Here is a 72089-nt window from a genome sequence, read left to right on the forward strand (position 1 = left end):
CTCGGTAATTCCGCCATAGTTAAAAACTTTTAACTACTACACACGAAAACAAAGTAAAATCTCAAATCAAACCACCTAAAGTCTCTAAAGAACCAAACAAATTTGAATCACACGCCTAAAGAATCTAGGGCGTCAAACCAAGCACAAACAGTAGCCTTCCAGACCGAAAATGCTAGTTGGAGATGAAACCCAACATCGCCGGATTCAGTACAGAAGTGGCGGGTGGAACAGTTACCCCGGTAACCTGCTTAATGAATAGACTGGCACAAGTTCCTCCACTTTAACCGTCTCGAGTGAAGTGAACCCCTCTGAAAATCCAAGTGAGTCTAGCCGACGTCTGCTCCAGGTACAGTGGGATCTTCCCTCCACCGTCACCTCGGTAGAATCCTAAAGATAATGGTCACAAAGGTTACCAATCGCAACAAATGCACCTGGGGGAACAGTCTACACTCCGACAGCACGCAAGGGCAGAGTATCAAGCTCAATCCCCTTGCCGGTTCCTTGACAATAATCCAAGGTTTATCGACAAGTGACCCCTGGCTCCTCGACAATGGTTAATCCGAGGTTTACCGTTTGTAATACGTGCGTGTCTGGCGTCGTTCCCAACGAGGGGGGATTGATCCCCTCACTGGTTCGGACACGAGCTCGTGCTTCTCCTTTAAGAGGAGCTCTCCCAGAGTACAAATGAGACAATTGGATTTATTCTATCACAAGATAAGCTACTTGTTTGTTTTTGTTGTCTTGGAGAGTTAATTACTCACCTACTCCAAGACACTAGCCTGATCTAAATTGGTGTTTCAGAGCCCTAATAAATAAAAGTTACTACGTCGATTTTACTTTAAGCATTAATTTTATGGTTTTTCTTAAAGACAGAAGGTAGCGGAAGTGAAACCAATGGTGTGTAGACTCGACTCAAAACCACTACAAAGATGCACCTAAGATGATTTACGCTACTTTTCTCTTTCAATGAAACTCCTAACTAAGAGAGTTGAGAGATGCAAATTTTATAGAAAACAACTTTCTTAGTAAAGACAATCAAAGAAACAATTCTCTTTGTCTTTTCAAGCATACAAACATGACCACTCCTTACGTGCACGAAAAACTCTTTTTCTTTCAAAACTCTTCAAAGCTACTTGAAACAAAACTTTTCAAAGGAGATGTTTTTATATTTTCTCTTATTTAACAAAGCATATAAATCTATTTTAACGAAAATCAATCTCAAAAGCTATAAAATCTATGAAAACTTGACTCACAAGCAAATCAAAAGGAAATCTACTCTAAGAAATCCTAACGAGGCAAAAGCCTACAAAGATGATTCTAGGTTGTTTTACTTGACCAAAATCAAGTCAAGGACCAGCTAATGCAGAATCAAAAGACTAGTCAAAACAAAACTCAAATCTTTTTGTTCTTTTTGTAAAATGGAATTCAATACTCAATCAAGCACTTCGAAATTTGCCAAAGAGACAACTCAAAGGTAAGTTGCTCTCACAGGTAGACTTTATGACAGGTCTGACTTCTAAGAATGATGACAAAACTAGAGAGATCTAAGGCTTGACAACTTCTACCGCCAAAGTCACTACAAGACCTACTCAAAAATCAAACCCTAGGGCTTAAACTTCTATGAAATCCACTAAAACAATCAATGCTATCGAAACAAGTTCAGGTGAAGATCTTTGACAAGAGACTAATGGATCTGGGCAGTAAAAACTAAGAAAAAGCAAAATCTAAGAGAAAAAATGCAAAAAATGGAAATTTCTTAATTTTTAGCAGGGGACGCAGGCAACCAGTTAAGCCAGGTGCGGGCCCGCTCTGTGCACACAGCAACAGTGCGTACCAGGACGCACTGTGCAATACTCAGAGGGTGCGTCCTACTGAAAAAAACCAAGAAAAGCTAAAATGAATCTAACCCTAAGCTAACCCACCCAAAAACAAAGTCACAAAGCCAAAAACTAGAAAAGAAATGATTTTTCTCAGATCAAAGTTGCATACAAAGGAAAAAACTTTCACATCAATGGAGTCCCCAGTATGGTCACCAATTTGTCAGTCGGAAAGAGTCGATTGTGCGGACACAACCAACCTCCCTAGGAGCCTAAGACTCTCTAGTGACAAACAAGACAAACAAGAGCAATCCTTCTCTAAACATGCATTTAATATATAAGAAATCAAGTGTTTAGATCCTACATGTAGTCCAACGCTGTTGTAGCAGTCCAGCCCCGCTGATCCGGATGAGCTCCTCCTTCACTTTGAAACCTGCATCTACTAACAATCAAACGATTAAATAGCACTTGATAATCTCATAAAATAAAACATATTTAACACATAGACCAAGGAGTACATGAAACAACTCATAAATAACAAGTTATTGAGAAGAATGGACTCATTTGCATTAATAGGAAACAAAAGGAATAATTACAACCTGAGCCTTGGTGTTGTGCAAGTCCCTCCCAGGGTCCATCAAGAGTTCTCCTTTACTTTGACAAATCTCACCCACTTCCAAATAGAACAAGCAAAGATGACAATCTCTCCTCACAAGCTTCTAAATGGGAGTCCTAATTCCAGCAGCATCTACCCTTAGAAATGTTTAGCTTTCAACCTCCCCTCCTTCTGGCCCAATGCCTGTATTTATAGTGATCTAGAGGAAGTTATTCAGGTCCACCATCAATGGGATAATCCCCTCTTTGGGTGGGATAGCTCCCTCATTGATGGGATAAGTTCCTCTTTGGTAGGGGTACATGAACCATCTGGAGGCGCTCAATACACGTCGAACAACCTTCTAGAATGCTCTAGAAATGACCACAAGTAACTTTTTAAAGATGAAACTTGTGCATTTTGACCTTTACAGGGGGACGCACCTACCCCTTTACATACAGAGCGTACAAGGACGCAGCTTTTGTGAACATTGAGTGCGTACCCGCAGGTAAGGTTGAGAGAACCTGCGTACCCAGAGATAAATACATTTATAAAGACTTTCTCTCTTTTTGGAGTTTGACATGGAGAGCAGAGGCATAAGACTTGCCCAGGAGGATAGCATGATTGTTGATAGAGCCATACTAACTGTAAATAGCCATGGTGACATTTTTAGTGTAACAATTCCCTTGTCAAAGTTATGCGGCTGGAGGCGTCTATGCCACTCACCTTTGCCTACTTCGGTAGGCAACGCCGAAGAAGTGTTTTTGTTTGCGGTGCAGATAAAACAATCTTTGGTAACCTGAAAGAGGTAAGCCTTTCCTGATAAAACAAATGTTTTGTCGGTAGATTGAGGGGTGAACTTGAAACTCTATTTTATACCTAGGAGCATGCAAACCTTTTGGCGTGCAAGCGAAGAGCGACGATTTTTTTTTTTTAATTTGTAGGTCCTCTAACCCTTTAAACTCATAGGATTGGTCGTTTCATAACTTGCATCAAGAAAGGATGTGGGGCAAATATTTGGAAAATTGCCATTTTTATATATGAGACATCCTTATTATGCGACTGGATTAATCGAGCAGTTTTAACGTGGACTTCATGCTTGTTAAAAAATAAACATAAGCAATGAGAAAATGTTTCCCCCAACGTTTAAGCTCAATAAAAAATGAATCAATTTCCGGTAAATAACCATCGTGAATGTAGTACTTCAGCCTTTAAAGCCTTGGTCGTGTTCTCATCATCACCTCCACCCTGTATTGGCCGATCATTCACCTCCATTTGATTGTTTACCCCTTTTGAGGAACAACTGCGAAGAGTGATCTTGTTAGCCATCCCTGTAACACTGCCGTGATTGGAAAATTCCAAACCTTACCTGGAATCAGCTGCTACCCAAATTTATCACTCGTTCCTCAAAGATGAGTCTCCTTTAAGCTCTTTTCAACTGACTCATAAAATATGAAAAGATTGCTGAGCCATTGGCCTCTCCAGCTAGTAAAAGTGACCGGAAGTGCTATCCCTCCTTTAGATTTTAATCTTTTTTGACCTGAGGGATTATTACACAAAAAGATCGAGCGCTTGTTTTGTTCAACTCGTTAAAAGTATTGAAAAATCATCCCTTCTGTATTGTTTTATACTTTTTCGGACTTAAGGGATTAGATGACAAAAAAGGATTTTTGGGAGTTTCCTTTATGTCCCATTTTAGACTCTCTAAAATTGAAAAGGACCGAGTTATCTTTGTCGTTAAACTCGTTAAAACCTAATAGCGACAAACTTGTCCATAGCAGACAAGAACGAGTTTCATTATCGCTAGGATCGTTAAAACATAGCAATGGGTTTGCCCGAAGGGAAAATTATAGAAAAAGCATATGTTATCCTCCTCAAGCTTGACAAAAATAAAGAGGTATTGGTCAGCAATGACTGGGGAAAAATTGGGAAGAAAACTTGAAGAAACTTTGTTGGTAGAAAGTCGCTCTTGAACATGACACTTTCACTCCACATCCAAGTCGGGTTAGGTTGTTTCATTCACCGGTCACATCACCATGGTCACATCACACCATCCACATTTGGGGTTAATGCTACCAATCCATGATGTCAGTGTCGCCGATATGTTCAAGAGAAGTCACTGAGAGAATTCACCTGTGTCTCACCTGCTGCAATACATTTACACTCCATTATTTCATGACCGCCACCCTGAACCTTATATCACTAGACCGTTTTCACCTCCATTAAAATCATTTGCTCCATTCCGTTTCATTGATGTGGGATTCATTAAGGTCCTCCTATGACAGATTGCTTCTTGTCGACATCAGCTCATTATCCAAGAATTTGATCTAGGAACAATCCTTTTAGTACTTTGAAGCTTGCATGCCTCAATGGCAAATTTCTCACTTCCAGCGACAGGTTCACATCAATGGCCTTCGACCGAAAGATTTTGCGTGGTGTTCGACGGCAAGTCCCTTATTCACACGACGTGAATTATACTGCAGTACCTTGAGGGTCATTATCATTATCGGTGATTCCTCTCACGCCTGTTAACAGCTTACATCATTGGCTGGTAATCAGGCGATGTCTTTTCATGTTCGACTTCAGAACATCTCTCACATGGATCGACTTGTACTTTGAGTGAAGATCAAACGAGATTGAAGACCCCGGATCTAGTTTCATCCATCCGGGCTACGATATATATACAGGAAAATAAAGACATCAAATGTACATCATTGTTGCACAAATAATCATCCAATCTAAGGGATGATGGCTCTACCAGAATCATCAGTCTACACTCAGACGATTGTCTATCCTATGTACATGAAAATGAATTTATAAAGATGAGCATGGGGATGCCTGCCTCAGCTAGATCATGAAAATATTATGAAGATAATGTATTGTATTGTATCTTATTACAGGTCTCCTTCCAGCTTGAAAGAACTTCGGATCCTAATGATAAAGCATTTCACCCAACATCAAAAAATATTAACGACCTCATGCTTTAGGGGGCAACTGTTATAGACATTTTTGGGCACTGCAACCCCAAGCATAAAATTTCCATAAACCAAGGGCTCCTAAGTGCCTAAAAGTGTTGTTCCAACCCTTAAAAAAACAAGGTCAACTGATTACAGCTTCTTCCAGAAGTTCTCCATGAAAAACTACTCAAAACTGGTCAAAATTGGACCATTTCACCTGATCCATAAGCAAAGTGTGTTGCATCTCACCTAAATAAACACATTGGTTGCGTTGCATTTCAAAAATCCCTTCTATGGGGTGCGATGGGCGAGAAAGGACAAATGGCAGTGTCAATCCGCGAGGTGGAAAAGCATGGAATCTTCCAGAAACTTCTCCTGGGACACTTGCCTCTCTGAATTCAACCAGGGATGAGTAAGAGATCATCAATCTCCAAGTGGAAGCAAGAACTATCAGAGAGAAGACACTAATCAAATCACAAGCTGACTCATCACCCTTGCAGACATCTATATATGGATCCCTCATCCCAGAGAACCAGAGGCTGGAATTTTGCATCTTGTAAAGAATTGTTGTTGGTTGCTTGAGGCAACATCATAGTGTTGGGTGATCTAAGATTTTCATGAGGTGAAGAAGGGCTTACTTGCTGAGAGGATGATGTTGGGTCAGAACAACTGGTTGTAACTCCCTTGGCTCTTTCTTGATTATCAATAAAGCTATTCAACTTTTCCTCCATACTCTTGTGTGATTTATGTTTTATGCATTTGTATGGTCAATTTACATTTGATCTTAGATTGTTTATGATAATAGATCCATGTTCTTGTATAGTGTTATGCTTCTTTGATTCTATAGGTACTCTGTGAAGCTAGGTATACGAGAATGCAAGTAGCAAAGGACTATCAGAAAAGAGAGGAATCGAGCAAGGAACCAAGCGCAAGACAGAGGTTGGTCTCCTTTATTCTTCTCTCGTCTATCTTTCATAAAGGAAAACGAAAGTAGTTTCACTTTGTTTGTTTCTAAGGTAGCTACCAGATTAGAAGTTTTGCATAGACACCTTTCCTTGTGGAGGCATCTGCGCCACTCGCCTTTGCCTATTTCGGTAGGCATCGCTAAAGAAGTGTTTTTGTTTCGGTGCAGATAAAACAATTTTTGGTAACCTGAAAGAGGTAAACCTATCCCGATAAAACAAATGTTTTGTCGGTAGATTGAGGGGTGACCTTGAAACTCTATTTTATACCTGGGGGCATGCAAAAATTTTGGTGTGCAAGCGAAGAGCAACCATTTATTTTTTAAATTTGTAGGTCCTCTAACCCTTTAAACTCGTAGGATTGGTCGTTTCATAACTTGCATACAGAAAGGATGTGGAGCAAAGCTTTGGAAAATTACCATTTTTATATATGAGACATCCTTATTATGTGACTGGATTAATCGAGCAGTTTTAACGCGGACTTCATGCTCGTTAAAAAATAAACATAAGCAATGAGCAAATGTTTCCCCCGGAGTTTAAGCTCAATAAAAAATGAACCAATTTCTGGTAAATAACCGTCGTGAATGTAGTACTTCAGCCTTTAAAGCCTTGGTCGTGTTCTCATCATCACCTCCACCCTGTATTGGCCGATCATTCACCTCCATTTGATTGTTTACCCCTTTTGAGGAACAACTACGAAGAGTGATCTTGTTAGCCATCCTTCTAACACTGCCGTGATTGGAAAATTCCAAACCTTACCTGGAATCAGCTGCTACCCAAATTTATCACTCATTCCTCAAAGACGAGTCTCCTTTATGCTCTTTTCAACTGACTCATAAAATATGAAAAGATTGCCGAGCCATTGGCCTCTCCAGCTCGTTAAAGTGACCGGAAGTGCTATCCCTCCTTTAGATTTTAATCTTTTTGGACATGAGGGATTATTACACAAAAAGGTCGAGCGCTTGTTTTGTTCGGCTCGTTAAAAAGTATCATTAATCCCTTTTGTATTGTTTTACACTTTTTCGGACTTAAGGGATTAGATGACGAAAAATGATTTTTGGAGTTTCCTTTACGTCCCTTTTTTAGACTCTCTAAAATTGAAAAGGACCGAGTTATCTTTGTCGTTATACTCGTTAAAACCTAATAGCGACAAACTTGTCCATAGCAGACAAGAACGAGTTTCACTATCGCTAGGCTCGTTAAAAAATAGCAATGGGTTTGCCCGAAGGGAAAATTATAGAACAATCATATGTTATTCTTCTCAAGATTGACAAAAATAAAGAGGTACTGGTCAGCAATGACTGGGGAAAAATTGGGAAGAAAACTTGAAGAAACTTTGTTGGTAGCAAGTCGCTCTTGAACATGACTCTTTCACTCCACATCCAAGTGGGGTTGGGTTGTTTCATTCATCGGTCACATCACCATGGTCACATCACACCATCCACATTTGGGGTTAATGCTACCAATCCATCATGTCAGTGTCGCCGATATGTTCAAGAGAAGTCACTCAAAGAATTCACCTGTGTCTCACCCGCTGCAATACATTTACGCTCCATTCTTTCATGATCGCCACCCTGACCTTATATCACCAGACCGTTTTCACCTCCATTAAAATCATTTGCTCCGTTCCATGTCGTTGATGTGGGATTCATTAAGGCCCTCCTATGACGGATCACTTCTTGTCCACATCAGCTCATTATCCAAGAAGTTGATCTAGGAACAATCCTTTTAGTACTTTGAAGCTTGCATGCCTCAATGGAAAGTTTCTCACTTCCGGAGACAGGTTCACATCAATGGCCTTCGACCGAAAGATTTTGCGTGGTGTTTGAAGCCAAGTACCTTATTCACACCATGTGAATTGTACTGCAGTATCTTGAGGGTCATTATCATTATCGGTGATTCCTCTCACGCATGTTAACAACTTACATCATTGGCTAGTAATCAGGTGATGTCTTTCCATGTTCGACTCTAGAACATCTCTCACATGGATTGACTTGTAATTTGAGTGAAGATCAAATGAGATTGAAGACCCCGGTTCTAGTTTCATACATCTGGGTTGCGATATATATTCAGGAAAATGAAGACATCAAATGTACATCATTACTGCACAGATAATCATCCAATTTAAGGGATGATGGCTCTACCAGAATCATCAGTCTACACTCAGACGATTGTCTGTCCTATGTACATGAAAATTAATTTATAAAGCTAAGCATGGGGATGCCCGCCTCAGCTAGATCATGAAAATATTATGAAGATAATGTACTGTATTGTATCTTATTACAGGTCTCCTTCCAGCTTGAAAGAACTTCGGATCCTCATGATAAAGCATTTCACCCGACATCAAAAAAGATTAACGACCTCATGCTTTAGGGGGCAACTATTGTAGACATTTTTGGGCACTGCAACCCCAAGCATAAAATTTCCATAAACCAAGGGCTCCTAAGTCCATAAAAGTATTGTTCCAACCCCTAAAATAATAAGGTCAACTGATTACAACTTCTCTCAGAAGTTCTCCATGAGAAACTGCTTAGAACTGGTCAAAACTAGACCATTTCAGCTGCTCCATAGGCAAAGTGCGTTGCATCTCACCTAAATACACACAGTGGGTGCGTTGCATTTCAAAAATCCCTTCTATGGGGTGTGATGGGCGAGAAAGGACAAATGGCAGTGTCAATCCGCGAGGTGGAGAAGCATGGAATCTTCCAGAAACTTCTCCTGGGACACTTGCCTCTCTGAATTCGACCAGGGATGAGTAAGAGATCATCAATCTCCAAGTGGAAGCAAGAACTATCAGAGAGAAGACACTAATCAAATCACAAGCTGACTCATCTCCCTTGCAGACATCTATATATGGATCCCTCATCCCAGAGATCGAGAGGCTGGAATTTTTCATCTTGTAAAGAATTGTTGTTGGTTTCTTGAGGCAACATTATAGTGTTGGGTGATCTAAGATTTTGATGAGGTGAAGAAGGGCTTACTTGCTGAGAGGATGATGCTGGGTCAGAACAACTGGTTGTAACTCACTTGGCTCTTTCTTGATTATCAATAAAGCTATTCAACGTTTCCTCCATACTCTTGTGTGATTTATGTTTTATGCATTTGTATGGTCAATTTACATCTGATCCTAGATTGTTTATCATAATAGATCCATGTTCTTGTATAGTGTTATGCTGCTTTGATTCTACATGTACTCTGTGAATCTAGGTATACGAGAAAGCAAGTAGCAAAGGACTATCAGAAGAGAGAGGAATCGAACAAGGAACAAAGCGCAAGACAGAGGTTGGTCTCCTTTATTCTTCTCTCATCTATCTTTCATAAAGGAAAACGAAATTAGTTTTACTTTGTTTGTTTCTAAGGTAGCTACAAGCCTTAGTGGGATTAGCAGTTCTGCATAGACACTTTTCCCTGTAACAACAAGTTCCATATGAGCAGTTTCTAGAAGATTCTTTGAGTTTCCACCTAGCAAACTGCTTCTTCCATTTGTCTGCTCTCGCGTGTTGCACCCTATAGAAGGGATTTTCAATATGCATCACACCCCCCATGTGTAATAGGTGAGATGCATCGCACCTGTAGCATGGAGTAGTCTGTATGGTCTAGTTTTGACCAGTTTTGAGCAATTTTTTGGGGAGAACTTATGGAAAATGATGTAATCAGTTGACCTTGATCCTTTAGGGTTTAAAAAAATACTCTTAGGGGTTTATAAGCCCTTAGCTTATGGACATATGTGATTGGGTTTGCAGTGCCCAAATATGTCTATAACACCACTAAAGAGGAAATATCTTATTTATAAGAGATATGTCCTCACTAAACATTTCTACATATAAGATATAGGGCATGACCCAATGGTATTAAGACTGATGGGACCCACTAATGGTGGAAGAGATCATGTGCATGGGAGAGATAATAGTGTTTTTACTATTGGGCCAAGGAATATAAAAAAATCCCCATTAGTGATGGATCCTTGAATATTCCTACCCTAACATTATCAATCCATGTAGGGTTATCCCTCACAAATGGAACTGAATATCCCATAGCTGTATGTTTGGTCACTTATGCATAGTAATCATTTTGATCAATGGTATTGATATTTCATTCATGGGGGGAAGAAAATAATGAGAAAAAAATATGACACAAAATTATTCATAGCATAGAACTAGATAAATCCAAATATAATATTATACCTGAGAGGCACGTCAACAAATTAAACGTCAATAATAATGTTCTTTCCCCTAATCTCAATCAGAAATGTGGGGAGAACTACTTGAGGTGAAAAGGTGTGGCCATCAAAGTCCGAGAGAGAGGTACTTGATTCCATGAGTGACAAAGAGATAAGTGCTTTCCAACATGATGAATCCATGATGCAAATGGAAGGTTTATCATCCAAAAGAGTTTGGTTAATAATTTTACTATAATTACACAATGGGATCTAGAAGGTGATCTAATGGGATAGTAAATACCAACTTGTTTCAAGATCAAATGTGATCACATTTGACTATGAGGTATCAACCCCTATGATAGTGGCCAACAAGGCATTGCATTTCATAAGACATCTCTAAACCTTAAAAGGAGACATGGCACGTGGAATTTGGGAAAAGTTCTCGACAATACTATAATGTTGGACATCCTTGGAATTAAGGTTGTGTGTTGAATTAAGAAGAACACCTTTAGGTGGGTGAAAATCTAGACCCAAGGAATTATCTAGCATGAGAGGTCCATTGGAGGGAGTGGGGATGACCGAGACCTTAGAAGCAAAATTACTCTCAGAAGTCTCATAATTATTGGCCCTTGTCGATAAGTTCACTACCTCATTATGCATAAGAATATGTTATGGGCCTCCTTGGAAGCTTTTTCCTCCCAGGAACCTAGGTGGAGGTGGAGGAGGTTTTCTAAACATTTTATTTTGCAATTGGGTGGAAAATTGATGTGCTAATACAGTTGGTTATTAAGTTGTAGCCAATTGTGCTAGAAAGTGATGTATCTCATTCATCCTTTGGCACTCATGAGCTAGATGGTCCCTTTAAAAAATATTATAGTGGAACTTCACCTTTTTCGTTCATTCTTTCATGCCCCCACCCTGAGTGGTTTTGGGTTGGTGTGTATCTTAAGTAGGTTTGGAAGTATTCTTTTGCTTATTCTTCTTATTTTTCCCACCAAGTTGTTGAGAATTATTTTCTTGTGTGGATTACATTGTGTGAATCTTGACAGCTTTCTCTAAGATGTGACTTATTGAAAATTGGGCATATTTACAAGGGCTTGTGTTGTAAAAATCACTTTCCCTAGTTGAGCATCCAACTGTCTCACAACATGAAAAGAGACAGAACTAATTACACCATTAGAATGTGGTCATGGTTTAAGTCATTATGGAATAGTTGAAGGTCAAGGAGCATTAGGGATGATGTCATGCAAATTTCCCAATTGAGAGAAAACCATGCCAAGATGTTGGGCATACAAGATTCCCTACTCCTCTGTAGCTACCTTAGCCATAGTGAAATCCTTGGAAATGGGGGATAACAATGATCAAATAAACCAATTCTTAAGGAACTAATTATGATTATGTGTCCTATTCCATTTATTTCGTCACCTCCACTCATATATGTGATTAGAGATTTTGGTAGAAGTGTCATGTTTAAAAGTTGTCAGGAAATTGATTTTGATCTCTTATCAAAGGTAGCTAAAGTGGTTCGAGAATGTTCTCACCAAGGAAGCATAATCATGATAGGATTTCTTTTATAGTTAAATGTACTATTTATTGGCATCCCTAGTTATGGTTCATTAGAATAGTCTTAACCTCATAGAATCATCCACCAAAGATGGCAGGTGGTGATATGCATGCTCAGGTTCTCTCCTAGCTTTCCTTCAAAATTGGGTATATAATATTATATTTTAGTAGGCATTAAAGGCCACTGAGGATCATAATAATTTTTCCAATTCTGTAAAATCAAAATATGTTAGAAATGGAATTTGATGTTGTTTGGATGGCTTTGAGGGTAAAAATGGACCCCTAGATTGACCTTGTGGTCCCCCATAACCTTGTCTCGAAAGATGAGCGTTGACCAAAATGGTTTCCATACCCAGGGTATTGGACCCATGGACTTGTTTTCATGGTGAAAGGATTTCTTTTGTTAGGGACAAAGGAACTCCCAAGAGCATGGTTTTAAATGGGACTAGAAGGAGGACTTCCTAGTGCAAAATCACCATTGTAAGGTTGAAAAATAATGGGCACAGTGGTACTAGTGATGACATTTCTCTTAGGTAAGTTATCCCCTCCAAAGGAATTAAAATACCCCTTAGTAATGTTCGTGAGGGAGAACGAAATTCTTACTAGCACAAAAATATGTCATGGATTGTAAATTCCTCCAAAAACATTATTTCCCCAAAACTAACTAGGAATAAATGTAGACATTCCATAAAAAAGGTTTACCCATGCTAGAAATTGTAATTGTACGAATAGAAGAAATAGGTGGGAACCACCCATATCTTGTAAGTTGACTCTGGTTTTCCCTCGTACTAAACAAAAATCCAGATAAAAGGAGGGATACAAATAGGATTGGGATACTACTCAGGGTTACAAATGCAATTAGTGGGATACCCCATTGCAAGGATAGAGGTATGGATGAAATGAGAGGAGTATGACCTATTGAAATATTGGGTGGTAATGAATACATCTCATAAAAAAATCATGATATATAAGGTGAGAAAGGGACAATTTATCCCATGGTTGATGCACCACTCTCACTAGATATTTTATGAGATAACAAGGAAAAAGGTTCAATGAGATAAACACTCACTTGTACAAGAATGGGTTGAATAGTGGTGGTGGAATTTCATCTACTACCTCAATGGTGACTTGGTCTTGCCCCTCTAAACCAAAAATAATCCTTCCAAATCTAGTTTGACCTAAGCCCTTTGAAAATGGAGTTATCATATGTCTCTATGGTGGTGGACCTTATTCTTCAAGATAAAGTTTTCTAAATCATCACAAACGATAGATAGTTTTGTCAGCGATAGTGAATATATACTTTTAATTAATTTTTTATTAAGAAACCCTTATGGCCAATTGAATTCAGATAAAGCAAGATGCACTATAAAATCCCTAAGCTATGAAGCAAGAAAACCATCTATAAAAGTTACCTTCTGAAAGCGAAGATTCTTAAGCAGATCAATTCCCCAAGGATCTTGGACTAGCAAAGGACTAATAATCAATTACCCCAACCTCCCTATACTGGCCTTAACTAGCACAAGTGACCTAGATTGAGCGAAGTGTCACCCACTAGGAGTATTGATATGATGATTTGCATCTTCCTTAGATACGATGGGGACTCCCCACCCATGGTAACCTAAGTAATATCCATAAAATATAGGCCACTAAGGTTTCCACCTCACAACTAGATGAATAATGGGACACGTGCGATCAAAACCATACACGTAGACAAGGTAACTCAGCTTGAAACCACCTATGATATTAATCAATGTGAGATGTATGCATGATCTTGAAGCGATCCATGTTAACACACACACACAAAATTGAGAAAACAACAATAGAATGGGAGTAGGGATGTCAGTCCACAATTTCTTGATATGGCCATGTGCTTCACTCCTCTATGAGAGGATATTTTTGCAAGCATCTAATGTGAAAATGGATTTACACTTACTAGTGAAACTAGTTTTAATTTTGTAGCCTTGAAGAGTCTCCCTTCCAAACCTATGTCAAGGCTCTACACCCCTCATATATTTTTAGTGTGTTATAGTGAAAAATTTTAGATTAATTTTATTTAATGCCTTTTTTTTATAGTTTATTTTTACTCAAGGGTATGGAGTGAAACTCAGATGGTATGTGGAAGATTCAATACCAATATAATATGTAAACTAACTACAGAATGTAATTGTTTTTCCAATTCAACAAAAAGTAGCTAAAGGAAGTGAAAAGAGTTAATTAGTTTTACAATAGAGAAATGAAAACCTCAAAACTTATCTCAATGATATTTTTATATTCATGAAATTCACAAAAGAATCCAATCCAATAAACAAATTATAGATCAAATCAATCACTCTTAAGACGGAAAAACAAAAGCACAAAAAGGCACTCAAAACAACAAAATTATGGATTTGAATGGAAAAGGTGAGATCAATGCATTATGAAACTAGAAAAACATAAATATCACACACAAAGAAATATTAAATCTATAACTCAATCCAGGAACTCAACCAACTTATATCTACAATGATCTACAAGGGAAAGAAATCCAAAGTCTAGACAAGGGAACAAGACCTAAAATGTCACACAACTTGGGCTTATTTGCAATTACTCAAATTATATAGGCCAAAAATACAAACCAAATAAATAAAATTAGTTTCTCAATGTCAATATAATAATAGAAAAACCAATCACCCCTGAAGGAAATCAATAGACAAAACAACCTTGTGCAAAAAAAAGGCAAAGCTGCAAAACGAAATAGATCTCATGAGTGAGAAGGGATATAGATTAAATGTAGGATATCTATAATCAATTACAAGTAGAATAGTATAAATATAAGGATTAGGTAGTGTTATACATAGTGTTTTCATTGATTAAAACTAGTTTCATTGATGTCAAAGGGTAAATTCAAATGAAGTAGAGTGTTGAGTATGATAATTCGATGACTTGAAAAATCACATAAAAAAATGACAAAGTGGCTCGAAGTTTATTGTGTTTTGGTTTATTTTATGATTCTAAAATGAATATATGGATGATATTATTGGATATTCCTCTCTAGTAAATTTTCAATGGTATATCACACTTGGCCAAACTCTTCCTGGATGGGAAGATAAGTCAGTTTGAAAGTGATAATGGAAATAGGGAAAAATCACCAAATTTGTTAATAAAAACACTAAATTTGTTAATTTTTGTGCATATTTAGATTGAATCTATTATTTTGAGGACAACAAATGTTGTATGTTGCATGAAATTGCACACTAGTTAACTAGATTTAGGTTCGACCATCTCAAGGCAAATGTGACCATTGAAAATTTCATGAATAGTGGATGCACTATTAACCTCTGCAAAGTTTAATGAAGGTCACACTCTCGTGCTAGACCTGTTAGGGTCCTATAATAATAGGATTCATAGTTTTAAATTGGCTAGGATTAGTCTTGTAATATTGTACATACCTTTTCTTTCTGCAAAATTTTTTCCCATATTAAAAATAAAAAATGTAAAGAGGGTAAGTCCTAAAAGAAAAATCAAAGGACTAAAAGAAAAGGATCAAAAAAGAAAATAAGATATGAACCCCATGGAAAAGAGATAAAAAATAGATTTTGAATGTGATGCAAATTCAAATGCCACTACTTTTTACTTTACTAGGAAAAATATGATTATATGCAACTTGTCAAAAATGCTACAATGCATGATGCTCAAAAAGTTTAATCTTGATTCATTCATGCTTTAAATTTCATGTTGATAGATAGAGTATAAAGATCTAGCCAAACTGTATAATCGTGGGAGATTAGTTGTTAGATAGAGAATAATAATGAACTCATCAGTTTAATCTGAGCCATTGGAACTTATAAGGTTAGAATTAGATAGTTTGCTTATCAAAGAAAAATAAATGAAGGGTTAGCAAGTTCCAATGCATCCAATGAATGAAGAGAAAATTCTAGGGTAAATAAAGGGTATGTAAAAGAGATTGTGGAATGCACAAGGTTGCTAGCTCAAATTCACCTTCACCATGCTTAAATCCTATGTTTCATGTGCAGGAGGAACTATTAAAGAATAGAGGACATTCACAAAAATTGTGTATTACTTTGGGTATTTACCCTAAAAAGTTCTATATGATTTTAGGCGTAAATACTAAAGCACATTTACTAATTTCCCCTCATTTCACTCAACCCTTACATGTCTAAATTTCCCTCCATTACCCCTTCATTACTTTTCATTCACTAATTTTGCCTTCTTGGTTCCAAAGGACCCTTCCCTCTACATTTCCCCTTGTAAAAATAACCCTTTCCCTTCATTTTAACCATTTTACCCTTTATTTCAAACCTTTCCCTAGACATTACCTTTTAAAAACCATTTTCCCCTTAATAGTTTCCCTTTTTCCCTTAAAAACCCAATAAACACCCTTATCCTAAGTTATTTTCTAACCTATTGTTGTGGGGAAAAGTATCCGATGCGGATGACCCTATCCCTACTCTAAAGGTGACAGTCTTTAGCAACAACTGAAAGTAAAGCTTTGATGTTTTCCTTTATGAAAGTACAGAGAGAAGGATGAAAAGATTAACCAACCTGGTGTCTTTCACTTAGTCGATCCTTGTCCCCTCTCTTTGTCTCTTGTTCCCAGCTCTTTGCTCTCTTTGCCGGTCCAGCTACACACAGATCCTGCACAAAACAAGAGAGCAAACTACAAGATACATGTACTCATAACTGAAGCATGGATTAGGATGAATCAAATATACATGTAAATACAATACATCAATGCAATACAAGTATATAGGAGAACATGCAAAACTTTATTGATAGAAGTAACAGGGTTCTGAGAAGGTTACAACCAATGATGGCTCCAATCCAGCAGCACCTCCCCAGCAGCAAGAACTCTCCTCTTCACCTCTAGTAAAACAATCACCCAATAGCTCTAACTGTAATCCAACAGCACCTCCTTGCTTTACACAAAATTCCAGCCCCCTTAGACCTCATAGAAGAGCTCTATATATAGGATAGAAGAAGAGAGGATGAGTCAGCTTGAGACTGACATGAAGCTGCCTTGTGTCCTCTCCCTCTTCAGTTAATCTTCAGTTCTTGAGTCCACTTGGAGATCCTTGGTTACACATGGTGATCAAGTACCTCTTACTCATCACAAGGCAAATCTGATGAACCAAGTGTCAGTTTGGAAGCTTCCTGGGCAGTTGACACCTTGCAGGATGACTGTGCCACTTGGCCAATCTCGCCCAGCGCAGGTAGCCTTCATTACTTTTGACTTCGAGCGCAGGTACAGAGTGGGACAGTTGCATTACAGCGCAGAAGCTCAGTTAAGCAGCTGACATGATCCAAAATAAGCCTGTTTTGAAGTGTTTTCAGGTGGAGAACTGATTGGAAGTGCTGTTGTTTGATGACCTTGTTCTTTTAGGGGTAAGAACAACATGTTTAGGGACTGAGGATCCCTGTGATTATTGACATTTCATGCTCCATGATGCGAGGCACAAAAATGTCTATAACACCTATATTCTGACCTTATGTATTTAAACCCCCACGTTATAAATCCCTGACCCTCACTAAACCTTTGAATATATTTAACCCACCGCATTATTTATCCTTGGGCCCCGCCAATCACACCCTGACTCATCCCTTGCAACTCCGCCATGTGATAGCCCTCTGATCAACCTGTTATCACTGAAAATGCCGCTGTCAAAATTTTTTAGCTTGGCTTAAAGTCAGGGTATTTTCGCAGCGCCAGAATTCTTTTTAGCAGTTTCGCAGCGCTACCTGTTTGAGTGGTTTCGTAGCGTGCTACGAAACTGGGGATTTGTTTGAGTTTTCAGTGAAGGTCCAAATCCTAGCATGCTTATTGTACAGAGTTCTACTTCCCTCCAGGAATGTCGATGAGAGCAGTGGCAGTATGTTCAAGGAGACACCTTATGATGATGCAGCTATTGTAGGATTGCCATCAAATACATTAAGGAAGTTATCTCTGAATTCCGGCTCATGGGTGATTGTGAAAGATGTACATACTAATGTGGGAGACTTGCAGGAGATTTTGTGTTGAATCCTCTAGACAAAGAATCTATTAAATTTTATAAGTCATAGAGTGTTTGATATTTGGGATTGTCTTTTCACAATCTGTAACTTCTTTCACAAAACAGGACAGGCACCTGCATTACAGGTATTCTCTTGGCCAAATACATAGGAGTTGCGCCCATTCAAGCATCTCTTTCACTAATTTTAGCTGCCCAACCACTTCTCAGAGCTCGAATCGTTGACAAACAAGGCCAGCTATGCTTTGATATCAATGATAATGTATTGCTGGATATTGAAATCATAAACCAGGAAGCCTTGCAGCCTGTGGAAAACATAGATAAAAGGGCTCAAGAGCCATGGCTGCAAATAGTAGAAGACGAGATGAATACCACTTTTCCTCAACAGAAACCGTTCAGAGTTATCGAAGCTCATCTGTATCGTTTTCCCAATACAGACAGTTTAATCATACTGAAACTGCACCCTGTTGCAACAGACCATCTTTCTGCAGTGGGTATTTCTTCTCAGTTTATGAAGCATTTACAGGGCTTTGTTATTGCCGAGGAGAATGGAGAAGATCTGCAGGAGTTGATTGACAGAAGGATGAGAGTCGAGCTGGAGAAACGTTTGGAGATGGGTGAGGAAGTTCCTCCATGTGTGGAAGATGCCATTCCTCCTGGAAAAGCCAGTAAACCATTCTGGGCACGTGGCCTCGACGTTTTGGGTTATGGGTTGTCTGCTTTCCGCCATGCTATTCTTCCATTGGAGAATGTGGTCGACGACAGGAAGTCTCGTATCATTATCGCCGATTTCGGTGAATCTGCTACAAACAAAATGCTTCGAGTATGTGAGAGTAAATCATCGGATTTGAATGGGTTGCTAATTGCTGCATCATTGAGGGCGGTTGCAAAGTTCAAAGGCACAGGAAGCAGAGGAGAGCATTATGCATCAGCTATTCTGCTCAACTGCAGATCCATGTTGGAGCCTGTGATACCAGATTCCACCTCAGGTTTCTACCAATCAGCAATTTTGAAAACATTCCATGCCACTGAAACAGAACCCTTATTGGAGCTTGCAAAAAGGGTCACCAGCGATCTAAACGAAGGCAGATATGAAGAAGGCAGTTCTGAAAGTGTTCATGTCGAAGGTCGAGGAAGCTAAAAACCAGAACCTTATCAATATGAAGGTTGAATCAATTTTGGAAGATTTGTCTTCGGGATTATTAGAGTCTATGAAGAAACACGTCTTTTGGTCCTGTGGCAAATTCATGGAATAGCTTAATGTATGGGCGCAAGTGTTAGATGAAACAGACGTAGCTCATTATCATCGTGGCCTAGCTTCATAAGACCTCTTTTTCTACGCAAACAGGTGGCAGGGGTGATCAATAGTCACTGTTGTTATAATGAGACATCTGGCAATTATGTTTTCAGGAAAATGATCAAAATGCGTATCAATTCTGTTTTCAGCTTCCCAAATTATCGGCTTTTATTGGAAGCACGCCAGAGAAACTATTTTATAGGAATGACAACCTTGTTTCAAGTGAAGCAGTTGTTGGAACCCGCGCTCGAGGACATAATAGCATGGAGGATTTACAGATTGGACTATTGATTTCTTTGTGCACCTGTAGCAAAAAGGTTAAATCAATATGCTAAATATGTAATACAAAAGTCAGAAGCATAGCAATTTGGGTAGCATGTAATGTAAACCGCTCTACATAATAGGTGGTCGATTCCCTAAATGTCAGTTGAATACCAGAGAGTTGTTGATGGATTGAGGTCGATTTGATTACTCTGTGTTTACTGTCGGTTGTTGGTATAATCGTTGTGGACCTGTGGTTGTTATATGCATTGAATGGAGCATATCATGGTACCGGTGAATGAGGGAGGTCGAGAGCGCCTGATGAATTAATGTGTTGTTGTGTATGAAAGTTGATTGTCATGTGGTTATTTGAACAGAGTGTCTGCAAGCTGAATTTCTTATACTTGAAGGATGATGGATGGGCAAGCAGATGATGACTCACAATATAAAGATGGGGAATACAGAAATCTAATTCTTATTATTGGGATGAAGACAATACTATTCAACGGGTTAACTATCAGATAAAACGGGAAATATCAACCATGAAGTTGATTAAGCATCCAAATGTTGTCCAGCTGTATGAGGTCATGGCCAGTAAGACAAGAATTTACATTATACTTGAGTTTATATCTGGAGGCGAGCTCTTTGACAAAATAGTTAACCATGTAAGGTTGAAGGAAGATGAAGCAAGGAGATACTTCCAGCAGCTTATTAATGCTGTTGATTACTGCCATAGTAAGGGTGTCTACTATAGGGACTTGAAGCCAGAAAATTTTCTTCTGGATACATATGGAAATCTTAAAGTATCAGATTTTGGCCTAAGTGCACTGTCTCAACAAGTCAGGGATGACGGTTTGCTTCACACTACTTGTGGAACACCCAATTATGTTGCTCGTGAGGTCATCAATGATAAAGGTTACGATGGGGCAACTGCAGACTTGTGGTCTTGTGGTGTCATCCTATTTGTTTTAATAGCAGGTTACTTGCCTTTTGATGATCCAAACCTTATGACATTGTATAAAAAGATATATAAATCAGATTTTACATGCCCTTCATGGTTTTCTTCTGGTGCAAAGAAATTAATTACAAGGATTTTGGACCCAAACCCTAAGACACGAATTACAGTACCTGAGATTTTAGACAATGAATGGTTCAAGAAAGGTTATAAGCCACCCAAGTTTAATGAAGAAGAAGATGTAAATCTGGATGATGTTGATGCTGTTTTCAATGGTTCAGAAGAACATCTTGTTACAAAAAAAAAGGGAAACAAAACCAGAGGTGATGAATGCATTTGAACTTATCTCCATGTTCCAGGGTCTCAATCTTGGCAATCTCTTTGAAATGGACATGGGTATGGTTAAGCAAGAAATGAGGTTTGCATCTAAACGCCCTGCAAACGAGATAGTATCAAAAATTGAGGAAGCTGCAAAGCCTCTTGGATTCAATGTGCAAAAGAGAAATTACAAGATGAAGATGCAAGGTTCAAAGACTGGAAGAAAGGGTCATTTGAATGTAGCTACAGAGGTATTTGAAGTAGCTTCTTCTCTTTTTATGGTTGAAGTCTGCAAGGCTGGAGGTGATACCTTGGAATTTCATAAGTTTTACAAGAACCTTTCGGCAGGCCTAAAAGTATCTCCAGAAAGCAGAGGAATCCGAGCATGCTGTTTGAGTTTGTTTTTAGGAAAAGCTATTGACATTGAAGCCTGGCAGCTAAACAGGATTATTTGCAAATTGTTGTTCATTTGTTGGAATGAGGAAGATCATTAATAAATGTAGCACAGTGTTAGCAGAAAACCAGTGAGGGGGACTGTGTTTTTAAATCACACAGCAGTTTCGTAGCGCGCTACGAAACTGCTGTAGGTGATGATTTTAAAAAAGCACAGAGCAGCTAGTGTAATACTGTGAGCAGGAGTTGTGAAAGAGAGACATCTGTCTATGCCACCTACAGTACATTCAAAAACATGGTATTACTTCATGCCTGGGGTTGTTAAATGATTTGGGAACATGTTGCTACACTTTCGGAGAAGGTTGGGAGACATAGACCATTATAATAGGAGCACACTTTCTAGTCATTAAATGAGCCATCAACGCTTTCAAGCATCCCAAGTCAGCGTTCATTGCATCCGTAACTCAGCCATATCAGATTAATTGAAGGAGGACAGCTGCCAAAGCATTCAAGAAAGTATCAAGTATACGAGGAGAATGAAATTAGTATTTTAGTTTGATTAGGATTGTGTGTAATTATAGTTCAGCATGTTTGTAATTAATGCATTAGTTAGTAGCATGTAGGAATAGTTAATAGCCACCTTCGAGGCTCCCCTCATGCTGGAGGAGGAAGCTCGAGGTGTTTTAGTTTGCTTGCCTATATATGGGCCAAGGTTAGATGTAAAAAGGGTTGGATACTTAATAGAAAAACAGTGTTGTTTTGGGCCATTGTAAGACCTTTTTTGACAGTAATAGTAAAACAGAGTTATTCTCTTCTCAAGATTCTCGAAGGATTGTCATGTTCAAATGTAGTGATGATGTGTGGTACTTTATGTTATTTTATGGTTTTGTTGTATGCAATCACTCAGAATTCATAAATATATGCTCTGACTTCCTGTGTATACAGCAAGCTATGTTTTGGTGAAATATGTTTGACATGTAATGCTAAGAGCCTTGATTTCTATGAGGTCACTGTGTTTTCCTTGTTTACTTGATATTATAGACTCCATAGCCCAATGAGAGCCAGTTTGATGTGTTTCCAACCAGTTATGCTTTCATAAGTAAATAAAGAGTTAGCCATCTAGTGTTTGAAGGATTTTGTCAAGAGTTGTGAGAGAGCCCTCTCTGATTAGGAAGGCTAATTCCTAATCTAAAGTATGGTCTGAAACAGTTACATGAGACCTTGCTTGGTTGTAGTCCCTAGTACTAGTTTTGTGATAACATTTTGGTGTGTCTGCCGGGAGCTTAAGATTGAATTTCTGAAGGTAGCAGGAGTTCAAATGATTTTCAAGGCTGCAAAACTACCTTGGCGACTCCATTGTTGAAGAATTCAAAGTTATATATTCATGGTGATTCCACTGGAGTTATAAAAGACCCAGAAGCTGCCCTCCTTTGTTCAAGGTATGCATGCATAGATTTCTCAGGAATTCATGGTTTCCCAAACCATTTTCCCAAGGATGCATACTTTCTAAGGAATGGTCCAAAATTTAACGGTGAAGATTTGAGTTTAACCTTGGATCATATTTCAGATTTCTGTCATTTTGCTGAGCTTCTTAGGGTTAAACATGAGGATGTTTGCATAAGGTTATTTTATGATTCACTCCAAGGGAAATGCAAACAGTGGGTTGAATGCTTGCCTGCCAAGTCCATTAAGTCATTGCCAGACTTTTGGCTTATGTTCTTGGAGGAATGGATAGATAGGACAGAGGTGGTGGCAGAATCTCCCTCAGTTGAAGGTTTTAAATAATGGAATAGTGATCATAGTACAGAAGAAACTAATGAATCTTTTTCTTTGTCCTTATCCTCATATCTGAAATCCTTTGACTGCAAGTCAGAGGATAAGATGAAATTTTTTGATGAATTTACCAAAGATATTGAGAAAGAAATTGAAAGTTTAGAAGGACAAATTCAGGAATACAATTTTCATGATCATGATTATTATTCTCAAAAGTTTCCTGTGACAGAGCGCAAGGAGACTATGCTGGTTCCTCTCTCTTTCATGATTGAGGAACTGAACACTGTGGTTGAAGATCAGTTTGCACAGCTGGAAAGTTTCAAGGAAGGATAAGCTGATCATGTGTTCTGGGATCCTATAGCTGATTACATGGAAGAGTTTTACTCGCCAGTGTTTCAGTTTTCCTATGAAGATCAGAGACTATTTCAGTGGCAGCAGTCTTTACACTATCACATTGGATCTGAAATCCCATACAGTCAGAGACAATTTCAGTGGCAGCGGTCATCACACTATCACATTGTCCCTGAACTCCAAGACAGTCAAAGAAATCAAATATCAGATGAGGCTAATGATTGGCTGCATTGGAAGTTTCATATTGATTGAGCTGAAGAAGTTGAAATGGTTAGGGTAGGTAGGTAGGTAATTGCAAATAAGCTCAAGGTTAACTAAGCATTTCTTTTCAGTAGATGTAATTTTCTTTCTCCTGCAGTCATGCTTGTCAAGCAAATTTAGATAAGGCACTGGAGCTGCATGTTCTTAGCGCACCACAAGGGCACACTATCCCAAGTGGAGCCACTGTTATCACTGAAAATGCCGCTGTCAAAATTTTTTAGCTTGGCTTAAAGTCAGGGTATTTTCGCAGCGCCAGAATTCTTTTTAGCAGTTTCGCAGCGCTACCTGTTTGAGTGGTTTCGTAGCGTGCTACGAAACTGGGGATTTGTTTGAGTTTTCAGTGAAGGTCCAAATCCTAGCATGCTTATTGTACAGAGTTCTACTTCCCTCCAGGAATGTCGATGAGAGCAGTGGCAGTATGTTCAAGGAGACACCTTATGATGATGCAGCTATTGTAGGATTGCCATCAAATACATTAAGGAAGTTATCTCTGAATTCCGGCTCATGGGTGATTGTGAAAGATGTACATACTAATGTGGGAGACTTGCAGGAGATTTTGTGTTGAATCCTCTAGACAAAGAATCTATTAAATTTTATAAGTCATAGAGTGTTTGATATTTGGGATTGTCTTTTCACAATCTGTAACTTCTTTCACAAAACAGGACAGGCACCTGCATTACAGGTATTCTCTTGGCCAAATCCATAGGAGTTGCGCCCATTCAAGCATCTCTTTCACTAATTTTAGCTGCCCAACCACTTCTCAGAGCTCGAATCATTGACAAACAAGGCCAGCTATGCTTTGATATCAATGATAATGTATTGCTGGATATTGAAATCATAAACCAGGAAGCCTTGCAGCCTGTGGAAAACATAGATAAAAGGGCTCAAGAGCCATGGCTGCAAATAGTAGAAGATGAGATGAATACCACTTTTCCTCAACAGAAACCGTTCAGAGTTATCGAAGCTCATCTGTATCGTTTTCCCAATACAGACAGTTTAATCATACTGAAACTGCACCCTGTTGCAACAGACCATCTTTCTGAAGTGGGTATTTCTTCTTAGTTTATGAAGCATTTACAGGGCTTTGTTATTGCCGAGGAGAATGGAGAAGATCTGCAGGAGTTGATTGACAGAAGGATGAGAGTCGAGCTGGAGAAACGTTTGGAGATGGGTGAGGAAGTTCCTCCATGTGTGGAAGATGCCATTCCTCCTGGAAAAGCCAGTAAACCATTCTGGGCACGTGGCCTCGACGTTTTGGGTTATGGGTTGTCTGCTTTCCGCCATGCTATTCTTCCATTGGAGAATGTGGTCGACGACAGGAAGTCTCGTATCATTATCGCCGATTTCGGTGAATCTGCTACAAACAAAATGCTTCGAGTATGTGAGAGTAAATCATCGGATTTGAATGGGTTGCTAATTGTTGCATCATTGAGGGCGGTTGCAAAGTTCAAAGGCACAGGAAGCAGAGGAGAGCATTATGCATCAGCTATTCTGCTCAACTGCAGATCCATGTTGGAGCCTGTGATACCAGATTCCACCTCAGGTTTCTACCAATCAGCAATTTTGAAAACATTCCATGCCACTGAAACAGAACCCTTATTGGAGCTTGCAAAAAGGGTCACCAGCGATCTAAACGAAGGCAGATATGAAGAAGGCAGTTCTGAAAGTGTTCATGTCGAAGGTCGAGGAAGCTAAAAACCAGAACCTTATCAATATGAAGGTTGAATCAATTTTGGAAGATTTGTCTTTGGGATTATTAGAGTCTATGAAGAAACACGTCTTTTGGTCCCGTGGAAAATTCATGGAATAGCTTAATGTATGGGCGCAAGTGTTTGATGAAACAGACGTAGCTCATTATCATCGTGGCCTAGCTTCATAAGACCTCTTTTTCTACGCAAACAGGTGGCAGGGGTGATCAATAGTCACTGTTGTTATAATGAGACATCTGGCAATTATGTTTTCAGGAAAATGATCAAAATGCGTATCAATTCTGTTTTCAGCTTTCCAAATTATCGGCTTTTATTGGAAGCACGCCAGAGAAACTATTTTATAGGAATGACAACCTTGTTTGAAGTGAAGCAGTTGTTGGAACCCGCGCTCGAGGACATAATAGCATGGAGGATTTACAGATTGGACTATTGATTTCTTTGTGCACCTGTAGCAAAAAGGTTAAATCAATATGCTAAATATGTAATACAAAAGTTAGAAGCATAGCAATTTGGGTAGCCTGTAATGTAAACCGCTCTACATAATAGGTGGTCGATTCCCTAAATGTCAGTTGAATACCAGAGAGTTGTTGATGGATTGAGGTCGATTTGATTACTCTGTGTTTACTGTCGGTTGTTGGTATAATCGTTGTGGACCTGTGGTTGTTATATGCATTGAATGGAGCATATCATGGTACCGGTGAATGAGGGAGGTCGAGAGCGCCTGATGAATTAATGTGTTTTTGTGTATGAAAGTTGATTGTCATGTGGTTATTTGAACAGAGTGTCTGCAAGCTGAATTTCTTATACCTGAAGGATGATGGATGGGCAAGCAGATGATGACTCACAATATAAAGATGGGGAATACAGAAATCTAATTCTTATTATTGGGATGAAGACAATACTATTCAACGGGTTAACTATCAGATAAAACGGGAAATATCAACCATGAAGTTGATTAAGCATCCAAATGTTGTCCAGCTGTATGAGGTCATGGCCAGTAAGACAAGAATTTACATTATACTTGAGTTTATATCTGGAGGCGAGCTCTTTGACAAAATATTTAACCATGTAAGGTTGAAGGAAGATGAAGCAAGGAGATACTTCCAGCAGCTTATTAATGCTGTTGATTACTGCCATAGTAAGGGTGTCTACTATAGGGACTTGAAGCCAGAAAATTTGCTTCTGGATACATATGGAAATCTTAAAGTATCAGATTTTGGCCTAAGTGCACTGTCTCAACAAGTCAGGGATGACGGTTTGCTTCACACTACTTGTGGAACACCCAATTATGTTGCTCGTGAGGTCATCAATGATAAAGGTTACGATGGGGCAACTGCAGACTTGTGGTCATGTGGTGTCATCCTATTTGTTTTAATAGCAGGTTACTTGCCTTTTGATGATCCAAACCTTATGACATTGTATAAAAAGATATATAAATCAGATTTTACATGCCCTTCATGGTTTTCTTCTGGTGCAAAGAAATTAATTACAAGGATTTTGGACCCAAACCCTAAGACACGAATTACAGTACCTGAGATTTTAGACAATGAATGGTTCAAGAAAGGTTATAAGCCACCCAAGTTTAATGAAGAAGAAGATGTAAATCTGGATGATGTTGATGCTGTTTTCAATGGTTCAGAAGAACATCTTGTTACAAAAAAAAAGGGAAACAAAACCAGAGGTGATGAATGCATTTGAACTTATCTCCATGTTCCAGGGTCTCAATCTTGGCAATCTCTTTGAAATGGAAATGGGTATGGTTAAGCAAGAAACGAGGTTTGCATCTAAACGCCCTGCAAACGAGATAGTATCAAAAATTGAGGAAGCTGCAAAGCCTCTTGGATTCAATGTGCAAAAGAGAAATTACAAGATGAAGATGCAAGGTTCAAAGACTGGAAGAAAGGGTCATTTGAATGTAGCTACAGAGGTATTTGAAGTAGCTTCTTCTCTTTTTATGGTTGAAGTCCGCAAGGCTGGAGGTGATACCTTGGAATTTCATAAGTTTTACAAGAACCTTTCGGCAGGCCTAAAAGTATCTCCAGAAAGCAGAGGAATCCGAGCATGCTGTTTGAGTTTGTTTTTAGGAAAAGCTATTGACATTGAAGCCTGGCAGCTAAACAGGATTATTTGCAAATTGTTGTTCATTTGTTGGAATGAGGAAGATCATTAATAAATGTAGCACAGTGTTAGCAGAAAACCAGTGAGGGGGACTGTGTTTTTAAATCACACAGCAGTTTCGTAGCGCGCTACGAAACTGCTGTAGGTGATGATTTTAAAAAAGCACAGAGCAGCTAGTGTAATACTGTGAGCAGGAGTTGTGAAAGAGAGACATCTGTCTATGCCACCTACAGTACATTCAAAAACATGGTAGTACTTCATGCCTGGGGTTGTTAAATGATTTGGGAACATGTTGCTACACTTTCGGAGAAGGTTGGGAGACATAGACCATTATAATAGGAGCACACTTTCTAGTCATTAAATGAGCCATCAGCGCTTTCAAGCATCCCAAGTCAGCGTTCATTGCATCCGTAACTCAGCCATATCAGATTAATTGAAGGAGGACAGCTGCCAAAGCATTCAAGAAAGTATCAAGTATACGAGGAGAATGAAATTAGTATTTTAGTTTGATTAGGATTGTGTGTAATTATAGTTCAGCATGTTTGTAATTAATGCATTAGTTAGTAGCATGTAGGAATAGTTAATAGCCACCTTCGAGGCTCCCCTCATGCTGGAGGAGGAAGCTCGAGGTGTTTTAGTTTGCTTGCCTATATATGGGCCAAGGTTAGATGTAAAAAGGGTTGGATACTTAATAGAAAAACAGTGTTGTTTTGGGCCATTGTAAGACCTTTTTTGACAGTAATAGTAAAACAGAGTTATTCTCTTCTCAAGATTCTCGAAGGATTGTCATGTTCAAATGTAGTGATGATGTGTGGTACTTTATGTTATTTTATGGTTTTGTTGTATGCAATCACTTAGAATTCATAAATATATGCTCTGACTTCCTATGTATACAACAAGCTATGTTTTGGTGAAATATGTTTGACATGTAATGCTAAGAGCCTTGATTTCTATGAGGTCACTGTGTTTTCCTTGTTTACTTGATATTATAGACTCCATAGCCCAATGAGAGCCAGTTTGATGTGTTTCCAACCAGTTATTCTTTCATAAGTAAATAAAGAGTTAGCCATCTAGTGTTTGAAGGATTTTGTCAAGAGTTGTGAGAGAGCCCTCTCTGATTAGGAAGGCTAATTCCTAATCTAAAGTACGGTCTGAAACAGTTACATGAGACCTTGCTTGGTTGCAGTCCCTAGTACTGGTTTTGTGATAACACAACCACTCCCAGATCTGACGGACCATCACCATGTCGCGCACTCCCATCATCTGATCATTAACATCCAAAAAGCATGTGAGATTCGTGGTTTTTCTCGAGTGTTCTTTTGCTATGTGGAAACCCCACATTATGTCATGCGCTCTCAAAAAATACCACCCTCCATTGAAAAGTGGTGTGATATGACATAACCACACCCACTCTCATGTAAAACGAAACTCCCCACTGTTCATTTATTAATCCCATGCCCAAATTTAACCATTGTTGGTTAAAAACCAAAAAATCCCCCTTTTCAACCAATTCTAATGCCCGGGAACTCTGCTCAACTGTTTTCTACCCATTTACAACCTGAAGACCCTGAAGACTCCAAATTGAAGCAGAACATAGACAATTGAAGCCTCAAAAACCTTCTATGCTACCAAAGAACCTTGTCTGCGCACAAAATCTCCATTTTTCTAGGTATTCTTGAAAGACCCATAACGACCCCCCACTTAAGATTTGCACAATAATTATAAAAGGTTAATTAATTAAACTAATTAAAAAACCCTTCCAAGTTAAAAGAAACCCACTGTGCATTCAAAATCCCTTTTCTGCACACTGTATTCACCCTTCCCACTGTTCTAGAGCTCCTAACTCTACTCCCAAAGCCAGAGGAGTAATTCAATAGAATAAACAAAATTATGGCTTCCCAAAGAATTCTGAATGAGAAACCTCTGCAAACCCCTCACCTGGATGTTGACCACCTCCCCTTGGCTGACAGATATTCCCAAATCAAATACATGGTTTTCCCTTGACATCTATTGAAACTCCACTACTAGAGCAAAGAAAAATTCCTCAACCAAAATGATGTCATTCATATATGGGAATCAAATTTTCCTAAATATGTGTTCTGACAGGTATACTAGTTCCCTGAAATCATCCATCTATGCGAAAAATGTTATATCCCAAGCCAAAGAGCCATAGTCTCTCCCAACCAGCAGATTTTATTTACAATCACTGCAGGGTCAATAAACCAAATGCTGCAGATCTAGCCAAACCAAAATGAAACCCCATTTTCCATTGAAAACCTACTTGAACTCTACTTGAATCTGGACCTTCCCAAGAGGTCTCAAATATTTCACACTTTCATCCTAGAAGAGTCTCATACTCCTGCAGATAGTCCTCCATACTCTCCCACCATTTTCTCTAAGAGGGCCAGAAAAATTGTGACCATGCTCTCTTGCATTCTTGCATATACCACTGATGAGCATGTAGATGAGCCTATACTTGCTTTTCTCTCTATTTGTTTCCCTGGAAAGCCTCCTATTACAGTCTTCAATTTTTCCCAATTCTTGGCAGACAGAATTCATGATCAACTGATCAGATTTCAAAATGAAAGATTATTCAAATACTCTTCTATATTGTTCCACATGTTCTTATATTTCCAGTCAACATCCAAAAGCTAGACACTAAGGGCCATCCCAGATCCGTCATCTTTTGGACACCCTTAATCCAAAAGTATTCCACTCTTTTTCAGTTACAAAGAGTTCATTGATTCCTTTGTTCATTCAGTTGTAAATATGCTAAGCAATAGCAGTAAACCCAGGATCAGTGATGTGATAAAAAGAGTTTTGTAGTTGTCTAAGAACATGTTGATGCCCCGAAAATCGTTGCATCAACATCGGCGGATAACCACCCGGTCCGGACCTTAATACAACTCCTTTTCCGTTTGGTATGGTGGCTTCGACTTGATATAATGGGACCAGTTTCCCAATTATGAATAAGAAAGGGGATGGATGAGTGATTGGTTTTCTAATAAATGATAATGAGTGGATGACTTAGTCTAACAGTGAAAATATAAATGACTATTCTATCCTGGGAAGCTTATATTCTTTTAAGTGCAATGCTTGATGATCTCTATTCATTGATAGGCATATAGATGACTCTACTCAATAAACATAGACATTCATTCACTTAATGATTGCTTTGTTCAAATAGTTGAACAAAGTGATTAACAAAACATTGTTACACTTATCCTTTTATATTACCGATACATGTATGATAAAATAAAAGCATGCTGTAAACATCCAGTAGTGGAAAGTATAAAGGATGTTGTTAAAAACACACACATATATCCAATAATAGCAAAAGCGATCAAATAACAATTCACATAAAAAGAATGAACTCAGACATAGATAGTAGTACCATATGAGCTGCAAATCATTCCCAACATCAATCACTATTTGAATTCCTTCTTCTGACTCAGAAATACTTTTAAATAAAGGCAGTAGTGCACATCCCCATAAAATCTTCGTTATCAAAATTGGAATAATTGGCCGAGTCTTTATAAAAAAATATGCCTGAAGTACAGTAGTGCAACTTCAGGTTTAAGTCATATACAAAAACTTACGATTCTTTCCAATGCATTTAAAGGGTCTATAAATACTTGGTTAAACTAACTAACTATAAAATGAAAATGCTACTTAATTGCTACAACTTGATTTGGAGTATCTTCCTCATAGCAATCTGGTAGTCGGCAACATGATTCATCACTCTGGTTGTTTTCCTTTCAACCTGAGTTGGCATATTGCTAGCATTGGTTCCACTTCTGGAGGGCGGCTAAGACGAGAATTGAGTTAAGCAGCATAGGTGGCATCTTGTATATCAGGAATGATACACCCGATTGCATCTATTAGGCACTTGAGGGCGGCTCTCTGGCTATATGGTTTTACTAGGAACAACCAATAGGTGTCCCAAATTAAACTGTTAATACCTGCGATCAATCTCCCATTCTTTTCCAACTCTTGATAACATGACTGCTCTAATGTTTTAGCCGATAGTAATTTACCTGGTTTACATTGAGAGATCATATTAGATAAGTAGAGAGTATCATTAATTAATTCAACCAAATTACTTGTGGTTAATTTGCATCTAGAAACTGCTCTCTCTGCTTTCATTAACTGGGACTGCCATTCCATAAATAGGATCTCTTTATGGGATTCTAAGATTTTTGGCAAATTGGCTGCCTATCCCTCATCAGTGTCCTGCCAATCAAGAAAATTGGTCAAGGTCTCATCGGCCTGCGCCAAGTCTGTTCTAGCGTCGACTGATTTATTGATTATTGACGCTGTTATGTCACATAGGGGTTCTGCTTGAGAAATTTTCTGACATAATAGTCTTATTTGTGTTACCAATGCTTTGTTAATCTGTAGTGCTTCTGCTCTGAACTCGACAGGATGCGAAAGATTCTTGGACTTTTCTATTTGGCCTGATAATTGAGCAATTTTCTCATCTTTCGACTTCACCATCTGTTCATTCACTGCTTTCAATTTTGCCAATGCTTCTGACGGCTTTTTCTGCTTTTGAATCGCACTTGAATCAATCCTTTGTTTCTCTTCCTGCAATTGTTTATTCAATTGATTATTTATTTGTTGCTGCGTAGACAACTGTTGTTCAAGTTGTTCTGCTTTCTGTTGTGCCTCCGATAACTGTGCTTGTAGCGAGGTGATTACTTGGTCCTTTTCTCTTAACAGATTACTCACTTCTGATGCCTTGTCCATGGTGGCCGCCGAATAGGCTCCAGCATATTGGGACAATTTTTTTAGGTCATCAGAAGGATCAAACTCCTCTTTCCAAACCACATTGGCTGTCACTATTTGTTCAGGGAATAGGGAAGGTTGATCAATCCTTCTCCTTTTCCGCTGTCGCTTTACTACAGCCCTGTGCTTTGGGCTGTAAAAGACATCCAATGTAGTTATATCCTACACTTGCAAAATGATCTGATCCGAAGGATCTTTGGGAATTATCTCTATTTCTGTAGAAGGGGGTAGGCCGCTGGTTCCACTTGGAACCTCTTTTGATTCTGTATCTTGTGTATCAGCCGCTTTGGATGTATCGGATTCCTTTGAGCTTTCAATATTGCTTATGATTGAATCGAATTGCTGCCATTCTTGGAGCAACTTCAGGTCAATCTGGGCTGGAAAGCGCCTACACGTAATGGCTTAAGCCGTTGTTACCATTTACTCGCTGACCCATTATGGAAAAGGTACGCCGTTAGGGTGAGCCGCATCAAGGTCAACCCAAACCTGAGCTATGCTCAGGTATTTGAAACAAATAGAAGGCCCCATATGACTTAGGGATCACTCACTCATTCCGATGGGTGAGGACCGGCAGGGGCTCGACTGCTAAGGAGAGGGTATTTCCGGTTAGATTAGACCCTGATAATCTTACCCGCAGCTTCCGTGTTGCTCTACTCCTGCTCTTTCCTCTGCACTTCCTCCTACTCTTTCCTCTGCACTTCCTCCTGCTCCTGTTTTTGGATTTCTCCAGCAATTTCTGATATAGCAGGAGGTTCATTGGTAAGTCGTTGTTTAGGCTCGCTTGACTGTGTCATCAGGGCCATTGCTAACAGATCTAGAGGTAGAGTTTGCAACCTCTACTCTCTTAGTCTGTTAAATTCGACTAACCCGTCGTCATGATATCTCATTCTAGCTAGTGCTTGAACCTGAAATAACGACTCGGCTGAGGAGAACAGGTCATCAAACTCATCATCTTTATTTTCAAATTTAGTGAGTTTTTCCTATTCAAGTGCATTATAGGCGACTTTGTTTGGGTCAAATCGCCTATTAGGAAGAGTGGCGAGATTCAGTGTATTAATATTTTCTGCTTCTTTCTCTACATGTTTATAGTCATGCAAAACATAAACACCACACCTTAGAGGAAAAGGAGGCCAAACCTACTTCTTTTTATTCCTTAGAGTTTGTGTAACTCCTTCGAATGTAAGCTGATATGCTACTTCTCGAGCCAATAGTTTGTTGGTTGTATACAAGGGGAGGACATGAGGCTTGGCATGACGGCCGAAAACTCTTACATACGTGAATTTCTCTTCTCCAAACCATCTCCCTATGGCTGTCAAGTCAATCTCTGCTTTTGAGGAAATCTTAGGAGCAGGTTTGTCAAAAATGGCATAGTGAATAGGTAACATAAATCCATTGCAAACTTGATATAGGTGGTGTTTATAGTGGGCTTTCCATAACTTCTGGTGGTATATATGAATGGGAATGGGGTCCTGTGGAGTCCATCTCCACCCCAGCACAGGAAATTTGGAATTAAAACAGAGGGTATCCAAGATGTAGGCACTATAGTAAAATGGGGGAATGAACCTTTCAGTAACGTGGGATTTATTTCTAAATTCAAGAACAACTGTTGCTAACTTATCACACAGTATATCCCCCAATCCATTATTTCACTATTGCATGTTGCTTCGATTAAAGGTACCATTTCTATAGTGAAGTTTGAGAAATCATGCAACCCCCAAATCCTACACATCATTACTCCGGCATAACAATAAGGAGAACACAAGGAACCGACAGAGTACTTAACCGAAGACTCATGCTTCTGTTTCGCTGGGTTTTGTATCCAATCTCGTATAGGTTCTGATTCAATGTCATTTTCATTTCTGGACTTCTCCAGAAATTCTTTGTTGTACTTCTTCTCCAGTGCAGGCAAATGGTACATTTGCCCCAAATCATCGGGTTGAAACGAGCCGAACACTTTCCCGTCGATGGTGCAAAATGTTTTGTTTGTGATTGGAATTTCTTCTATTGCCCATCTTACCACATTTGTATATGGAATAATTTTCTCTCGGGCTGCTATCCGATGAAGGTAAGAGTCGACCAAATCCTTTAGAGTAGCATCAGACTTCCGGGTTGGGTTTGTTGTGGCTTGCACTATTGTTACCTGAGGCTCTTCAGCCTCAATCGGATTATAGATGCTCAACCAAGTAGTTTTACCGAGTCCTAGACATGTAGTGTCTGAGATCAATCCCTTTTTGCTTGGTCCTGGATCGACAATGTGTTGTCCTGTTACTGCAGAAGATGAAGTTGTTCCAGTTTTCTTAGATTTCTTCCCCATTTGGCTTCAATTTGCTACTTCAGAGGAGCTCTGCACAGGAGATAAAATGAACGTAATGCGGAGAATAGGTGGTGCAAATGAAATATGAACGAGATATATTAATCAATGAATAATGGAGGATTAACTTAAGGTGGCCGCGGATACAATCTCTAAAGAGATTTTGGCCTTACTGTTCCATTAAATGGCTGTTTAAACCTGTCAATCCTTTAAATGCTCATCATATCGTTTATTGGCCAAATAACTCATTTAAGCGTGGCTTTGATGTTTTTGCGGTTGAGCGTAAGTGAATCACTATCGGGAAGAGAAAGGCCTTTAATACTAATTAACCATAATATATCCTGGCCTTATCAATCCTTTTTGAAATTTGTGCCTAGCTTTATCGCAATCGGTGATCGGGGGAATGCTTAAGTTGTTATATTGGTGTCCTTTCGGAATCCCTAATCGCTGATAGCGATATTTCCAATTCGCATCGAAGTTTTTAAATGAGGGCTTTTAGATGCATGCATGCTACATTCCCCGATCGCCGATAGCAATATCGCATCGGAGCAAAGAGCGGGGCCTTTTGTTATGATCGCTTGCCTTCCCGATATCTGATAGTCATTTGTGCATTGTCGCATCGGGGAAAACCAATGGGTATTTTGTCATGAATCCTTTGTTATTGTGATATGCGATCTTACGATCGCTTTATCGCAATAATAAAGGATTATTCATTTTTTATTATAAGACCGATTATGTGATTTATCAAAAAGGTTTATAATGTTTTATTTCTTTTCGAACCTTTTGAATAATGATAAGTTGATAGCAATTTAATCTAAAAGGGACCCATTTCATATTATAGTTTTAAAAATAATTTTTTTATGAAATGGGGGGTTGTTGTATAGCACAACAGAACAATAGCATAGGAGACTGGTATCTATACCAGGACCACACTGAAATTAGAATATATGGATTCCAACTCACTCCCTATAAGTTGCCCAAATATCTTCCCATGAGGATATTTTCATTAGAATATATCAGGAAGATTATAAGCTCAGATGATGTGAATTTCCTATCAGCTAGGAAGAAAACACAGTTCAAGATAGAAAACCAACTTGATCCTTTTATCTGTAATAATAGGGAGGCTAGAGAAAAAGCATAGAAGTGTTTACAGGAAATGAAGTTCAGGAGCGGTTTTAAATGGAATTATGACCCTTTAGGAGTCATATACAAACTAAGGCTCAAATTCAAATTGAGCCCTTTTATGCATGAGTCCAGGGTAGATATTGGAAAATATTCCAACCAATTAGAATGGTTGGAAAATACCTTGATAGATATGGAGAAACAGATGGATACTAGTTCCATTTTGCATACTCCAACCCTATGGGACAAAAATAAAAAAGGACAATGGAAGAAGGTTATTTCTCAAGCATAGATACAACACATAACAAATTTGAAATCATGTACAAGAAAAAACCCAAGCTAAATCCTAGAAATGAGCAAGAAGAGCAAGAAGAGGTCATTGAGATAGTAAAGACACTTCAAATTATGGATACAGATACAAGGGTCAAAGAAAATACTGTAACTCCATTAGTTTTAGAGGAAACTCATCAACCTTCCACCTCTAATAATTAGAATATTCAAAAAAAAGTTAGCATTGAGGTCTCATCAACAAGCAAACTAGTGGATAAGGAAAAGGACCCAAAGGAGAAGTATAAAGAGAAAAAATTAAGAAATGAGGCATTGAAAGATGAAACATATTCCCAGTATTTCAAAAAAACTCCTAGCAATCAGAATAGGTTAATGTCATCTTTTGACATTAAAAATGGTAAAATGCAAATGACCTTTCTGCAGCCTACAGTCCAGCAGCCTAAGGCATCAACAAACTACAGGAAGACAGAATTTGAAGTTTTGGCCAAGGATATTCACCCTATCAATCAAATTGAATCTCATAAGAAGATAGGAGAAATGATCTACTCAACGATGACCAATAAGGCAATGAGTGTTGAAAAACTTCAAAATTCTCTAAACAACATCACAACACAATTTAAGCTAAAGAAAGCATCCTCATAGGAAAAAGATAATAGAATCAAGTCACCAGAAGACTTGGTTATTGAGATTGGCTATAATACAAATGACATCAAGGCTACAGAAAAGCTCATAAAGAAGAAAAATGAAGACATTATTACTTTGAAGAAGCAACTAAAATTGCCCTCTTCAAAACATCCACCGACCAAGGAAGTTCTAGAGAGCCAAAGCTAGAAAGATGAGATGATGGATCTCATTCTCCAATTGAATGCTCAATTGAAAGAAATGGATAATGAAATGGACAAGTTAATATAGGAGAAATGGGCCAACATTGAGACAACTACTGCCACTACTATTCCTACAATTACTACAACAGTTCCTTCAACTTTGGCATCTTCATTGGCCCCAGCAGCACCACTAGATACAACACTTCCAACTGCATCAGCCACTACATCAGCAACAGGTTCAACAGCAGTAGCTCATCCTAGTGATGAAGCAAGTAAACTGGTTAAATCCATGGAGGATATGTCCATCCAAACCACTAAAATAAATAGACTTAAGGAACAAATAAAATGTCTAGAGGATGAGAAAAAACTAGCTCAAATTATGCATAAGAATGAAGTTTAGAAGACAAACCAGTCGAATGAAAAGATAGGGAAGCTGGAGAAAGAATTACCATTGAAAACGCCGCTAGCCCAAGCAAAACATCTTTTATGGGCTAATATCATTGACCTAGTGAATGATATTTGGCCATCTATACAGGTGATATTTGAACAAAATGACTTGGTCAAAGAGGATGGTGAGGCAATTCAAAGGGTTGGAGCTGAACTTGGAAATATGCCAGAAGAAGCCTCAAGAATAATCTAGTTCCTTAACTCAAAGAATACGTATGAATTGCAGGATCTTGGAATAGCTGACAGAACTGGGACCATATAGGAATTGAAGAAGGTAATCACCAAGAGGAACTTGATGACACAACTTGAGGATAAATGCCATACAATGGAGTAAGAAATAGCCAGGTTCATGGTCAAATTTGATACTTTGAGGTAGAAATGTCTAACTAATCCATTGTGGATTAATGACAGGTTGATGCCACATGAAGACTATGATAAGAGAATTAGAGAAGTGGAAAAGGAACAAGCCAACAATTCCTCCATGAAAGGGATGCCTACAGGAAAGGTCCTTTACCAAACTTTTGAGAACCTCTTTTACCTCCAGCATGAGGTAAAACATATTTTTGTAAACAATCCCACCTTTGGAAAATATACTTCGATGTAATATAATATAGAAAATGTTCAGCAATCCACCCTATATACTTCGATGATGAAGTAGGAGAATTGTAAGTATTAAATTACCAGATGTAGAGACTTGGGAAAAGTTGAATGATGTATTATAAAAATGCAAGGTAAACAGTGAATACAAAGTAGTTAAAGTAAAACAACTGATCAACTAAGTCAAAGAGTATCAGATGAAAGAGTATCGGTAAAAAGGAAAAGTAGAAGGATCGCCAGCATAGAGCAACAGAAAAAGAGAGAAAACAACAAAAGGTCAAAGCATAAAATAGAAAAATCAGTAAAAGAAGGGACAACTAGCCATTTAGTTTCCTAGGTGTCTCTATCTTCTTACATGAAGATATTTATTTTCATTGAATAATTCCTAAAATAGTTTAGGATATTTTGTAACTATTTTTTATATAAATACTTCATAATTCGAAGTATATAGGGTGGATTGCTGAACATTTTCTATAGTCATATTGATCGGAAAACCTAAGGGTTTATTGTAACATTTTTCAAGTCAACGGACTAGACTGAGTAATAAAGGCATTGCATTACAAGATTCATGTGTAAGGCCACTTCAATGAAGTATCTTTCATTAGTCAAATTGTTATTTTCTTAAGTATTTCACAAACATACATGTGTTTCCAATTTGAATGAAATAATTGGAATTTTACTTTAGAATTTGTTTAAGTACACTTTGTCTTGAACAGTTATTCATTTTAATGTTTTCTTTTGATATCTAGAGTAGGGAATTCCTAATTTCTCCCTAGTTTAGATTGACCTCTTTCATTTCTCTCATTGTCTTATTTAAGGAATCCTTAACTACTCCTTGACCCTGATTGAAAAACCACTTCACCACCTAGACTAGATTATCTTAATTTACTCAGCTACCTTGCCCTGTGAACACTATCTTTAGAACTTGATTCAGTCTTGTTTTCTTGACATTTAGATGCCATGGTGCAATGGTAAAAATACACTTATCTATCCATCTGAATCAGTGACTCCACCACCCAATCGAATCAAAACCAATCAAGCTTAAATAACTAGCCTAAAATCAATTAACTCAACAAAGTTAAATCATTAAGAGAGAGCCTTCTCTGAGCATTAGGAAGGCTAGATCCTAATCTCAAAAGAAGGTTTGTGGTTACCTCTATTATTTCTTTCATAAACCTAGGTAAATTTTAGAGTGATAACATAGTGGAAACCATATTGGAGAAGGTCATCAGTTTAATAAACCTTAAAGAAAATCCTAAATCGCATGTTTTCACCTTAAGGCCATTATAGGGTTGTTGAAAGGTTTCATTAAAAAAATAAAAAATTGTAAAATTATGGCTTCCAAAATACCATACTAAAATTGGGCACATCCAGATACAAACCCTGCTATAATTGTTGATAATCCAGAAAAAACCTTAAGAAAAAAAAAATAAGTAGAAAGTCGAGAAAGCATTAGTCAGCAAACTAAAGCCAATTCACTTCCTAAAGAGTTATCAAACTTAGAGGATCTTCACTTTGACTTATCATTTGAGCATTCATTGTTTCTTACCAAATCTGAAAATTCAGTCCATGATACTATAATAGACCCTGCTTTTCTTCAATTTATTGAAGCAAAGAAGACTACTACACATCCTGATTTAGATCAGCATATTCTAGACAATTTTGACAAACTTGATGCTTTAACCTCAAATTTGATAAGACACATAGATGAAGCTTATTTTCAATAGTTAGTTGAATTAACTACCCTAATTGTTGCTACTCCTAAGTATTCTACCATTCCTTTAGAGTCTGTAAATTCATCTTTATTTAGTACCACCTCATCTATTATTTCCACTACACCTCATTCCACAGGATCAGGCATCCCCAAGCTTCCTCTTTAGCCTAGAGTTTTATTTACATTTGTAAATACTTCAAGTTCATTAGTAAGCCCTTTAAGTTCAATTGTAATTCCTTCAAGTTCATCTTCAAGCACTACCACTTTACCTCCTAGCCAAGCTAGAATCTTAGCCATGGTTACCAAATATGCTCCTTTAACCTTACCAGCTCAAGTACATGCCACACCCCAAGACTACCAGAGAAAAATATTTCATTTTGATGGTACTTGTCAATATACAACACAACAACATGTAAATAAAATGAATGATTATCTGGAATTGCATGAAATTGATGAAGAAGATGTAAAAATGAGATTATTTTCACAAATGATGGCAGGAGATGTCAAGAAATGGTTCAAAGGTTTGCTTGCTGGTCATATTGATGATTTACCTTCTTTCCATAGATTGTTCATCAATAGATGGGAAAGGAAGAAATTTCCTTTACAAATATTATCTGAATATGAAATCATTAGAAGAGCCCCTAATAAATATGTTTAGGACTATTGTACTAGGTTTAACAGTGTTTATAATGCAATCCCTGCAAATATCAAACCTTCACTAGACTTGGCACTAATCAAATTCCCTGATGGTTTTGACACTGATATGTCTTACCAATTAAGAGAAAGAAACCCTCCAACTTTAGAATAGATGCAGAGTGATGCAGTTAGTGTAGAAGCTAACTTGTTGGCTAAAAGAGCTAGGATGAGAAATGAAAGGAGAGTTACCATTAAGGAGGAACCATTTACTTCAAATGTTAAGATAGATACTTTGGCCGAAAGTTTAGAAAATTTAATGGATAGAATAGAAATTATGGAAAGAAAACCACAATGTGATAATCAACAACAAGGTCCTCAAATAAGAAATCCTAACTTTAGGAAGAATCCCAATACTAGTAAGCCTAGAGAAGGGTCATTTGCTCAATAGATTAGACCACCATTCCAAGAAAAATATGTTGAAAGTTCTCACCAAAATGAAGAAGATGAAGACACTCATATTAACTTAATGGGAATAAATGATGGTAATACTATTTTTCTTACCCAAGAAGAACAAGAATTATGCTTGTTACAACAATTATAGTTACAATATGGAGGTTCTTTTGATTATAAACAAGGTTATGAGTTTGTAATTAATGAAGTTCATAAGAAATATAACCTTAGGAGTAAGAAAAACAAAGAATCCCCTACTAATAAAATTGTCCAAACTCAAACTAAGAAGACAGTGGGAGCTCCTGTAATCAATGTGCTGCAAATTTTCTCTAGGGAAACCCAAAAAAATTTCACTCCAAAGATTGCAGCCAGACCAAAAATTGTAGACATCATAGATACTACTATCAAAGCTTCAGCTGATATTCAAAAATCAGTTGCTGTGAAAACTTCAAAGGATGACCAAAAATCAACGGATCCTGAAGCTTCAAGAGTTATTCAACTTCCAACTACTTCCCAAACTATTCCAAATCCAAATCAAATAATTGAAAATAGTAAAACAGTAGACACCCAAACACAAATTGAATTACCAACTAAAGATAAAAGAGAAAGAACTACACAAAATCCAATATCCAAGGTGGAAGTCATTCAGTTAGGCAAAACACGGACTCCATTTAATATCCAAAATAAAATTGCCAAATTAAAAATATTAGTTCCTTTAACAAAATTGATAAGAAATTATTCCTACAAAGCCCAAATGACTGGAACATTGAATATAGATGAAGGAGAAGACTCTGCTAATCTAAATGATGACCAAACATAATTAATATTTGGTCCGGAGGTAAATGGAAAACATGAACAAAGTGGTGTTCCTCCATTCTACATTAGGTTGACTATTCATGATCAAATCTTACACATGCTATGTTATATTTAGGAGCATCCCACAATCTAATGCCAAAAGCAATCATGGAAACATTGGATTTAGATATAACTAGACCATACAAAGATATTTTCTCTTTTGACTCTAGTAAAGTTAAATTCCTGGGTCTAATAAAATTCTTGTGTGTCACTTTAGTTCAATACCGAGGTAAGACTATTGTCATGGATATTGTAGTTGTTGATATCCCTCCAAAGCATGGAATACTATTGTCTCTCTCATGGGGAGCTAAATTGCAGGGATCCCTATAATTAGACATGTCTTATTGCACAATTTGAGTATTTGGTCCCCCTAAAAACCTTTATAGAGAAACTTTAACGAAATACATGGTTAGTAGTACAGATAAGCCACAGAATTAGACTATTTATTCTGTACATTCTGATATGGATTCTTTCATTTTATGTAACTCAGACACTGAAAAGGACAATAGCACAACTGTCAAACAAGAACATAAAGAACCTAACAGTTAAAATATATTTCATGAATCTAAGTGGCACTTAGACTGATGGTTCAGTAAACATATTAGGGGCAGGTGCAGGAGTTTGGATTCATAACATGGAAAATAATACTTTTGAAGGTCATGCCTTTAGATTAAACTTTAAATGCATAAACAACATTGAAAAATATGAAAATTTGATCTTTGGATTGAAAATTGTAAGAAACCTTGGATCCAAGAGAATTTCTATCATGGGAGACTCTGAATTGATCATAAAAAAATTAGAGGAGAGTATTCTATGAATAAGCCAAGACTTAGCCAATACAAAGAAACTGTTCTAGATCTGATTAAAGAACTTCTTTAAATTGGTTTCTTTGTTATTCCTAGGAAACAAAACATGCAAGCTCACAGTTTGGCCACTTTTGCTAGCACTTGCAGATTTCCTTTTCAGCCCAATCACCAGTACATTGCAAAGGTAAGACACAAGCATTTTATACCTAATAATTTGAAATATTGGTGGATTTTTTCACAAGATTCTCAAATCTATGATTTCATGAATGCTAAAGGAGAATTCCAAAACTATAACATAGATACTGATTGTACATTAGATGACACCATGGATAGTGAAATAAGTATAAATGATGTAGATGTAAATAAACCCACTAAATTCACTAAAGTAGAAATAGATAGCTTAGAAAAAGTAGAAATAGAAGAATTAGTTAATGATGATTATGAGATTTTAAACCTTAAAAATAACTTTTTTCCTAAGGTATTATTCCCATTAGAAAATATTTTAAACTCAAATGATGTAGCTAGGAAACCAAAAATGGAGCCTTTAAGATCAGACATAGAAGAATGCAACCTAGGAATAGAACAAAAACCTAAGCTTGTTAAGTTATCCAAAGCATTACCTCGAGCTAAAAATTTGAAATACATAAGTCTGTTTAAATAATTTCAAGATATATTTGCTTGGAGTTATGAAGACCTCAAGTCTTATGACACCAACATTATTCAACATAAAATACCCATCAAAGAAGATTAGAAACCCTTTAAACAAAATCTTAGGAGAATTAATCCAGTTCTTATTCCATTAATTGGAAAATAAGTAAAAAGGATGTATGAGGCACAAATCATAGCACCTATTAGATATTTATTGGGTCTCTAAATTAGCCACCACAAGAAAGAAAATAGGAGAAATCAGGCTCTGTGTTGATTTCAGAAACTTGAACAAAGTATCACTAAAGGATAACTATCCCCTCCCTAAAATGGACCATACTCTCCAAAGGGTAGTAGGGTTATCCAAAATTTCATTACTTGATGGATTTTTTAGATACAACCAAATCCTTGTTCAGCCAGAGGGTGAAGAAAAAACTACATTTACCACTCCCGGGGGTACTTTCATGTATTTTAAAATGTTGTTTGGATTGATGAATAGTGGAGAAACATTCCAAAGAGTAATGAACATATCTTTTACAAAAGAAATCCATGAATTTCTAGTTGTTTACCAAGATGATATCACAGTCTTTTCCAAATCAGATAATGAACATCTAGATCACCTAAGAAGAGTATTCATAAAATGTAGAAAATTTCGCATTTCTTTGAATTCCAAGAAGACACTCTTTGGTTTAGAAGAAGGTAAACTCTTAGGACACATAATTTCAAAAGAGGGAATTAGAATTGATCCAGCTAGACTAGAAGCAATCCTAAGCATCAGTCACCCTAGAAACATTAAAGAATTGCAATCATTTTTAGGTAAAATAAATTCTCTTAGAAGATTCATTTCTAACTTAGCAGAACTAATTAGAGAATTGATTAACATTTTAAAGAAAGATTCAACACTTAAGTGGACAGTAGAGGCTAAGCAGTCTTTTGAGGCAATCAAATAAGCCCTTACTAAAACACCTGCCCTCATAACCCTTGATTTCAAAAAAGATTTTATAATTTTTTCTTTTGCTTCAGAACATATTGTTGCAACACTCTTGTTGCAAAATAATGATCAGGGTTATGAGTAGCCTATTGCATTTTTCAACAAATCTTTGAGAGATGCTACACTAAAGTATAATATAATGAAAAGACAAGCACTTGCTTTAGTAAAGGTTATTAAATATTTCAGAGTGTACATTTTATACTCACACATTATTGCATATGTTCCAAATTCAGTGGTAAAGGATATTCTAACACAGATGGGCCTGAAGAAAAGAGAGGCAAATGGATTGCCACTATTTTGGAATATGATATTGAAATAAATCCCAAAAAACTAATCAAAGGCCAAGCTTTAGCTAAACTCATGGCCGAATCGAACTGTCAGGCCTTAGATATAAATTTCAATGGTGCCCTAGATGATCAGGAAGAGATGGCGACTCCATAGATCAGTGAAGATTTTTTATATTCACCTTGGTATACAGATATCATATTTGTTTTACTAAATTTACAAGCTCCTCCTAGTTTATCTAGAACTAAAAGTAAACTCTTAAAAATAAAATCAAAGAAATATTGTATCATAGACAATACTTTATTTCAGAAAGATAATGGTGTCATTTTATTGAATTGTTTCTTAAAAGATGAAGCTGAAAAACTTATGCAAGAATTTCATGCAGGAGATTGTGGAGGACACCTATACTGGAAAACAACTGCTGATAAGATTTTAAGGGCATGTTTTTACTAGCCCACCCTTTTTGCAGTTGTCAGAAATTATGTGACCTCCTGTCAGAAATTCCAAATCGTTGAAGGCAAGAAGAAACTCTTACCTTAACCCTCAAACCCATCTCCACAGAAATCGAATTTCAACAATTAGGTCTAGACTTCATTGGTGAGATTCACCCATCCTCCTCAGCCCAACATAAATTGATTTTGTAGCCGCTGATTACTTTACTAAATGGATAAAAGACATCCCTTCAAGACAAGCCACCGATTTTGTCATCATCTCATTCCTTGAAAACAATATCCTTTCAAGATTTGGATGCCCACAAAATCTCATTATTGATAATGCAGCTGCTTTCAAATCTAAGAAAATGATAGCCTTTTGTAATAGATATCACATTACCCTTGGCCATTCCACTGCCTATTACCCTCAAGGTAGTGGACTTGCAGAATCCTCAAACAAAAGCCTTGTTAATATCATCAAGAAATTGTTAGAAGACAATAAGAAGACCTGGAACAAAAGATTGGTTAATGCCTTATGGGCAGATAGACTTACTACCAAAAAGTCCATTGGTACATCTCCTTATCAACTTGTATATGGAATGGATGTTGTTTTTCCATTCCCTTTAGGAGTACCAGTGATGAAAATGATTCAAGAACTGCAGGTAGAATCCAATGATATCCAAAGGAGGATAAATCAGACAATACATTTGCAGAAAACCAGGGAAGAAGTCTATGTCAAACCCCAAGAGATCCAAGATAAAATCAACAATATTTTTGACAAGAAAACCAAAGTTGATGATTTTTACATAGGTGACAAAGTACTCAAATTGGATTCCAAAAGAGAAGAAAAGGGTAAACATGCAAAATTTGATTTCCTATGACAAGGCCCTTATATCATTTATGGTTACAAAGGTAACAATGAATTTTTCTTGAAGCAGTTAGATGGAACAGATCTACCAGGTGGACCAATCAATGGAAGAATGTTGAAGAATTACTTATCCCTAGATTAACATTAGTTTAGCTCCTTACTTTGATAATTGTACATAACATTACAAAGTTTAGATTGGTTTGGATGATTATCTTTTGAGGTTGAAGCCCAAAGAGAAGGCCCTAAGCTTTGAAAGGTGTACCATCATATGTATGAATAAATAAGATCATAGAGAAGCAGTTACAAGGCAACCATAGTTTAAGTATCAAAGGCTACTGATCTTAAAGTTCTTGACATTTCACCAGGAAATGTTGTCCCCATGTGGAGCCATTGTTAGGGCCCTATAATAATATATTCATAATTTTGAATTGGCTAGGATTAGTCTTGTAATATTGTACATACTTTTTCTTTCTGAAAAATGTTTTCCCATATTAAAAATAAAAACTGTAAAGAGGGTAATTCCTAAAACAAAAGTCAAAGTACTAAAAGAAAATGATCAAAAAATAAAATAAGATATGAACCCCACGAAAAAAAGATAAAAAATAGATTCTTAAAGTGATGCAAATTCAAATTCCACTACTTTTTACTTTACTAGGAAAAATATCATTATCTGCAGCTTGCAAAATTTGCCACAATCCATGATGGTCAAAAAGTTTAATCTTGATTCATTCATGCTTTAAATTTCATGTTGATAGATATATAATAAAGATATAGCCAAACTTTTTAATCTTGGTAGATCAGTAGTTAGGTAGAGAGTAATAATGATCTCATTAGTTTAATCTGAGCCATTGGAAGTTATAAGGTTAGAATTAGACAGTTTTCTTATCAAAGAAAAAGAAACAAAGGGTCAGCAAGTTCAAATGCACCCAATGAATGAAGAGAAAGTGTTAGGGTAAATAATGGGTAGGTAAAAGAGATTTTGGAATGCACGAGGTTGCTAGCTCAAATTCACCTTCATCATGCTTAAATACTATGTTTCATGTGCAGGGGGAACTATTAAAGGAAAGAGAACATTCACAAAATTTGTGTATTACTTTGGGTATTTACCCTAAAAAGTTATATATGATTTTAGGCTTAAATACTAAAGCTCATTTACTAATTTCCCCTCATTTCACTCAACCCCTTACATGTCTAAATTTCCCTCCATTACCCCTTCATTACTTTTCATTCACTAATATTCCCTTCTTGGTTCCAAAGGACCCTTACCTCTTCATTTCCCCTTGTAAAAATAACCATTTCCCTTCATTTTAACCCTTTTACCCTTTATTTCACACCTTTCCCTAGACATTACCCTTTAAAAATTATTTCCCCTTATTACTTTTCCTTTTTCCCTTAAAAGCCTACTAAACCCCCTTATCCTAAGTTATTTTCTAACCTATAGTCCCGCTTTATGTATTTAACCCCCCACGTTATAATTCCCCAACCCTCACTAAACCTTTGAATATATTTAACCCACCACATATTTATCCATGGGCCCCCCCAAACACACCCCAACTCATCCCTTGCAACTCCGTCATGTGACAGCCCTCCGATCAACCACTCCCAAATCCAATGACCCATAACCATATCACATGCTCCCATCATCCGATCCTTAACATCCCAAAAGCACGCGAGATTCGCAGTTTTTCTCGAGCATTCTTTTGCTACGTGGCGCTACACGTTATATCGTGTGCTCTCAAAAAATACCTCCCTCCACTCAAAATTAGTGTGATATGCCATAAAACTACCCCCTGCGTAAAAGGAAACTGCCCATTGTTCATTTATTAATCTCGCGCCCAAATTTAACCACTGTTGGTTAAAAACCAAAAAGGCCCCCTTTTCACTCCTTTCACTCTTATTTTGTTGTAAAAGACCTCTCTCAACCAATTCTAATGCCTGGAAGTCTGCTCAACCATTTTTTACCCATTTACAACCTGAAGACCCTGCAGATTCCAAATTTAAACCGCACACAGACAATTGAAGCCTCAGAAACCTTCGTTGCTACCATAAAACCCTGTCTCCACACCAAATCTCTGTTTTTCCAGGTATTCTTGAAAGAACCAGAATGACCCTCTACTTAATCATTGCATAGTAATTATAAAAGGCTAATTAATTGAATTAATTAAAAAACCCTACCAAGCTAAAAGAAACCCAATATACATTCAAAATCCCTTTTCCGCACACTGTATTCACCCTTCCCACTATTTCAGAGCTCCTAACTCTACTCCTAAAGTGAGAGAAAGAGTAATTCAATAGAATAAACCAAATTATGGCTTCCCAAATCATTCTAAATGAGAAAACCCTGCAAACCCCTCACCTGGATGTTGACCACCTCCCATTAGCTGATGGAGATTTGAAAATCAAAGACACAGTTTCCCCTAGTCATCTATTGAAACTCCATTATTGGAGTAAAGGTAAATTCCTTAACCAAAATGATGACATTCATCTATGGGAATCAAATTTGCCCAAATACTTGTTCCCATAGGCATATGAGTTCCCTGAATCATCCATCTATACCAAAAATGTTATATTCCAAGCCAAAGAGCCATAGTCTCTCCCAACCACCAGATTTTGTTTACAATCACTATAGAGTCAATAAACCAAATTTTGCAGATCCATCCAAAACCAAATGAAACCCCATTTTCCATTGAAAACCTACTTGAACTCTACTTGAAACTGGACCTTCCCAAGAGGTCACAAATATTTCACACATTCATCCTAGAAGAGTCTCATACTCCTACAAATAGTCTTCCATACTCTGCCACCATTTTCTCTAAGAGGGCCAAACAAATTGTGACCATTCTCTCTTGCACTCTTGGATATACCACTGATGAGCATGTAGATGAACCTACACTTGCTTTTCTCTCTATTTTCTTCCCTAGCAAGCCTCCAGTTATAGTCTTCAATTTTGCCCAGTTCTTGGAAGACAGAATCCATGATCAATTGATCAGATTGCCAAATGAAATAGTATTCAAATACTCTTCTGTATTGTTCCACATGTTCCTATATTTCCAGTCAGACAAGTTTCTAGTCAACGTCCAAAAGCTGGACACTAAGGGCCATCCCAGATCAGTCATATTTTGGACACCCTTAATCCAAAAGTATTCCATGGTTTTTAGTTACAAATAGTTCATTGATTCTTTTGTTCACCCAATTGTAAATATGCTAAGCAATAGCAATCAACCCAGCATCAGTGATGAGATAAAAATAGTTTTTCAGTTGTCTAAAAATAGTAGAATAGGAGGTTGGTATCTATACCAGGACTAAAATTAGAATATATGGATATCATATCACTCCCTATATGCTGCCCAAATATCTTCCCATGAGGATATTTGCATTAGAATATATCAAGCAGATTATAAACTCAGATGATGTGAATTTCCTATCAGCTAGGAAGAAAACACAGTTCAAGATAAAAAACCAACTTGGTCCTTTTATCTGTAATAATAGGGAGGCTGGAGAAGAACTAGAGAAGTGTTTACAGGAAATGAATTTCAGTAGTAGTTTTAAATGGAAGTATGACCCTTTAGGAGTCATAAACAAACTAAGGCTCAAATTCAAATTGAGCCCTTTTATGTAGGAGTCTAGGGTAGATATTGAAAAATATGCCAACTAGGTGGAGTGCATAGAAAATACCTTGATTGATATGGAGAAACAGATGGATACTAGTTTGATTCTACATACTCCAGCCCTATAGGACAAAAATACAAAAAGAACCAGGGAAGAAGGTTCTTTCTCAAATATAGATACAACACATGACATATTTGAAAGAATGTACAAGAAAAAGCCCAAGCTAAATCCTGTAAATGTGCAATAATAGGTCATTGAGACAGTAAAGACACTTCAAATCATGGATTCATATAAAGGGGTAAGAGAAAATAAAACTCCATTAGTTTCAAAGGAAACTCATCAACCTTCCACCTCTAGTACTCAGAATATTCAGAAACAACTTAGCTTTGAGGTCCCATAAACAAGAAAACCAATGGATAAGGAAAAAGACATAAAGGAGAAGTATAAAGATATCAAATTAAGAAATGATGCATTGAAAGCTGAAACATATGCCCAGTATTTCAAAAAAAATCCTAGCAATCAAAATAGGTTAATGTCAGTTTTTGACATTAAAATTGGTAAAATGAAAATGACATTTTTGCAGCCTATAGTCCAACAGCATAAGTCATCAGCAAACTACAGGAAGACATAATTTGAATTCTTGGCCAGGGATGTTCACCCTATTGATAAAATTGAATTTCATAAGCAAGTAGGAGAAATGAACTACTCAACAATGACCAATAAGGCCATGAGTGTTTAGAAACTTAAAAATTCTCTAGACAACACCACAACACAGTTTGAGCTAGAGAAATAATCCTCATAGGAAAAAGATAACAAAATCAAGTCACTAGAAGACTTGGTTATTGAGATTGGATATAATCCAAATGACGTCAAGGTTGTAGAAAAGATCATAAAGAAGAAAAATGAAGGCATTGCTGCTTTGAAGAAGCAACTAAAATTTCCTCCTTTAGGACATCCATAGACCAAGGAAGTTCTAGAGAGCCAAAGCTAGAAATATGAGATGATGGATCTCATTCTCCAACTAAATTCTCAATTGAAATCAATGGAGAATGAAATGGACAAGTTAATACATGAGAAACATGATAGCATTGAGACAACTACTACCACTGCTATTCCTACAGTTACTACAACAGTTCCTTCAACTTTGGTATCTTCATTGGACCCGGCAACACCACTAGCTACAACACTTCCAACTACATTAGCCACTACATCAGCAATAGGTTTAACAACAACAGCTCATCGTAGTGATGAAGTAAGTAAATTGGTTAAAGCCATGGAGGATATTTCCATCCAAACCACTGAAATAAATAGACTTAAGGAACAAATAAAAAGTCTAGAGGATGAGAAGAAACTCAAATTATCCATAAGAATGAAGTTCATAAGACAAACAGGTTGAATGAAAAGATAGGGAAGCTGGAGAAAGAATTACCACTGAAAGAGCTGCTAGCCCAAGCAAAACAACTTTTATGGGCTAATATCATTGACTCAGTGAATGATATTTGGCCATCTATACAGGTGATATTTGAACAAAATGACTTGGTCCAAGAGGATGGTGAGGCATTCAAAGGGTTGGAGACGAACATGGAAATATGCCAGAAGAAGCCTCAAGAATAATCCAGTTCCTTAACTCAAAGAATATGTATGAATTTCAGGATCTTGGAATAGCTGACAAAACTGGGACCATACAGGAATTAAAGAAGGTAATCACCAAGAGGAACCTGATGACACAACTTGAGGATAAATGCCATACAATGGAGCAAGAAATAGCCAGGTTCATGGTCAAGTTTGATACTTTGAGGTAGAAAGGTCTACTTAATCCATTGGTGATTAATGATAGATTGATGCCACATGAATACTATGATAAGAGAATCAGAGAAGTGGCAAACGAACATGCAAATAGTTCCTCCATGAAAGGGATGCCTATAGGAAAGGTCCTTTACCATAATTTTGAGAACCTCTTTTACCTCCAGCATGAGGTTAAACATATTTTTGTCAAAAAGCCCACCTTTAAAAAATATATAGAAAATAATGAGAATGCTAAATATTAAATTACTAGATGTAGATACTTGGGAAAATTTGAATGATGTACTGTAAAAATGCAAGGTAAATAGTGAATACAGAGCAGTGAAATTAAAACAGCAAATGATGTAAGTCAAAGAGTATCAGATGGAAGAGTATCAGTCAAAAGGAAAAGTAAAAGGATAACCAATGTATAGCAACAACAAAAGAGAGAAAGCAACAAAAGACTAAATCATAAAACATAAAAATCTGTAAAAGGAGGGACAACTAGCCTTTTAGTTTCCTAAGTGTCTCTATCTTCTTGCATGAAGATATTTATTTTCCTTGAATAATATCTGAAACAATTTAGGATAATTTGTAACTATTTTTTGTATAAATACTTCATAATTCCAAGTATAGAGGGTGGATTGCTAAACATTTTCTATAGTCATATTGATATGAAAGCCTAAGGGTTTATTGTAACATTTTTCAAGTCAGTAGACTAGACTGAGTAATAAAGGCATTTCATTACACGATTCATGTGTTTGGCCACTTCAGTGAAGTATCTTTCATTTGTGAAATTGTTATTTTCTTAAGTATTTCACAAACATACATGTGTTTCCAATTTGAATGAAATAACTGGAATTTTCCTTTAGAATTTGTTTAAGTACACTCTGTCTTGAACAGTTATTCATTTCAATGTTTTCTTCTGATATCCAGAGTAGGGAATTCTTAATTTCTCCCTAGTTTTGATTGACGTCTTTCATTTCTCTCAGTATCCGGTTGAAGGAATCCTTAATTTCTCCTTAACCCCGAGTGAACAACCACTTCACCACCCAGACTAAAAGATCTTAATTTACTCAGGTACCTTTCTCGTTGAACACTATCTTTAGAACTTGATTTAGTCCTGATTTTTTGTCTTTGACGTTTCTACGAGTTTCATTATTGTTCAGATTATCTTCCGGATACATCACATAAGGATTCTTCTTCATCGACGTTTCGAACCAGCAACGGTGGTTCATCTTCAGTATGTGAAATAATATTGAAAGATTGGTCTTATTTTTCACTTATATATATAGAGATGCTTAGCTGACAGATGTAATTAATTAATTATTCTTTTTCCTTTTACGTTTATGGTTAATGGTTATATTAGTTTTATTTGTTTTAATTATATAATTAATTTAATTTAATTTTGATTAATTATTTTTATTTTAATTAATTTAATTTTGCTTTCAATTAATAATTTCTATTTTCATTATTCTAACTATAATTCTTCTAATTATTAAATTTAATTTCAATTTTTGTAATTATATTTAATTATTGATAATTAGTTTTAATTATTTAATTCTTTAATTCTTTAATTTTAATTAATTATTTATTTTAATTAATTATTACTTTTAATTTTAATTGTTTTAATTATATTTATTTTAATTATTATTTTAATTTTTAATTGTTATAATTATATTTATTTCAATTTATTTCTTAATTTTAATTTTAATTGTTATGATTATATTTATTTCAATTTATTTATCAATGAGTTATTTTTGCTTTGTATTTGTATTAGTTTATATTATAAGTCATGATTATTTATTAAGGCTCCCTACATATTATCCTATGTTGAGGAGTTTATTATAGTTAAGATATTTTCAATTGATGTTTATTTCCTATGAATTTTTGTTAAATTGTATTTTATTAAGGTCTTTGTGTGTTATTAAATTAAAATGGATTAGAATTTATATGTTTGTTCTAGGTTCATTAGGGGAGGATTATAGTTAGGGGTAGATTTGGATGATAGGATTGGAACCCAGTTTTTGCTTATGGTCCATCCCTTGTCTCTGTTGAGGTTATTAGGGTGTTTGCTAATTTCTATGGCTTCTCTGAATTTCCTTATGAAGTAGTGATCACTCCTAGCTAAGATACGGGTATCCTCTATGCATATTTGGTGCTTAGTTTTATCAAAATGTTCAGCTAGAGATGAGGATTTGGATCGATTGTGTTTTATGTCTGCTGAATGTTCCTGGATTCTTGTGTTAAAATATCTCCCAGTCTCACCTACATACGATTTGCCGCATGAGCAAGGAATTAAATAGACACCTTTATGGAATTTAGGGTCAATTTTGTCTTTCACTGGATTAAGAAAGTTATGGATAGTGTTTAAGGGTTTGAAAGTGGTTATAATTCCATTGTTTTTCAGGATGCAAGAGATTTTGTCTGTACACCCTTGTATGTAAGGGAGGTTGACTTTACCTTTTATATTATCAAAGTTTTTATTTTTGTTGGGTCGTGTTTTTACCTTATTTATGGCTTTGATAGCTTGATGTTTATCATATCCATTTTTTAGGAAAACTTCAATAAGGTGTTCTGTTTCTTTTTCTAGGTGTTCCTTGTCAGATATTCTAAGGGCTCTGGTTGCTAATGTGTTTAGGACTCCTAGTTTGTGGGTAGGGTGATGATGTGAGGAGGCATGTAAATATTGTTCGGTGTGAGTCTTTTTTCTATATACTTGGTGAGATATAGAGCCATCCTCATTCCTAGTGATGAGAATATCCAGGAAAGGGAGGTTTTTGTTGACCTCGACTTCCATAGTGAGTTTTATGGAAGGGGATAAGCTATTAGGTGTTGTTTGAAGGTTTCTAGGGTTTCTCTTCCATGAGGCCATATGATGAATGTGTCATCCACATATCTTTTCCACAATTTAGGTTTTAGGGGTGTCATCCTAAGGGCTTTGTTTTCAAAGTCCTCCATAAATAAATTGGAAATAATAGGGGACAGGGGTGACCCCATGGCTACTCCACACATTTTTTCATAAATATCTTCCATGAAGCAGAAAAAGGTTTATCTCAGGAAAATTTCTATGAGCTTAGATGTTCCTGGGTCTATTAGTTTGCAGATAACCTCCATGGCATCATTAATGGGGATATTGGTATATAGCGAGGTGACATCAAAACTAACTAAAATGTCATCTTGATCAAGTTTGATGTTCTTGATTTCTTCAATGAATTGGGTTGAGTCTTTGACAAAAGAGTCTGTGTTTCCCACTAGTGGTTTTAGTTTCTTGGCTAGGTGTTTTGCTAGATGGTATGTAGGTCCATTAATCGTGTTTACTATTGGTCTCAGAGGGATGTCCTCCTTGTGAATTTTTGGGGCTCCATATATTCTTGGTGTGTATGGATTGTTCACTATGAGATTTTTGTTGTCTTGTATCTTACTAGTTTTGATTAGGTTGCAAACTTTTTTGGAGATATTGTTTAATGGGTTTTTGTTGAGTTTTCTGTAGCAGCCACTGTTATTTAGATGATCTAGCATTTTTGCTATGTAGTCACTTTTGTTCATGATAATGGTGGCTCCTCCTTTGTTTACTTTCAACACTACAATATCAGGGTTGGAGTTCAAGGTTTTGAGAGCTAGATACTCTTGTTTGCTAACATTGCTTTTGGGGGGTTTTTCTTTCCTAAGGGTGATTGAACAGTCTTGTCTGATTTGTTCTTTTATGTTGTCAGGCAAGTTCTTGATACCATATTCAATATTGCATAGAATGTCTTCAATAGGGATTTTGCGTGGTGTGATGGAGAAACTTAATCTTTTACTTAATAAGTTTAGGATGTGTTCATTTAGTTGTATGTTAGATAAATTTATGACTAAATTGTCTTTTTTATTATTGGTTTTATTATTGTTATTGTTCTGTGATATAGGTTTACTATCATTGTAATGTTCCTAGTGTTTGTGTGTTGCTGCAGGTTGGGACAGCGCCGGTCGGAAAGGATGCATGGGTGAACCTGACAGGTCTGGTTGGGATTGCACTGGATGGGGTAGAGTTAAGTTATTTTGTTGCGGCTACATGGTATTACTTTGGGGCTGCGTAGGAGCTGTTGAGACTACGTGCTGTTGATTAATGTGCCTGCGTGGGATAAGAGACTGTGTTAGAGACTGTGTAAGTGGGTGTTGATGACTGTTTGGGTTGGGGATGCTTGCATAGGAGACCGATGCCTGTATTGACTGCGTAAAACTATGTGGGATGGGGTGAGGTGTATGAGATAGCGTGGGAGAGTGGAGCATATGATACTTCACCCGATGGGGTGTATGGGATTGCATAGGGGATGAGTTTAACAACGGCTAGGCTTTATAGTGTGTGTGTTGATTGGAGTTAGGCTGGGCTTTAAGGGGTGTGCATTGAGTGGAATGTGAGGAGGCTGCGTTGTGTTTTGCTTGCGAGGTCAATTTATGAGGCTGAGAGGGGGTTGGGTTGCATTTGTTGAAGGGTGTATTTTGACATTTGGACTCCATGGCCCAACAGTAAAAAGACACTTATCTATCCATCTGAATCAGTATTTGCACATCCCAATCAAATCAAAACCCAATCAAGCTTAAATAACTAGCCTAAAATCAAATAACTCAACAATGTTAAATAATTAAGAGAGAGCCATCTATGAGAATTAGGAAGGCTATATCCTAATCTCGAAAGCAAGTTTGTGGTTACCTCTATTATTTCTGTCATGACAACCCTAGGGAATTTTTAGAGTGATAACAGGACCAATGTAATAGTAACATGTGGCAAGCGTCAAGTGAACCTCATGTTTGGATGCCATCTGGACTCCCTAGTGTAGGTGATTGTGATGTGGCCCTCTGATGTGGACACTTAGGTTGTAGATCCAAATTGGATAGATGGTAGTACAGTGACACATGGTAGATTGAGGATGGCTTAAGGATAATAATGTAGGAATGATTACATAATAGGATGATGATGATGTGGAAACCTAACATGATTCCATGTGGCATGTTGAAATGTCATTTTTTGTTACCCAGTGGGGATGAATTTTGGTTACACATGGCACCACTTAAAAAGTGCCACATCATAGTTGTGACATCATAATGATGTCAACATTAGTTTGACCATTGACCCCTAGGATCAAGTTATATTGTGTGGTTGCATGAAGGTTATAGACACCAACCCTATACATAAAATAGGCCCCTGCACTCATAAAATTATATGGGAATATGGCTTGAGGTATATATGAGGTAGTGCAATCCTCAACTCTCAAATGTAGTGGGTTTGAGATAGTATTCGTTCATGACTTGGCTCTTTGTGGTATGTCTCTTCATATGTGACCTCACTCTTTGTATGACTATGACAAGTTATATGCAAGGGTAGGGTTGGCCCAAAAAATTTGACATGGCTCTTTGTGCGTGACTTAGTTTTTCATATTGTGACTAGTATGGATCTCGTTGTAATGGCTATATGATTGGTATGGATGATTAAAATTAATAATATAACTCTCATTGCAGTGGTATGATTGGAATAAAAAAAATTACTTACCTCTTTGTGTGTGACCTGGATATTTGGAGTATGACTTGTATGGATCTTGTCGCAGTTGTTGATAAATCTATAGGGTTGTGGTTAAGATGATTTCTCTTATACATGACAATTGTTTGTGATATATTTTTAGTTTTATTTACTTATTAGCTACTTCTCTTATGATTATGTTGTTCTTATCATAAAAAACTACCAAAAACATGAACATAGACAGTACACAAGAATATAGGATGTAAGCTGCAAGCTAGGGCCAAAACCTCTCCACTTGAGAGGAAAACCCACAAATATCTTATCTTCTTATATATTCTTCAAATGAAAAATTCCAAGACCTATAGAACAAGAACAATTGTTGGCATTATGATACAGGTGTTTTCCTTGATGGCAACTCACTTAGATGAAAACTCATAGTTCAATAGGTCAAAGAATTACAGATCAGACTACAAAGAATGAAGAAAGAGAGGTATACGTAGGTTCACCTTGTCCAAGCTGTGTATACACACTGGTTTACTGAAGAAAAGGAGCGTATATGTACACATGCACTTTCATAAAAGGAAAAGAACGTATATCTTGGAGAAACAAAGTTTTTGGTCCAAGGTATTTCTTGGTCCAAGGTATTTTGTCTAAGGTATTTGGTCCAAGATATTGGTCCTAAGTAGTTTTTGTCCATTGTATTGAGAAAGGCCTAAAACTATATAAGGAGGAGAAGATCATTAGGCTAGGCATCCAAGTATTTGAATATCTTATGAGGTGTTGGATCATATATGCAGGTTAATGAGCTTCTAATGGTTTTCTTGATCTGATCGAAGCAGGCACCTATATGGCTAATGAAGGTTGATGGACCGGAATCATAAAGGCTTAAAAGTATTATCATTATGTAGTTTGATCTTGAAAAGTCTAGATCTAAATACCGACGCATGTTTTATTTTGTAAATATGATGATTTGGGTATGAATGAAGTCTGGAATAGTTGTGATATTTTGAGTTAGCATTTACAGATCTTTACGTAGGTTTTCTTTAGTAAAAGAGGGTATACACAATGGTTCAGCATATCAAAGTAGCATATACATCATAAATTAGCATTTGTAGATCTATACGCTAGTTCCCTTTGGTAAAAGTGTGTATACACGCTGGTTCAACACATGGAAGTAGTGTATACCTTATGAAGCATGTTGTTTAAAGTTTCAGTAGTTTCTGTATGCTGTTGCAGAGTTCTGGGTTCTGCTTTGTGTTCTGGTGACTATATTCTAGTGATAGTGTTTTGAATGATCAGATTGATTGATTGTGATTTGCTTCAGTGATAATGGGTTGTCAGTGATTGATTGATTCAATTGTGGTTGATTAAAAAAGTGATGATTGAGTTTCAGTGATTGGTTGATGCAAATGTATTTGATGGTTGTATTGCAGTTATGATTTTCTAAGTTTCAATGTTGTTGATGGGTCCAACATGAAAATTGGATGAAACATGGCCTTCAAATTGTGGTTTTGTGTTCCAGGAGTATCCAGTCTAAAAATTCATGAAACATGGTCCCTGGTGGAAGAGTGGAGTTTTATGTAGGCTGGAACCTATGTACTAGTAAACATATTGGCTAGTACAAGACCTACGGGGTTGTAGCTCCCTTCCAATAGTAGTTGGAGAACGAGAGAAGGTTGTAGCATTCTATAGGTTGGTGCCTGCGTACTGGTATGATTCTAAACTAGTACAAGATTTTAAACAGATTTTCTTATTATTAAAAGAAGACAGAGACGACAGCAACAGGTGGTTTTTACCCACATTGGGTTTCCACCTTATATCTTGGTGTTCATGTGTGTGTGATGCTTTATTCTACTTTTATTTCACTGTCTAATAAATCTCTGGTATACTGGTTAAAGCTCAATACATGATAAATTATATAAATCAAAAGTTCTCTACATATGTGTTGGTTTCTTTAAGTAAAGTCGCGTGTACACGCTAGTTCACTTAGTTGAAGTAGTGTATATAAATATGTTTGGGAAATAAAATTGTAAATCTGATAATACTGATTCACCCCCCTCTCAGTATTATTTCCAACAATTGGTATCAGAGCAGGTTCTTTAGAAGAATCTTGATCGCTTGAAGGGAGATCCATCAACATGACTAATCAAGAAAGCATGGGATCCGTCAGACCACCAATATTCAATGGGAGTAACTTTGTCTATTGGAAAATAAGAACCACAACCTATCTACAATCGCTTGGAATGGATGTTTGGGAAATTATGAAAGGAGGATATACATTTCCAATAGAAATTCCTACAGATACGGTAGGTAAAAAGCAATATGAAGGTAATGCCAAAGCTATCAATACTTTATTGGGAAGTTGTCACAATCACAGTTTGTCAAAGTCATGCAACTCAAATCAACCAAAGAAATATGGGACAAAATCATTATGAGCTACTAAGGAGACTCTCAAGTAAAATGTGCTAAGCTTCAAACTCTCAGAATTCAGTATGAAACTCTTAAGATGCATATTGATGAAAGCATAGCTAGTTACTTTGTACGTATAGATTAGGTTGTCAATTGTATGAAGAATCTGGGTGAAAAAATTAAGGAATTTACCTAAGTTGAGAAAGTATTGAGATCCTTGTCTGCTAAATTTGAATCCAAAGTGTCTGCCGTAGAATAAAAAGAGGATATACATAAGATCACTATGACGTAGCTTCACAGAATCTTAACTGCCTTTGAGATGAGAAAATGAGGACCATCAGATATGAGAGAAGCCGCATTCAAATCTTCAGCAAAGGGAAAGGAAGAACACAATGAATAAGGGCATATTTCAGAAGAATAAGATGAGATAAACTTTGCCAAAAAGCTTCAACGGGATTCTGGAAGGTTTAGAGGTAAGTTACCCTTCAAATGCTTTTCTTGTGGCAGATTCGGTCATTATGCTACCAGATGTCCTCATAAACATAAATTTCAAAAAGGAAAGGAATATGAAAAAGGGAATAGAAAAAAAGTTGTGAATAAAAGGAGTTACTATACTCATGAAGATAGTGATGGTTTATCTAATAGTGATGAAGATGAAACTGGACAAGATTATAGACTTCTCATGCCTTATGACGATGATAATTTTTGGGACTCTTTAGAAGAGGAAGACCTTCATGAAGAAATATCTAAACTCAAAATCTGTTTAGAAGAAAAGAATATGATTATAGATACCTTAACATAACGACTTGCTGAAAAATAAAAACACAATGAAAAACTAGAATGTGAAATTGTGGGTCTAAGAAAGGATCGTGAGAAAAAGAAATCTCTCAATCTTAGATTTGCTAAAGGATCAAAAACTTTAAATGAGATTATCAAATTTTAGCATTCCCCTCTGATGAAGACAGATCTTGGATAAAGTGAAGAAGCATCTCAAGCACAGAAGCCATCAACCTCCACCAAAAGCTATCTTGATGCAGAAAAGACCAATGAACAATATGACAATCATCAACAAAGGCATAAAGCATATCACCAGGTAAATCAGACTCAATTTGCTCCAAGAATGAATAGAAGCCACAACCAACCTTAGGTAAATCATACTCAATTTTCTCCAATGATGAATATCAACAGAAACTACAATCACCAAGTCACTAGATTCAATAGTCGTAGGAACTTCTTTAATGGGCAATGTTTTTCATGTCATAATTTTTGACATAAAGTTGTTCAATGTGTTGCTTACAAAACCATCATGACTAGAGAAGCACGAAATCAAAGGAATGTAACAGGGATCAAGAAAAGTTCCTATAATAACTTTTCTCTTCTTGTAAATGAAATAGAATGCTCAATTTGTAACAAATTTTGCCATGAAGAATCTGAATGCAGGAGGAAACTCCATTAAATCAAAATATATGGAGAAGGAAAGAATCTAAAACAGAAAGATGTGGTATTGTTAGGTCCCTAACTACTAGTGTAACCCTTTATTGTTATTAGTACAACCCCCTTATTATATTTTGTGCACACGTAGTCCCCATATTGTTATTATTGTGCCCCATAGAAGCCCACTATTGTTATTATTGTGCCCTTACATTATTATTGTTATGTCGGCTCTGATTATATTATGACCTCTTAGACTCCTATATATAGAAAGGAAGTCTTTTCATTTGTATCATCCAAGAATTGTTCATTTGTGTAATGCAAAGGAGGTTGTGCCCACGAAGATGCTAAATTCTAAGGTGTTCATCTATCCTTTTTATCTTTTCGAGCTGGTTTCATAACATTTGGTATTAGAGCTTTCGATTCTATGGTTTTTGCTGCTCCAAACAGGTCATCGTGACATTTTCGCTATATATATATATTTTTGTGACATTTAAGAAGCTAAAAATAAAACCCATTTGAGACAAAATATTGTTGAATCTTGCATCCAAATTTCAAAGGTTGTCTCGCTATATCTTCGGAGATATGCTCTGAAGAAGTTATAGTTTTTGCAAGCTCCTGAATTTCATCTAAAATAGGTCATCATGGAATTTTCACTATAGCATTTTTGCTACGAAGTTTCAGAAGCTAAAACAAAAACCCATTTGAGAAAAAATCATTCTAAACCTCAAGTCTAAATTTCAGATCTTGTCTCACTACATTTTTGGATAAATGATCGAAGGAAGTTAGGGTTTTTTCAAACTCCTGAATTACATCTTAAATAGGTGACCTTGGTAAAATCGTCATAACTTTCTCTCTGAGAATTAGATTGAAATTTGGTAAGAAGTTATAGAAATATGACATACTTTAGTATCCTTTATGTATTTTTCAGATCCAACGGTCAAAACAGTGACACGTGGAACACCATACAAGTTTGTTATTCTAAAAAGGTGTATAATCAGGTCATCTTGGGAGATTGTGCATAACGCTTTCTTGGGGAATCCAATTTTGATCATATTGGTGGTATTGGAAAGAGAACGTAGAGAACTACTGTAGGTCATGATTTCAGAACTAGAAGATCCAAAATTATGGAGTTACAGTCATTTCAAGATCCAGGTACTAAAATCAAGAAAAAAATGAGATGAGGAAGTTTGATGGCAAAGATCTGGTAAATTGGGTACTAAAGATGGAGAAATATTTTGATCTACATGGTGTACCACTATTACAAAAGGTATGTATTGCATTTAATTATTTAGAACCAAATCAATTTTTATGGTAGAAAAGGCTTTGTTCTTGTAAACCACTTGTCACATGGTTAATTTTCACGGAGGAAATAATAGCACATTATGAGGATACAAAGAGAAACACCTTCTTTAGCCAATTGATAAATCTCAAACAAAAGTGTTCAATGGAAGAGCACATTGAGGATTTTCAAAACTTGAATATAAGGAAAAATGATATTCCAAAGAAGCAGAGAATTGATGTCTCCATAGGGACTTTAAAGGATAACATTCAACATGAGGTTCATCTTTTGGAACTTGATTCATTGGAGAAGGCATTCAAGTTGGTAAGAAAGGTGGAAAGAAAAATTATGGAAACAAGGAATTGTACCCCTCACAACTATAAACATGGAAGTGTTGTTTCTCCTAGACTTCCACAACCTACAAGGGTGACACCACAACAATTGGAAGAAAAAAGAGAAAAAGGGTTTTGTTACTATTGTGATAGAAAATTCACTAAAGGTCATAAGTGTTCTGAGAAGATATTTTACATAGATTATGAAGAGGAGGAAGAGAAGGACCAAGAAACATCAAAAGAAGCGGATATACACCAGGAACCAAACCCGGAGAAAGAAGAAATGAATCTGACCATATCTTGTAAAGCATTGGCAATAATTACCACTCCTCAAACTCTCAAGATAGAAGGACATATCAAGAAGAAAAAGGTTCAAGAAGTGAAAGATCAAATCGAGAAAGAAGAAATGAATCCAACCATACCTTGTAATGCATTGGTTGGAATTACCACTCCTCAAACTATCAATATATAAGGTCATATCAAGAAGAAAAATGTTCAAGAAGTGAAATATCACATCGAGCATTAAGAAATGAATCTAACCATATCTTGTAAAGCATTGGAAAAGATTACCACTACTCAAACTCTAAATATAGAAGGACATATCAAGAATAAAAAGGTTCAAGCAGTGAAAGATCACATTGAGCATCAACGACAAGTTCTCCAACTCTTAAAGGATAATGCCACGTTGGTGCATAATCGAATGAAACAACAGGTAGATCAACATCACATTGAAAAATGTTTTGATGTAGGTGATTGGGTATTTTAACGGCTACATCTCAAGCAAGCTATTTATGTCTCCATAGGGACTTTAAAGTATAACATTCAACATGAGGTTCATCTTTTGGAACTTGATTCAATTATGATTCAAGTGTTGTCCTTGATGGCAACTCACTTAGAGGTTGGTACAGGTGCTCAGAGGTTGGTACAGGTGATGGCAACTTAATCAGAGGACAGATCTTAGTACAACATGCCAAGAAAGTTCATACACGCAGGTTCGTTAAGCCCAAGTCGCGTATACAAGCAGGTTCACTATATACCAAGTCGCGTATACGCAGGTTCTATATATATTAAGTTGCGTGTACACGCAGGTTGGCTTCAGTAAAAGAGCGTGTATGTGAAAAAGTACCTTTGGTCTGTGGCGGTTAGTCCTTGGAAGTTGTGCCTATGGTTTCAGACCATGGTGTCTTGACGGGCGTGTCGATCCCTCGTTTTGAGGTTGATGGTATTGTGTTACTATGGTTTTGGACTGTGGTATTGTGAAGTACCTAAGGCTATATAAGGAGAAGATCATTAGGCAAAGGGGCAAGCAAGGTGTGTCTGACGAAGTGAGAAGATCTGGTATTGCTGTTTATCTGTTCGGGACGCTTGGCAAGGGTCGGATCTGACAGCGAAGGCATAAGTAATTATTTCTAGATCTGCACGCGGGTTGCCTTTGGAGAAAGCGCGTATACACGTGGTTTTGGTACAGTGAAGTAGCGTATGCATAATAAGATTTGGTGTTTCAGGTTGCTGTTGATTCTGGTGGTTGTTGCAGCGTTCTGGGCTCTGGTTTGGGTTCTGTGTTCTTGATGACAGGGTTTCAGTGATTCAGTATTGGGTTGTTTAATGAATTATGATGCAAGTATAAGTTGATGATTGTATGGCAGTAATGTTTGTTTTGTACTCTTGGATCCAGTCTGAAAATTGATGAAACGTGGTCCCTGAAGGAAAGAAGGTTGTAGGGTCAGCACCTACGTACTAGTAAATGGATCGGCTAGTACAAGAGCTGAGGGGGTTGTAGCTCCCTTCCAAAAGTAGTTGGAAAACGAGAGAGGGTTGTATCCCTCTGCAGGTTGTAGCCTGCGTGCTGGTAAAGGACTGCACCAGTACATTGTAAAAGAAGTTTCTTATTAAAGAAGAAAGAGACGAATTGCAGCAGGTGGTTTTCACCCACATTGGGTTTCCACCTTATATCATGGTGTTCATGTGTATGGCTCTTGTGTGATGTTCTGTTCTGTTATTCTGCACCTGTTTACTGTTAATATGCTTAATAATGTTCTGATGCATTTACTGAAGATTAAGCTAACTGAATTATAAGATCTCTAGATATACGCGAGTTTCATTAGACACAGTAGCGTGTACACGTGGGTTCACTTAATTGAAGTAGCGTATATTTTTCTGAGTACGAAATTGGAAAGTTTTTACTGATCTGATAATACTGATTCACCCCCCCCCCTCTCAGTATTATTTCCAATAATTGGTATCAGAGCAGGTCCTTCAGAGGAAGCTTGATCGCTTGAAGGGAAAGATCCATCAGAATGGCTAATCCAGAAAGAGAGGCACACATCAGGCCACCAATCTTTGACGGGAACAATTTTACTCACTGGAAGATAAGAACCACTGCATATCTACAATCTCTTGGAGCAGAAATTTGGGGAATCGTAGAAGGAGGATACAAATTCCCATCAGCAACTCCTACAGATCCAACAGAGAAAAAGCAATATGAGCTCAATGCCAAAGTTGTTACTGTCCTATTGAGTAGTTTGACACAATCAGAATTTATGAAGATCATGCATTTCAAATCAACTAAGGAAATATGGGACAAAATCGTCACAAGCTACGAAGGAGATGATCAGGTAAAAAGAGAAAAGCTTCAAACTCTCAGAATCCGGTATGAAACTCTTAAGATGCGTAGTAATGAAAGCATAGCTAATTATTTCCTGCGTATGGATGAGATTGTGAATTGTATGAGGGATCTGGGTGAAGAATTTGAGGAAGTTGTCTTAGTTGAAAAGGTTTTGATATCTTTGTCTACTAAATTTGATTCTAAAGTATCTGGCATAGAAGAAAAGGAGAATGTGCAGAAAATCACCATGTCACAGCTTCACGGAATCTTAACTGCTTTTGAAATGGGACAAGAGGTACCACCAGAGGCCGCATTCGAAGTGTCAGAGGAAGAAGATGAGGTAAATTTTGTCAAGAATCTTGAACGGGGAACTGGACGGTTCAAAGGTAAGCTACCTTTCAAATGTTTTCTATGTGGTAGAGTTGGTCACTATGCTGCTAGATGCCCTCATAACAAAGGAAAGATATCTGAAGAAGATGGTAGAAGCTATTATACCCATATTACAAGTCCATTCAATGATAGTGAAGATATTAGAAGTCTCATGGCACATGAAAAGAAGAATGCTTCATCCAATAATAGCAAAGATATTAAAAGTCTCATGGCACATGAAAAGAAGAATGCAAAAACTGAAGAAGTTACCAAATTAAATGAACAATTGGAGACAGTAACCAGGGTAAGGGAGAAATTGCAGGATGTAGTAAAGGATCAGAGCATAACTATTCAAAGGCTTGAATCAAAGATCCTCTCTCTAAAAGAAGATCTTAAAAAATCAAGAGAACAGAACAAAGAAGTTCTTGAAGATCAAGAACATGAAGTGATCAAACTAAAGCGACAAGTGGAAGAAGGAAGAAAAGTTGAAGAAGACCTAAGGAATCAATATCTGAAAAAGGAAGAACAACATCAAGTTGAGGTAAATATCTTGAAAGGTAAAATAGAAGAAAAGGATAATCTTTTACGATTTCAAGATAGTACTAAAGTCTTGGATGATATTCTTAATAGTCAAAGGTCTCCTGCTATCAAGACTGGTCTTGGTTTTCATGAATATGTTGAAGGTGAATCTAGTTCACAAGGTGAGGCAAGAAACTCTAATGAGAAATCTGAAATGCTCAACAAGGAACAACCAAGGAAAGAAATTCCTCAAGGAAGATCCTTTACTCCTAACTATGGGCATGATAGACGATTATTTCCTCCATTGAATAATGTTGAATGTTATGTATGTCATAATCTTGGACATGTTGCAGCCAGATGTAGAAGTAGAATGGTTCAAGAAAGATCATCACATCCCAGGTATTTTAGAGGATATTGCTTTGCCTGCAATGCATATGGACACAAAGCAATTGATTGTGATAGAAGGAACATGAAAAATGTAAGGTGTTATACATGCAGCAACTATGGGCATAAAGCAAGGGAATGCAGGAGCAGATTTAAAAATTCAAAACAAGAGGACCATACATCATCACAGTTCCAGGAACTGAAGAAGACAGAGACATAAAGGTGTGGCATAATTCAGACAGCTGACATAACAGACACAGGGGAATCTGAAAGTGATGAAATTCAGTATTCCATCCTGCATACGCTGATATAATGAAGACAAGTCGCGTATATATGCGAGTTACAAGCTGTAAAGTCGCATATATGAAGAAAGGGCAGCAGAACAGACCCAGGTTCAGTCATGGTTGGCTCAGGCTCAGGGGGAGCAGAACAGACTCAGGAAATGGTTCAGTCATGGTTGGCTCACACTCAGGGGGAGCATATACTTCAAATAATTCATTGTTGGCATTATGGTTAGAAGTGGCTAAATGATACATCTTATTGTCTGATCAAAGGAATAGTATTGCAGGTTGATGCTTATGGCACAGATCTGAATGGCTGGTCTTAGAACCTACATCTGCTCAGGGGGAGCGTGGATAGATTGGTACACTTTGGCATAAACAAAGGGGGAGCCAAATCAGAAACTTCAGCATGTACTCAGGGAGAGTATGGACAGCAAAAGGTATACCAAAGAAGAAAATATCTTGGTCCGCCCTTTGCCCTTGATGTCAAAGGGGGAGAGTGACTTGGTGTGGTGGTTGCCATCAAGTCCAAAGGGGGAGATTTTTGGCATTATGATTCAAGTGTTGTCCTTGATGGCAACTCACTCAGAGGTTGGTACAGGTGCTCAGAGGTTGGTACAGGTGATGGCAACTTAATCAGAGGACAGATCTTAGTACAGCATGCCAAGAAAGTTCATACACGCAGGTTCGTTAAGCCCAAGTCGCGTATACAAGCAGGTTCACTATATACCAAGTCGCGTATACGCAGGTTCTCTATATATCAAGTCGCGTGTACACGCAGGTTGGCTTCAGTAAAAGAGCGTGTATGTGGAAAAGTACCTTTGGTCCGTGGCGGTTAGTCCTTGGAAGTTATGCCTATGGTTTCGGACCATGGTGTCTCGACGGGCATGTCGATCCCTCGTTTTGAGGTTGATGGTATTGTGTTACTATGGTTTTGGACCGTGGTATTGTGAAGTACCTAAGGCTATATAAGGAGAAGATCATTAGGCAAAGGGGCAAGCAAGGTGTGTCTGACGAAGTGAGAAGATCTGGTATTGCTGTTTATCTGTTCGGGACGCTTGGCAAGGGTCGGATCTGACAGCGAAGGCATAAGTAATTATTTCTATATCTGCACGCGGGTTGCCTTTGGAGAAAGCGCGTATACACGCGGTTTTGGTACAGTGAAGTAGCGTATGCATAATAAGATTTGGTATTTCAGGTTGGTGTTGATTCTGGTGGTTGTTGTAGAGTTCTGGGCTCTGGTTTGGGTTCTGTGTTCTTGATGACAGGGTTTCAGTGATTTAGTATTGGGTTGTTTAATGAATTATGATGCAAGTATAAGTTGATGATTGTATGGCAGTAATGTTTGTTTTGTACTCTTGGATCCAGTCTGAAAATTGATGAAACGTGGTCCCTGAAGGAAAGAAGGTTGTAGTGTCAGCACCTACGTACTAGTAAATGGATCGGCTAGTACAAGAGCTGAGGGGGTTGTAGCTCCCTTCCAAAAGTAGTTGGAAAACGAGAGAGGGTTGTAGCCCTCTGCAGGTTGTAGCCTGCGTGCTGGTAAAGGACTGCACCAGTACATTGTAAAAGAAGTTTCTTATTAAAGAAGAAAGAGACGAATTGCAGCAGGTGGTTTTCACCCACATTGGGTTTCCACCTTATATCATGGTGTTCATGTGTGTGGCTCTTGTGTGATGTTCTGTTCTGTTATTCTGCACCTGTTTACTGTTAATATGCTTAATAATGTTCTGATGCATTTACTGAAGATTAAGCTAACTGAATTATAAGATCTCTAGATATACGCGAGTTTCATTAGACACAGTAGCGTGTACACGCGGGTTCACTTAATTGAAGTAGCGTATATGTTTCTGAGTACGAAATTGGAAAGTTTTTACTGATCTGATAATACTGATTCACCCCCCCCCCTCTCAGTATTATTTCCAACATTGTACCCCTCACAACTATAAACATGGAAGTGTTGTTTCTCCTAGACTTCCACAACCTACAAGGGTGACACCACAACAATTGGAAGAAAAAAGAGAAAAAGGGTTTTGTTACTATTGTGATAGAAAATTCACTAAAGGTCATAAGTGTTCTGAGAAGATATTTTACATAGAGTATGAAGAGGAGGAAGAGAAGGATCAAGAAACATCAAAAGAAGCGGATATACACCAGGAACCAAACCCGGAGAAAGAAGAAATGAATCTGACCATATCTTGTAAAGCATTGGCAATAATTACCACTCCTCAAACACTCAAGATAGAAGGACATATCAAGAAGAAAAAGGTTCAAGAAGTGAAAGATCAAATCGAGAAAGAAGAAATGAATCCAACCATACCTTGTAATGCATTGGTTGGAATTACCACTCCTCAAACTATCAATATATAAGGTCATATCAAGAAGAAAAATGTTCAAGAAGTGAAATATCACATCGAGCATTAAGAAATGAATCCGACCATATCTTGTAAAGCATTGGAAAAGATTAACACTCCTCAAACTCTAAATATAGAAGGACATATCAAGAATAAAAAGGTTCAAGCAGTGAAAGATCACATTGAGCATCAACGACAAGTTCTCCAACTCTTAAAGGATAATGCCACGTTGGTGCATAATCGAATGAAACAACAGGTAGATCAACATCACATTGAAAAATGTTTTGATGTAGGTGATTGGGTATTTTTACGGCTACATCTCAAGCAAGCTATTTATGAGAATAAAATGTTGACAATACTACATGAACTTAAGAAATGGTGACCTTACACAATGGGAAGACACTTCAAGGTAAAAATGGATCATGATAGTCTTAAATGCTTTTTAGAACAAATATTATCTTTAGAAGAACATAAAAAATGGGTCACAAATATGTTGGGTTATGACTTTGACATCATCTATAGAAAATGGAAGCAAAATCTTGTTGCAGATGCACTCTCAAGAAAGGATGAGGATGTGGAAGCATTGTTTTGTGCTATTTCTATTATCCAACCAGATTGGATAAACGAAACAAGTATGAATGGAAGAAGGATTCAGAAGTGTGGCCACACATTCAAAAGTTACAGAAGATCCCAGTTCAAACAATATTGCCAGAACTTGATGAGGAAGGAAAAATCATATTCAAGCCTTGAGTAGTCACAGAAACAAGAACCCGACAGCGACGAAATCAATCAATTTCAGAGTATGTCATCAAGTCGAATAACTTACCAGCTAAAGATTCCACATGGGAGGACAATAATTTTATACAGGAGCATCAACAACTACTCAATCATTGAGGACAACACTTTTTGAAGGAGAGGGGCATGTTAGGTCCCTATACTACTAGTGTAACCCTTTATTGTTATTAGTACAACCCCCTTATTATATTTTGTACCCATGTAGTCCCCATATTGTTATTATTGTGCCCCATAGAAGCCCACTATTGTTATTATTGTGCCCTTACATTATTATTGTTATGTTGGCTCTGATTATATTATGACCCCTTATACTCCTATATATAGAAAGAAAGTCTTTTCATTTTTATCATCCAAGAATTGTTCATTTGTGTAATGCAAGGGAGGTTTCCCCCTCGAAGAGGCTAAACTCTAAGGCGTTCATCTATCTTTTCTATCTTTTTGAGTTGGTTTCATAACAAGTATAACCTTGTATGTAGAAGGACAGGAAAATCAATGGTACATTGACAGTGGATGCTTAAAACACATGACATGTGACAAGGAAAAACTTAGAAAAGGAAAAGAATGTCTCATTTGGAAACTACACTCCTACTATCATAAAAGGTAAACTCTTTGTTTTCTTGAAAGAAAAGGTTAAAGCTGGAAATGTTATGTATGTAGATAGTTTAAATCATAACCTATTGAGTGTCAGTAAAATGCATGATCAAGGAAATGAAGTGGTGTTTCAATCAAAAGGATGTGTTGTTCATGAGCTTGATGTAGGAGAGACTGTGATCAAAGGTACAAGAACTCCAAACAACTTATACATATGCAAAGGAGGATAACAATAGTGCTATCTAAGCAAAAATGATGAAAACTAGTTGTGGCATAGAAGATTGGGACATCTAAGCTTTTCTCAAATAAGAAAAGCATGCAGATTCAAGGCTGTTCATGATCTTCCAAATATCAGCATCCTAGAAAACACAATATGAAAACCATGTCAAATCGTCAAGCAAACCATAATTCACTTCATGGAAAAGGAAGGATCAGCTAGTAAGCCTCTTGAACTTGTCCATATTGATTTATGTGGACCATTGAGGAAAAAGTCACCTCTTGGAGAAGAATACTTTATTTTTTTCATTGATGATTTTTCCAGAATGTGATGGATAGGTCTTCTAAAGCATAAAGATGAAGCATTTGAAAATTTCTAACCCTTCAAAACTTTGGTTGAAAATGAATCAGATCGAAAAATAAAATGCCTCAGATCTAATCGAGGAGGGGAATTTACCTCGGATAAATTATTTGATTTTTGTGAACAACATGGAATAAAAAAGGAAATTCTCCACTGCAAGGACTCCTCAGCAAAATGGAGTAGTAGAAAGAATGAACAAACTATTCAACAAATGGCTCGAGCTATGCTAGATGAATCTATAACTCCTGTAACCTTCTGGGGCGAAGCTGCATTCGCTGCCATAACTATTCTCAACCAAGCAAATGTTCGGGTAAATAGTACTCAAACTCCACATGAACTTTGGTATGGTAAGACTCCTACTGTAAAATACTTTAAAGTTTTTGGAAGCAAATCTTATATCAAAAGGACTGATGAAAAACTTGGTAAGTTTGAGCCCAGAGCAGATGAAGGTATTCTTCTTGGTTGTTCTTCCAGAAGTAAATGATATAAATGCTATAATAAAAGACTTGTAAAAATTGTTGAAAGCATTGATGTTGTAGTTGATGAAGGTTGCAAAAATCCAAAACAGATAAAATCAACAGAAGATTATGAAAATGAAGAAAATGGGGATTATTTTCCCACATCAAATCAAAATCATATTGAAGAAGAGATAATGGTAGAAGAAAAGACTCCATCCAAGTATGTTCATAAAAATCATCCAGAAACTCAAATTTTGGGGGAAAAAGAGGTAGGTGTACAGACAAGAAGAACTATCACAAGGACCTCAAGCTATCTAGCATTACTATCCTCCACTAAATCTCAAAATGTAAAAGAAGCATGCAAATATGAATGTTGGGTCAAGGCCATGGATGAAGAACTTGAGAAAATTGAAAAAAATGATACTTGGGAATTAGTTCCTAGACCTCATGATAAAAATGTTATATGAACTAAATGGATATTCAAAAACAAGCTAAATGAAAATGGAGAAGCCATTAGAAACAAGGCCAAACATGTTTGTAAAGGGTATGCTCAAAAAGAAGGTATATAATTTGAAGAAAATTTTGCACTTGTTGCAAGACTTGAATCCATAAGGATGTTTCTTGCTCTTTCTAGCTTTCAAAAATTTGAAGTATACCAAATGGATGTAAAATTAGCCTTCCTGAATGGAGATTTACAAGAAGAAGTTTATATTGAACAACCAGAAGGATTGGTTTTTTCATGTTTACAATAGGACGAGGAAGAGAAGAGCCGAGAGCTAGGGTTTATGCGATCCAGCGCTTGAGACAGGGCTGGAATACCACAGAGTCAGACTGGCAGCATTGTTTCGAAACGGGCATTTGCTGTCGGACTGGATGGGAGCAGAGGGGTCCAGTGGGACCCCAACGTTTAAGCAGATTGTCATGCAGAAACAACAACAGAAAATGAAAGAAGGAGTCAGAATAGAGGGAATGAACAACAAGATGCAGAATGGCAGAAAAAACAAGGAAAAGACACCAATGATGCCTGACAAGACAGAAAACACCTCAGAAGTCAGGAATAAAGAGAAGCAAAACCGAGAAGACACAAAAGACAAAACGGCTGCAAAGTTTCAACCCTCAGAAAACGAGGAGGAACGACCTAAAGAAGACAAAGAGCCAAAAAACAAAAGCGAGGTCCAACCGGAGAAGGAGGGGGAGTCCAGCGCGAACCCCAACAGGACCCCTATGACCAGCAATGCATGTAAGCCCAAGAAAAAAGACAACCT

At 37.1% G+C, this 72089-nt stretch overlaps 1 protein-coding gene across 1 annotated transcript; it reads left to right on the plus strand.

The window, feature by feature from the left end:
* Nucleotides 1–18005: 18005 nt before the first annotated feature.
* On the plus strand, nt 18006–55019 carry LOC149158755 (uncharacterized). Its single transcript, XM_089434093.1, is given in 9 exon segments — nt 18006–18024; nt 18169–19169; nt 19466–19669; nt 20078–20874; nt 20876–21286; nt 24271–24351; nt 26261–27038; nt 27040–27405; nt 54894–55019. Coding segments are annotated over 9 exon segments (3783 nt in total).
* The last annotated feature ends 17070 nt before the right edge of the window (nt 55020–72089 follow it).

This window comes from Pinus tabuliformis, chromosome 5_2 (assembly GCF_031772625.1).
Source record: "Pinus tabuliformis cultivar Carrire ecotype Pingquan chromosome 5_2, CPIR1, whole genome shotgun sequence".
In the NCBI taxonomy this organism is placed as follows: domain Eukaryota; kingdom Viridiplantae; phylum Streptophyta; class Pinopsida; order Pinales; family Pinaceae; genus Pinus; species Pinus tabuliformis.